General features: G+C 42.8%; 1 protein-coding gene and 1 long non-coding RNA gene across 2 annotated transcripts; both read left to right on the top strand.

The window, feature by feature from the left end:
• Nucleotides 1-8,512: 8,512 nt before the first annotated feature.
• LOC142493564 (uncharacterized) lies at nt 8,513-19,635 on the top strand. Its single transcript, XR_012801138.1, has 4 exons — nt 8,513-8,864; nt 9,159-9,304; nt 11,303-11,605; nt 19,472-19,635. It is a non-coding gene; the product is annotated as an uncharacterized LOC142493564 (long non-coding RNA).
• A 4,589-nt stretch (nt 19,636-24,224) lies between these two features.
• DYNLT1 (dynein light chain Tctex-type 1) lies at nt 24,225-38,267 on the top strand. The gene is made up of 5 exons (XM_075597772.1): nt 24,225-24,374; nt 30,964-31,002; nt 32,536-32,659; nt 36,542-36,619; nt 37,904-38,267. Exons 1-5 carry the CDS (start codon nt 24,348-24,350, stop codon nt 37,972-37,974), a joined length of 339 nt encoding a protein of 112 aa, XP_075453887.1. The 5' UTR covers nt 24,225-24,347; the 3' UTR covers nt 37,975-38,267.
• The last annotated feature ends 22,580 nt before the right edge of the window (nt 38,268-60,847 follow it).

A 60,847-nucleotide genomic window follows, 5' to 3' on the forward strand; every position in this document is an offset into this window, starting at 1 on the left:
CCATGTGCCAGGGTACTAACCCTGCCAGCCCTGAACAGGGTCACCATGGACCACCTATTTTGCTGCTATGGTCCATCTGGATACCACTCAATGACCGCTTTGTGTGAAATTGAGGTGTGTATAGTACTGTAGGTGCATTTTTGTTTACTACAGTATGTCAGCAGGTTTTAGTTTGTACCGCATTGACATTTGTACTGTGAGCATCAAGTTCTATTGCACTGGGTGTCTGACACTCCTCCTAACCAAAGGATGGGGGCACAAAGAAAAGAGATCATCAGTATATGGCAAGATATATCAATTTATAAGAACATAAAATATCAAGTACAAAGACTTACAATAAAAATAGATCATATAGATCAAAGTACACCGGGCAGTGAACAACACAGCTGGAACGTCCGTAGTTCAGGTCGATTCCCCTCTCTGGATCGCAGGTGTCTTGTGCTGAGTGGAAAGTTCCTAGACCGGCATCTCCGTGTGGTGTCTCCTGCACTGGTGTATGCGCTTTTAGGCGTATGACATCATCACGCAATGCCCAGCATGCACTGGCTCTCCTATGCGTTTCGTGTCACGTGGGATACTTCATCAGGGAATAGCCACATCAATCATTGGTGCTCACTAAGTACAGCCAGCTAATCAATGAAAACCGGTATAACTTATCTGGGGGATGGTACACATATAGCCTTCCAACTAGTTAGTGTAAGGAACCTGGTGTCTAAGCGCCGTCAGCGCGACCATTACTCACCTCCCGTCGGTACTCAGGCGTCCAAGCGTCTGCAGCGCAATTCCCACATACCTCCGTTGTCTGCCACTGGCACTCTGGCTCCTCGCCATCACAGGATTGCACCAACCGAAGAGGTGCCTGTTGAACCGCAGCCTCTGCGTGTGTCCCCAGCTCCACGCTCTATGCGCACACGTGCGTCTGTCTCTGACCCCATGCGCATATGTGCGTCAGTCACCGAATCCACGCGCACACGCACGCCAGCTCCAGACGTTATGTGCATGCATTCCCAGCTTACAGAGCACACGCCTAACAGAGCACTTTTAACTGCTCCTGCAGTGAGGCGTCGCCCCCAAGCATCACACAGTCCCATGCAAATCAATAACTACACTCAGCTGGGCTGTAACACCTCCCTCCTATCAGGGAGGACTCTTTGCAGTCCTCCAGGCCTGCCCCCTCTTCCCATTGGCCTGCCCAGCTTTATTATGCCTGTGCTTCCCATCACTCGTCGCTCGACATAGTTCTGTATGGAAGCATTGGTATACTCTCTCAGTGACTCCTCAGGTATTGACGCGGATTGGACGACTACCCCCTCTGGCTCTCGACTTCGGCTCTACCTGGACTTCGTGACTTCTGGCGTCCCTGTAACACGGCTTGTACCTTCGACCATCCGCAACTCTCCAATCCCTGATCTTGGCAACGGCAAATACTACTCCTCCTCTACTACCGGTACCGGCAAGTATTGTCTTCATTACTATACCTGGCCTGGCAACACTAACACCACACTCCGGACGCGCTCCCTTTGCTGCGGGTGCGTGTATCCCTACGTCCCACCTCAGCACAGGGGACGGGTCTGGTCTGCGGGCAGCACCGGCGTAACAGTTAGCAAGATACTGCTTCCATATACAATCAACTTAGACAACACATACAAACAGTATTAATGTTATTACAACACACCACAAAATACATAATCAAGTGTTGAATCATTAAAAGCAGCCAAAATAGGCTAAACCAATTGTGACACAATTATAATATACATAATACATAATTAGAAAAAGACCAAGTTATCTAGAAGTACGCAGAAGATCTTGACAATATTAAAAAATGTTCAATAACAATTACTAAATTAAAACCTAAACTAGAAGTATTAATAATTACAATAATAATAATAATTAATCTACATAGTAATAATAACGCAATCTAAATATGAACCATAATATTACATCAAATAATAATAATACATTAAATCCATACCTAAAACAAAAACATCATATACACTGACAAGGTAAATGAACAAGAACTGCTCCTCCAAGGTGCTATAAACTATCAGCAGTGTCCGCACGTACTATATAAATTAAAATTCAGTTATCATGACTCAAACCATGTCAGATAGTGACTAGGTTAAATAACAAAAGAATTTGTATTAAACATGGTTAAATCAAAATATCCATGAATGATAATATATATGTGATATATGAAAGAAACACGAGGAAAAATAAATAGTGAAAATTGCACCATATATGTTCGTGAATTTAATCCACAAAGCCAAGATATCCTTTTTAAATTTTGAAATAAAAAAAGAATAAAATAAATTAAAAATATCAATATACTAATCACAAAAATAATAATAATAATAATAATAATACTAGTATAATATTGGTGAAAAAAAATCATTCAGTTGTAAAATACATACAAAAAATATATATAAATTCCACATTAACAGATGAAATATAGATTATAAAATAAAAATAATCTCATCAACTATCCAATCCTTATCAGATAAATTGATAACAATGATAGACCCACTAATGTATATACAGTATTAAACCACTTGTATAGCTACCATGGAGTAATACTCAAGGGCAGGGCTATTTGAGAAAAGGAGACAATTTAATATGTTCATTGAGACCTCCAGGAGATTTGCTGCCTAAGGTGTAAATCCATAATTGTTCTTTTTGGAGCAGCCAGTTGTCTCTATCACATCTCCTGGGGTCTCTAGGAACAATTTCAATTCCTCTAAAACGCAAACCCTCAACTTTTCCCTCATGCTGTAAAAGGAAGTGGTGAGCAAGGTTATGCACTTGTTTGCCCCTAGTAATGTTATTCTGGGCATTTTTAATTCCACTGACATGCTCACAAATTCTAGTCTTAAGTGGCCTTATGGTTTTACCAATATATCATAGATTACATGGGCAGGTAATTGCATAAACCACGTATGTTGACAAACAGTTGATGAATTGTTTAATCGTATGTGTTTTCCCTGTTACTGAACTGGCAATAATTTTATCCTTTGCCATATGTTTGCAGGCTACACATTTACCGCAGATATAATTCCCTATTGGTTTCGCAAGAAACCCCCCATTCGTATTTGTCACAGTTTTATTCTTTTTGAAAGCACTTGGTGCAAGGATTTCTTTCATGCTTCTCGCTTTTCTAAAAGCAATTTTAGGGTGAACAGAGATAATATTTCTTAGCATGGGGTCTAGTTGAAGTATCCCCCAATGTTTTTTGAGGATTTTTCTAATTGTGTTCTCTTGTCTACAGTAACCAATAACAAACAGGGGCATATCAGAGTTGGAATTCTGATTGTCTCTCTTATCTTTTTTATCCTTTACCTTTAAGAGAGAATCTCTTGGGATATTCATACTTTTCTGGAGAGATTTTTTGATTAAGAGCTGATCGTAACCCTTATCCATAAAGCGTTGAGCCAACACTGCACATTGTTACTCACAGTCTTCAGGTCTTGTGCAGTTTCTCTTTACTCTTAACATCTGACCGTATGGAACTTTATTTAACCATTGGTTAGAATGGTTACTAGTATAGTTAAGGTAAGAATTGACGTCAACGTCTTTGAAGTAGGTCTTGGTTACAATAGTCCCTTCTTCGATCATTAACATCAAATCAAGAAATTGAATCTCTCGAGTGTTATTTTGGCCACTGAACCTCAAATTCCTATCATTATCATTTAAATAGGAGATGTGGACTTGGATGATTTCATCTCCTATTATTTATGGTGCCGCTGGCATTAGGTACTAGTCCCCTAACCCTATTAGGGTTTCGTTATGCTATATGCTTACATTGAAGGAGTTTATCCTAAACCTCAGTTTATTATGCCAAACAGGACTTGTTTTTTCTGATGCACTGGCTTTCTACACTAACTAGTTGGAAGGCTATATGTGTACCATCCCCCAGATAAGTTATAACGGGTTTTCATTGGTTAGCTGGCTGTACTTAGTGAGCACCAATGACTGATGTGGCTATCCCTGACACTATCCCACGTGACACAAAACGCGTAGGAGAGCCAGTGCATGCTGGACATTGCGTGACGATGTCATACGCCCAACAGCGCATACACCAGTGCGGGAGACACCACATGGCGATGCCGGTCTAGGAACTTTCCCACTCAGCACAAGACACCTGCGATCCGGAGAGGGGAATCGACCTGAACTACGGACGTTCCAGCTGTGTTGTTCACTGCCCGGTGTACTTTGATCTATATGATCTATTTTTATTGTAAGTCTTTGTACTTGATATTTTATGTTCTTATAAATTGATATATCTTGCCATATACTGATTATCTCTCTTCTTTGCGCCCCCATCCTTTTGTTTATATGTATGTGAGTGTTCTCTAGCCCCGCTGATCACGGAAGACGGGGAGCAGCACTGAAGAGAGATTTCAAAAGGATATTTGTGGCAGTCAGCGCACATTTAATATTGTATACTCCTCCTAACCACACATTACACCTACAGTACAGTGGGCAGGTAGTGTAATACACTGGCCTTGTCTTTACAAAACCACGTCACAAACTTGGTATTATTCTCCCCCACCCATCGTGCTTCAGAATACAACGAGACGCGGCTGCAGCTAAGTGCAAACAAAGACACGTGGTTAGGAGTAAGCAAACAGAAGTCATATGCTTTAGTCTGTACTGTGTTAATATTTGTATTCTCATGTCCTACAGATTCAAGTGAGGATCACGTGGAGAGTCGCTGGGTGTTTCCCGTTCCTCCTTGCCACAAAATGCAATGCAATTTTGTTCTGCTGGAATGGTCAATAAAGCTTTGTTATTGTGTCCCTATGTTTGCCCACATCCAAGATGGCCACACTGCCTTTGGTACTTCCTTTTGCCCTTAGATCGGCACTGAGTCGCTCTGTTATGACGTCATCAGGTTCTGATTTTTGGCGCGAAATGGCCCACAGGTAAGAGGGTATATAATGGATGTTATCACATTGTGTTTTATCCTTGAAAAAGAACGCTGCGACGTTCGAAATGCATTGGATGGGTCTTTTGTCACATTAAAGTGCCCTTTTAATCATTTTTTTGTCCTGGGTTCTTCCTGCTCCGTTTGTGCTGGTGCGCTTTTTGGTCTCCCTTTTCCCTGTATTGCATTGAGTAGCTGCACAGCCTGCCTGCCTGCCCTACCAGGATGTGAGTACTTGTATATTTTTCAGGGGAACCTGCCAATGAGACTGATGGTGAGTGGCTTGCACCACACACCACCTGTCTTCAGGAGGATAGTACCCATTATATGACACAATAGGTACTATATCAATTGTTAGTACCCTGGTACAGTGGTCTGGCTTATTATCATTTTGAGATATACCTGCATTTGAGCGCTTCAGCTATTTTCCATATTGCCACAAAATGCACCTAAACAGGACGTAGTGTAGTCTACTGCAGTGGTGCGCAAACTGGGGGGCGCGCCCCCCCGACTGACTGCGGGGGGCGCGGGGTTTACAGAGGCCACGCACGCTTCCCAAAGGCACTTAAATTAAGAGCCGGGGAAGCGGCGAAGGCCTCTGTAAACCTCACTTACCTTGGCTCCTTCTTAGACGCGTCGTCACGCCAGAGCCGAGGTAAGAGGGAGGGGGCGCGGAGAGAGGGGAACTGCCGGCAGGGGGGTGCAGGAAAAAAAGTTTGCGCTCCCCTGGTCTACTGTACATTGTGTGTATTGAAATGCATACAGTGCTGTATAATAAATAATACAAGTATTTACTTCTTTCTTCCTTCAGCTTCTTCCAACATCTGGAGGAATGAGGAGACAGGCTTTCTTAATGAGAAACCTCCATGCACCATGTCATTTTTTATTTGAAAATATGCAACAATTTCTCGATATTGCTGTCAACATTTTGTAAAATTTCCTTACTATGGGACAGTTTAAAAAAAATAAAAAAATATATATATATATTACTGATGCAGCGGCACGTCAACACATCTCAGCGCCGATTTTGAGTTCTCTGCTGTTCCCCACGCAGCATGAACGCAGCCAATCACCCCAGGCACCCGCGCTTATCGTGGATGTTTTCTTTGAATTTCATGGATTCTGTTTCTTCGTTTGCAATAAAATGGATGAATTGTAATGTGTACAGTACTGTGCTACTGTGCTACTGTGTCAATTTCATGTTTTTAATAGCCAGAACACTAAAATTCATTTTTCTGCACTCACCGCGCTCGCATCTTAGTGCGGGGAGGCTGGAATTCATCCCGCGGTTTCAAATCGGGATTCCGATGTACTTTACGCGTGAAGTGTTCACATAATGGCAGCTGCATCATGTTAAATATTTATTAAACTGCCCAGCACAATTTGAAGTGGACAACTGCTCCTACTGTACAGTATATAAATTGTGAATAACATTTTTAGAGGGGATGTTATGTGATGTTGCACATTGCATGTAATACCTCCTACTGTATATAGTGTGGGATATGATTTTGTCATATGTACCAATATAAGCTTACTGTTCTATTGGTCTTTGGTTCTATCTTTGGGAGTGCTGGAGGTTCCTACTATTTTCTATAGTATTTTGAATTAAGGGAGATTCAAAACTTCCATGCACCATACAATTTGTTATAATATATGCAACAATTACAGGCTAGTGTCTGTCAAAATGTTTTAAATGTTCCTTGCTATAGGACAAATTTTTTTTTTTTTAAAGAAATATCTCTTTTTTGATGATGGTAAATAAGCCAGAAGAGTTTTTTTTAAATGCTTTATGTGTAAAGCCTGTTCTTTTGGCTCGGAGGAAAAAATAAATTTTAAATCACATAGCACTGGAGAATGCGTCAAAATGAAGCAATATATTAATTGTAAGACCAGCTTCGTTGTTTATATGTTGGAGTGCCCTTATGGCCCCCAACATGTAGGCAAAACCAGCAGACCATTGAGAGTACGTGTGTTGGAACACATTGGCAATATTAAGAAAAAATTACTGACACACAATGTACCAAAACATTTCTCCATTATGCATAATGCCAACCCCACAGGGCTGAAATACAGGTCCATTGAACATGTAGAAACACATTGGAGGTGGGGATAGAAACAACAAATTAAGCCAAAGGGAGAGTTACTGGATTTTTAAACAAAACTTTGATACCTCTTGGTCTTAATATAAACATGGATATTGCAGTCTCTCTCTACATTTTATAGATTTGAATTTTTTTTAACCTTTTAATTGATGATGAATTTTATATATAATTCTATTTTATAATGGGTTGGACATTCTCTCTTAGATCATACCCGTCTGTGGATCTATGTGGGCCATGGAGATTTATATGATACTAACTCTTGTCTATATTTTTACAGAAATCATTATGTGGACACTATAGAGTTTAGTAGAGTAGGATTTTATGACTTGTTGATGTTTTAGGATCTTTAATATGTGTATATTTCTATAGGTATATGAATCAGGGTACTCCCCCTTACCTCCGTAGGGAGCCGGTTCTGTGGCTCGGGAGGATCGGGGGAAGTAGCAGTGGCCATCTTGGTGTTGGCACCGCCTGTATAATGGAGCTATGTGTAAGTGCAGCAGCCATCTTGCGGTTAGCGCCGCAGGAAGGGGAGGTCTTAGAGACAGGATTTCCTCTGCGGGACTGGAGGACGCAAGGCAGTCCTGACGGAGCCGTTGGAGGAAGTAGTGTACAGGGAGCAGTCAGCTTCCTGGACTAGGCTAAACTTTACCCCCTAGGCCCCAGGCAGTCCCCTCACTGGCGATAAGTGTGTGAGAGATCGCCAACGGCATAGGGATTACCCTGTAGCAAGAAACCTCAGCGGAGCAGGAATTAGACTGTGCGTGAGTTACTCTGGCTGGAGGTAACACAGCATGGCGGCCCGGATATGAGGCGTGAGGGGCTTGGTGTCGGAGACCCCTCGACGTGGGACCAGACCCCATTCTACTAACAGCATCCCTTGGTTACATACCTGTACCAGGAACGCACCAAGTGCACCAACGATACAAGGGGGAGGGTAGCGTTGCCCTCCCATATACATTTGGGACAAGAGAGGTTCTATGGACACCGGGTTCTAGGTGCCAAGGGCACCCTAAGTGATGTGGGGGAACAAACACCCATACTGTATTGAGTTATTGTATTTCACGGTGTTGTATATGGTTATCGGTTGGGCATTGCTGGGGGACCCAGTAAAGCATATATAATACCCAGTTGTGTGATTTATTGGGAGGTATACAGTATAGGTATACCGGTTCTCATGAGGAACTATCTCGCCAATGATGGGATCCTCATGGGTGGAGGCGCTACCTATTCACCCCAGGAGTGCAGGCTCAGACCCCCTGTAAGTCAATCAGGTAGCACTGTAGTACATAACGCCTGCAGTTTCCCTCAGCAGTAGGGAATGAGTGTTACATGTAAATGTTCTATTTTCCCTTTGTATGTGTATTAACAATGTATTATATATATATATATATATATATATATATATATATATATATTATTGTATTTTGTAATTACCTTTTTAAATTGCCATTTATGCTATGCATTTCAAGAAACGCATACCAGCACACCATGGGTGTTTAGAATATTTACAAGCTGATTTGGAGGCTTGTCCCTATGCTTCGCCCTGATTGGATAGAGGAGGATATTTAGAACGGACCAACCAGTGCCACTAAAGCTGAATCCTGACGAAGCAAGAGAGCCAGAGCAGAGGGCCAGTTAGAGGAAATCACGTCATCACATCAGCAGACGGGAGGAGAGGCGGTGAGACCCGGACGTCCAAGGAGCTGATCGTGCACCAGTTACAGGACACGTGTGTCTGAGAGAGCCGCTGAGACCCTGCTGACTGCGAGACTGAATTCTTTACCTGCGCGGCACACATCTGCTACTGTTCAAATGCTTACCATTGTGGTTTAAAATGGGTGTGTACCCCTGTATTTATCTTGCATCTGCATGTAATACAGTACCAGTACCACCGGCACTATCCTGCTGTTCTCTTTCTTTCTACATGGGATACCTACACTGCATCATACTGCATTATATACACTGACATATTGGAGCCTTATAATGGGAGGTGCAAGGAACATCGATTTAAAGCCCTTAAGGAAGTTGATGCCTGATGACTCCTTGCATAGTGTGCATTTGTGAGAGCTGATTTGCTTTCTCACTTGTATCAGACGATAATGCTCTATATTTTGCTTTTCATATTTTTCCAGTTACCTGCGCACCCCGTATCTCTACAAACAGAGTATTATTGCAGCCGCAAAACACAATTTTGCAGCCATGGTGAAGTCGTTGCAGGCCCGTAACATGCAAATAAATGCCATGGATTTACACTTGGTTATGAGAAGTGCCGAAAACAGTAAGTCTGGATACATCTGCACTGTAAAAAAAGAAACAAAAAAAACCACATAAGCCAGTGCCGATTTCAACTGGTAATATTACATTGGTTTGGAAAATTGTTAGCTTTTACATGTTTGAGTGACATCTATATTTAAAACTTAGACATAGATAACATTGTGTGACATGAATTGCTGTTTTCATTATTGTAAAGAGTCACACAAATTCTCTTTTCATGCAAAGTAGAAGTCATTATTGTAATTGAAATACATGGTTATATACTTATGATTGACCCTCGCTGCAGCTTGACTGTAGAGCAAGGGAAAAGGTGCTGCAAGGGGTATGTAACTTAATACACAAATAGACAGACAGAACCCCTAAAGATAGCACTCTGTTTCAGTGTGATTTGGTGATTTACTTAAAATAACTTTATTAAATGACAATAACGTTAAAATATTGGGGTTTAAAACAATGATTAAATATGACCAAGTGTTACTTATTCTAATGGATAAGTGTGTCCAAAAGATTGTACAGTGGTGTGTTAATATCCAGTGTTAGGATGGTTCACTGGCCCTAGTGTTCCTCATATGGAGTGAATGGGCTAGAGTTTTCTATTGTTATAACGGCAGTTAAGACCACAGATGTAGTGCCCCAGTAATGAAATACTAGCTGGTGCTCTTGTATAGGACCTATACTATGCTGTATAAGTGATGCAGCTATTAGTACGTTATAGATTTGATATAGACAAATCTAGGTCTAAGTGCACCTACTGTTGTGTTAATGACGCCACCCTATATAGATGGTGGTATATAGGAGCAGGTATGTAGTGCTTAGTACATATACACCCCAGGTGTGTGATGACTGGGCTGTAGTGAATACTAGTATTAGAGGATATATTACTGGTAAATATGGTAGCACTGCTGGAACTCCTGTATATGCGAATACCGAGTTATCAGCTGAGTACTGTTCCTTATAGGGTTTGTATACCGGTCAATATAAAGAGACCTTTCCCTAGTTGGTGCAGTACTCCTCATGTGTGGTTATGGTCTGGCACTCCAGAGGTTAATCTGTGGTCTTAACTGCCGTTATAACAATAGAGAACTCTAGCCCATTCACTCCATATGAGGAACACTAGGGCCAGTGAACCATCCTAACACTGGATATTAACACACCACTGTACAATCTTTTGGACACACTTATCCATTAGAATAAGTAACACTTGGTCATATTTAATCATTGTTTTAAACCCCAATATTTTAACGTTATTGTCATTTAATAAAGTTATTTTAAGTAAATCACCAAATCACACTGAAACAGAGTGCTATCTTTAGGGGTTCTGTCTGTCTATTTGTGTATTAATTGAAATACATGGCAAACCTAATGGGGTGTTTATAAAGATTTGTTTTTAAATAATTGAGTGCATTGAGTAAAAAAACTAAAAAAATCAATTTCTCACCTAAAATCATTAGTGGAATATATTGGTATGGAACTATTCAAGTTCTTACATGTGGGGCCTGCTTTATTATTCATTGTATGGTGTGTGTCATATTCATATTGTAAGGGTCTGGGAGTCACGCCGCCCTCTGCGTGCTCCTCACTCACCCACAGCTCCGCTGGGTCCCCCAACGGCACGCAGGCAGCCTCTCTCCGGAACGCCGTTCACAGCTCCACGTGGGCGCGCGCACGCCAATACTCCTCTTCTACTGTTGGGCTGACGGCTACGCCCGGTCACGCGCCCGCAAGCGCAGCTACACGGAGGCGCGGCCACACGAAGCCGCACCAACCCCTTAAAGGCACAGCACCTCAAACCATTGCTGCAATCAAATGCAGTCTTACTACTGGGCTTTATGGCTCCTCCCCTGGGACTCATTCTGGACCTATCCCTGCCATAGCTTGGCCCTTCCACACACCCCCACCTTGCTGCGCTGCCATTGGACCCTCTCTCCTATATATACCTTACAGTCTCACTGACTCGTTGGCTGAGCATAGAACCAGTTCTCATCACTCTCTGCCTCCCTAGTCCTGTCTTGTTTTGCAGTCTTCCTCGTGTACTGAACCGGCTTCCGCTACGTCTACCCGCACCTCTGGCATCCCGAACTCGGCATACGGCAACACGACTCTCCGCACCTCTGGCATCCCGATCCCGGCAAACGACAACGTCCCTCTCTCTAACCCCGGACTTGGCAAACAGCACCATCTACCATCCGTACCTCTCCTGCCCCGATCCGGACTTCCAGACCACTCTACTCTCAAGACGTGCCCTCGTGGCTGTGGGTGGCATTATATCCTATCCCCTCAGCACCGCGGTCCCGTCTCGTTTGTGGTGAGCACGCCCTGACACATATATATGAATGCATCAAAGATTGCTTGTGTCTACTTGTATTAGTCGATTATGCCAAGAAAACGTGACTGACAATGTTGACGCATTTATGATGCACATAAGTGGTGCAAACTTGCAGTTTAACCCTTTGTGTGTCTGAGGGGCCAAGGCACAGTCACTCTGGGACATCGCATTTATGCGACCGCTCCTCTTAACAATCACATGATCGTGTTGTCACTGATGAGATGAACGGGGAGGAGGAGCCCAACTCTTCTGTTATTCTTCTGGCCAGTTCGCATTCGGCACTCCTGATGTAATCTCCCCTAGAAAATTAGCAGAAAGCACATGATGGAGCTACAACATTATGGGGCACAGGGATGTTGGGCTATGCCAGGGGTGCGAGATTCCTTGGGGGGGGGGGGGGGCAAGGCGGTTACAGAGGCCTTGTGCTCTTCCCCAAGGCTTTTAAATTAAATTCCCAGGGGATTGCGTCAAGCTTCTGTAACTCACTTACTTCAGCCAGCTTCGAGTGACACGTCGCCATGGCAACAGAGCGGCAAATGACACCGCAGGGTCACGTGACATCACATGACCAATGTGACCCGGCAGGCCAATAATATCCAGAATACATTCGATTTTTCAAGATTTGTCGGAGTACATAGACTTTTTCCTTCAAAGCTTGGTTACACAACGCCCTTCTTATTTGAGGGATACAACCAAGGTGATCAATATTTTTGATCAAATGGATTGGGAAGAGGATTTTTTCTTTATTATATGTCATGTAACTGCTCTGTATACGAGCATTGATCACACACAAGGTTTGAAAGTTATAGAATGAGTATTGAATAAAGAGCAGATAGTGATTTTGATATCAGGAATAGAGTTTATCTTAAAAAACAACTATTTTTGGTTTGATCATTTTTATTTGCAGATATGTGGTACTGCCACTGGGACCAGGTTCGCACCACGTTATGCCAACCTATTCAAGGGGATATGAGAGGAAGACCATGTCTGGGATAATGGTGTTCTCGGTGTAGGCCTGGTCCTCTGGCATCGCTACATAGATGACGTGATCTTTGTATGGAGAGGAAGGGAAGAAGAGGTCATAAGTTTTATAGAACATCCAAAGTGTAATGACATAAATCTTAGGTTTACTCATATGAGTAGAACAAATATCCAGTTCCTTGATCTACATCTTTATGTTGAAAACCAAAAGGGGAACTGCAAAACACATTTTAAGCATGTAGATTGCAACCCCTATATGCATCGGACTAGCTGTCACCATAAGAACTGGCTCAATAACATTCCCTTTGGGCAGCTAAGAAGGGTTAAAAGAAACTGTACATTGGATACCATCTGTCAAGAACAATCTTTACTCTTAAAACGAAAGTTCTTAGAAAAAAAATATGATGAAAAGCTGCTGGACAGCGCTTTTCAAAAAGTCAATAGGACAGAGATGAAAGAGTTCTTAAAGATAAAAGATAAGAAGCAGAATAAATCTAAGGATATAATGGGTAATTGGATTTCGTTTATAACAATATAATACGAAATACGGAAAAAATAAGAATATTTTAAATCGGCATTGGAATATTGTCCTGGAACAGGATTACACATTTTCTGTCTCCCTTTGCAGTTTTGACTATTCCTGTCTCCCTTGTTCAGCTGCCTGTAATTCTCCCTGTTCCAGCAGCTAGCTGCATGTGTAAAGCAACATTATTGCTACATTTGCCCTTCACACTGTTCTAGTTGGTTGCCCTGACAACATTCCAATCCTCATAGATAGAAGATTGGTTCAATCCTACTCCCCTGTCTTTATAGCAGTTACTTTGGTCCTTAGACCCTTCCTGCTTGTCACAGGAACATGTGCTTTAGATCTAACTAGCTGGCTTAGTGAGTACATGCTTCCTCCATTACACCCCTGCAAGGCCATCCCTTTTTACCATCCCCCCATAACAGAGCACCTTCACATAGAGAAGCACTCTCTCACCACACATTACTATCTGCAAGTATCCTTTATATTTGTTTTTGACTCCCCCATTAAAGTTGAAGAAAATAAAAGGACTCTGTATGCTCTCAAAAGGGGATGAGTTAAACCACTGGACTCATTCACATCCCACATGTGATCCTGGTTCCAGAAGAAATATCTTAAAACATGATCCAATTTTAAATGAGTTTTTACCTAGTAAACCCCAAATAGTTTTTTCTAAGGCTCCAAACTTGAAAGATAAAATTGCACCTCGCGCACAAAGAACAAGTAAAGCTAGGATTGAAAATACTGATAAAACATCTATGTGGTTAGAGAGTAATCCCAAAGATTTTTTCACATGCCTTCATTGTAAGGCCTGTAAATACGGTATGAACAAAACTAAGAATGTCAAATCCAATGTCACTAGTGAATTATATCCAATACCCACCCTAATACACTGCAATACCACTTTTGTGGTTTATCTTTTGGAATGTCCTTGCGGCCTACAGTATGTAGGCCGCACAATTAGGCAACTGAAAATAAGAGTGCTCGAGCATGTTCGAAATATAAAAATAGGGTTGGAGTCTCATAGTGTTTCAATGCACTTTAAACTTCACCATCGGTCTAATCCTAAAGGCTTATTGTTTAAAGGAAGGCATAGAGTTTATTCCTAAGAATTTGAGAGGTGATAATAAAGAAAATGATTTATCCAAGAAAGAAACCCTATGGATTTACAAGTTAAAAACATTGAAACCAATAGGGTTAAACTTCGATTTTGATTTAGTTCCCTTTTTGAGTTACAATAATACCACATTTTCAGTAGTAATTTTTTTTTTTAATATAATGTATTCTGGATCTAGGGTCATGTCTGGGGGTATGAATGAATCCAGTTAGCTTCAATTCCGCCCTCTTTCCAAAACACAACAAGTCCTGTATATTTTCTTCACTTTATTTAGGGAAAGCAGCAATAAAGACAGGCACTTGTGGAAGAGATGTTTGTGTTTGAATAATGTCTCTCTGTGGGTGATTTGTAGTAAGGGCAGGTGAAAAGGATAAGGCCCTGCCACTAGAGCAATTACAGAAGGTGTACTCACTCAGCCAGTGTTGCAGGTGGAAAAGGAAGTGTGAGTGTATTCTGGGTAACAAGATAGCTTGGGGACAGACTATCTGTAGGCAAGGCAGAGGGGGAGAAAGCAGACTAGCCCATTCTGAGAGAAAGGCAGAGGTTGCTGTAGCAACTCACTGGCATCATGCAGAGACAGGGATTGCAACACTGTGTCTATCACACAGGCACTGTATGTGTGCACAGAGCAAAACACATGCAGCTGGAAATGAGAAACTGACAGGCAGAAACTGCAAAGGAAAGGGGGGGGGGTGAAACAGAAGTGTGATTCTTGTTCCATGACATAATGTTTAATTTATACCATTGTACTATACTCATGTTTCAAGATTATGAGTATTTTTATGATACTGTTTGGTATTTATAATTAGAGTTTTTTGAATATATTGTATTGAGAAATTGTGGCCATTTCGCTTTCAATATTATCATGTACTGTAACTAACATTTTGTCTCATTTTTTGTAGATATTTTTATTAAATAATATATTGGATATTAATATATGATTATTTCCTATGTTTAGACATTTTCTTGCGTTTAGACTTTTTTTTACTGGTTTTTTAATTTCTATTGAGTGTAGATTAAATATTGTTACATTTATTATGTGCTGTTGTATATTATTTAGTTTTCTGTATGGTGACCATTGCAATAGGATTTTGCTTAAATTCTTAAACACATGTTGGACATTCACTGATTCAATTTGATTGATATTGACATTTGATTGGTGCAATCCTGATCCAAATACCTATAAAAACATATCTGGGAGTCAAGACGTTAGAACCCCTGAGGAAGCCAATATTCTGAGGAAAGGTGAAACGCGCAGGGTTTTTTGGCCCTCGGAGGACACCATACCTACCAGTCAGCCATTTTTCTCCACTGGGACACCATACTGTGGTGCGCTCGCAGACGCGGAAGTCCCGAGACCGGAAGGATCATCACTGATGTGGGGAGTGGAGCGGCCCATCGTGGGCTTAGAGGCGGAGGTTGTGGCTCAATCCTGAGAGGCTAAAGTGTGCCCTTAACACACTCAATGCACATAACAGACTGGGAAAATGTGAGTGTGTTCTCTCTTTCTTCCCTGTTTTGTCATACCAATAAACTGTGTTATGCTATGTCCTTCTCGTATTTCATTTGTGGAGGATTTCAGCTTGCAGCCATCTTCATCTTGACTGTAGTGTGGTCATTAACTACAGCAGCCTGGCTGTGCGTGCTTCTTTTCACAAATTGGGCACTGAATAGGATCACTATTATTATATATGCAGTTAGGTCCGGAAATAATTGGACACTGATACAAGATTTGTTATTTCGGCTGTGTACCAAAATAAATTCAAGTTACAGTTAAATAATGAATATGGGCTTAAAGTGCAGTCTATCAGCTTTAATTTGAGGGTATTCACATCCAAATTGGAGGAAGGGTTTAGAAATTACATCTCTTTAATATGTAGCCCCCTCTTTTTCCAGGGACCAAAAGTACTTGGAATATTGACTCAAAAGCTGTTTCATGGACAGGTGTGGGCTATTCCTTCATTATTTCATCATCAATTAAGCAGGTAAAAGGTCTGGAGTTGATTCCAGGTGTGGCATTCACATTTTGGAAGTTGTTGCTGTGAACCCACAACATGCGATCAAAGGAGCTCTCAATGCAAGTGAAACAGGGCATCTTTAGGCTGCACAAAAAGAAAGAAAATCCATCATAGAGATAGCAGGAACATTAGGAGTGGCTAAAACAACAGTTTGGTACATTCTGAGAAAAAAAGAACGCACTGGTGAGCTCTGCAACACAAAAAGGCCTGGACATCCACGGAAGACAACAGTGGTGGATGATCGTAGGATCCTTTCCATGCTAAAGGAAAACCTCTTCACAACATCCAACCAAGTGAAGAACACTCTCCAGGAGGTAGGCATATCATTATCCAAGTCTACCATAAAGAGAAGACTTCACGAGAGCAAATACAGAGGGTTCACCACAAAGTGCAAACCATTCTATGGACAGATGAAACTAAGATCAACCTGTACCAGAATGATGGGAAGAAAAAAGTATGGATAAGGCTTGGAACGGCTCATGATCCGAAGCATACCACATCTGTAAAACACGGTGGAGGCAGTGTGATGGCATGGGCATGCATGGCTTACAATGACATTGGGTCACTAGTGTTTATTGATGATGTGACAGAAGCAGCCGGATGAATTCTGAAGTGTATAGGGACATATTGTCTGCTCAGATTCAGCCAAATTCAGCTAAGTTGATTGGACGGTGCTTCACTTTACAGATGGACAATGACCCAAAACATACTGCGAAAGCAACCCAGGAGTTTTTTAAGGCAAAGAAGTGGAATATTCTGCAATGGCCAAGTCAATCACTTGATCTCACCCTGATCGAGCATGCATTTCACTTTCTGAAGACAAAACTTAAAGCAGAAAGACCCACGAACAAACAACAACTGAAGACAGCTGCAGTAAAGGCCTGGCAAAGCATCACAAAGCAGGAAGCCCAGCGTTTGGTGATGTCCATGCGTTCCAGACTTCAAGCAGTCATTGCCTGCAAAGGATTCTCAACAAAGTATTAAAAATTAACATTTTATTTATGATTGTGTTAATTTGTCAAATTATATTTGAGCCCCTGAAATAAGGGGACTGTGTATGAAAATGGTGGGTGAGGGATATTCTCCCAATGATCGGGTCTCAGCTGTCCCAAGGATGTGTATATATAATTAAGTATAAGTCTTTGATCAAGGTGTATAAGAGCAGTGATAAGTGCTATGGGAGACTCAAATTGACAATATATGCAGTGGTATATGAGTACTGGTAACGCTGTGTGGCTGGCTCAGATCTCCATATATACCATAAAGGTCCCAAACAAGCCCCAGCAAAACCAAAATGTACATACCATATCAGTCCATGATACTGAGATCTCCCTCTTGCAGCACAGCTCTGTCCTTGTTGAGTGGGTGCATCACGTCCAGCGTAGTAGAAGGAAGGATGGTCCCAGGGGGGGCTTTGGCGGAGCACTACCGAAGAGAAGGAGGGGGCTGCAACCAGTAGTGAATAAAAATGATTTATTTGGTGGTCAAACAGAAGTACATGGTCACTTTGACGCGTTTCGGGACCTGCGTCCCTTTATTTTGATAAAGGGAGCAGGTCCCGAAACACGTCAAAGTGACCATGTACTTCTGTTTGACCACCAAATAAATCATTTTTATTCACTACTGGTTGCAGCCCCCTCCTTCTCTTCGGTAGTGCTCCGCCAAGGCCCCCCCTGGGACCATCCTTCCTTGTGTATGAAAATGGTTGCAGTTCCTAAATGTTTCATATGATATTTTTGTTCAACCCCTTGAATTAAAGCTGAAAGTCTGCACTTCTATTGCATCTCGGTTGTTTAATTTCAAATCCATTGTGGTGGCGTAGAGAGCCAAAAATATGAAAATTGTGTCAGTGTCCAATTATTTCCAGACCTAACTGTATTTATACTTATTTGCGTCTTCACTGTGTGTTATAATATTTTCCTATGCAATGTAACATCACGTCACATCACACACACACACTTTCACTCCAAACCTCAAACTTTATTAGACTACTGTAGAATCTATATCTATTTATTGGATCATCCTATCCCCCTATCTGTGTACTGTACATGCTAAACTCCGGATTTTTATACTGTACTCCCAAATACCCATATTTTATACCCAGACCATAAACAGTGATATTTATATTTTACTAATATCTCCCAGCTGCAAAACCAGTGAAAAAAACAACAGCGTACAGTATTCATCAAGAAAGAGAAATCCCATTGAAAGCAACTGGTTTTGCTCCAATTCTGCAGCTGAGAGACTTTAGTAAATAAACTGCAGAATGTTTTTTAAATATCACTGGCTCACAGAGCTGATTTATAATACGTGAATCAGAGGCAGTTTATTATTATTTCTGCTGTCAATTACATCATTTTTTTAATGATTATTTTTTGCTAACAATCAACCACAATATTTGAATTAATCATTTTGCAAAGTAGACTTTTAATGCCACAAATAAACCCCCCTAAACATGCCTAAATGTTCTATTTTATCCTTGAAGAAGTATTGGAAAACTGATTTTCCTTGCCTGTTAGAATCCATCTTTGCCAGAGCTTTGCTCTCTCCTACAGTATACAAATATCACCTAAGTACTGTACCATGCTCCTGAAAGGGTGAAGTTAAGCAGAACGCAAAAGTCAATGTTGGCTAAACAATTGGACTTGTTGACGAGACATCAGCTGAATAGGTGAGTGTGTTATGATACTCAGGGATACAGTTGCCATGGAGACTGTCAACCAAGTCATTCATCCGTAACTGTGGAGCAAGGGAGTTGAGACAACAGGCGCCATTGGCCATTCTTAGTCATTTTTTTTAATATATAACCTATGAGAACCTGCCACTTTTGCTTGAGTTATTATTGCACCATAGCTCTTAACTTTAAAATTCAGAAACATTATTGTGGGTATGATTTCTGAGGTTAGGAGTGTGATAGGATTCATTACAGAAAACTACGTGAGAAGAATTAAATGGATTTATCTCAAACAAGAAATAGTTTGCAAATGCAGAGTTCTGAGTCTCTATCCAAAAACTATTCCACCTCCTTTTGCATTGGAATGACATTAGAAAGCATATATCAAATAATTGTAAATCATCAAATATTATATTGAATTATAAGATTCCAATTTTTAAACTGACACCTATTGTCCATCAGAGGATTCCATGACCCAAAAAAGTACAGTTGGTGATAAGTATGTAACCCCTCTTTTCCATCTCCTTAGGCTGACTCCTATTCAATGTCTCGGTTACGTGGGCCAATAGGAAGCCATGGCCGGAACATTTAAACTGCAGAGAGATACCGGCAGAACCTCCAGAGGTGTTTTACCATCTCGGGAAGCAGGGGTGTGTAATGCGTAGCTCACCACAAACCAGACGCGACCGCGAGGCTGAGGTAGGGAATTGTATAAACGCCAACCCACAACCGCGAGGGCGCGCCTAGAGTGTAGAATGGTCTTCCAAGCCGGGTCAGGAGTATAGAAGGTAGAGTTATACTTGCCGGGTCTGGATTGGAGAGTAGCGGATCGTTGGGGTACTTTGCCAAGGTCAGGATTGGAGAGTGGAGAGTAATCGTTGAGGATAGCCAAGGTCAGGAGTAGAGAGTTCAGAATGGTCGTATGTAAGCCAGGTCAGGAGAGCAGAGATGCGGGGTCTAGATACGAAGCAGGGGTCAGGCAGCAGCAAGAACAAAGCAGGAAGCAGCAAGGTACAAGGCAGGATTGCAGCAAAGCACAGCGTCACATAAGGTTATGCTCAGCGATTTGTGTCTGGGCTGAGTAGGTATATAAAGGAGCTTCCCTCCAATGGGAAGTGGGGCGGGACGAAGGGATAGGCTGCTGGGTCGCGCAGGTGCGCCCTATTGTGCAGCCCGATCAGGTCTGGGGGTGGAGCTTCATCCCGCACGCGTCACCGACGTCAAGGGGTGGCGACCCGATCGCGCGCCACTCGCGCACACCGCACATGCCCGTCACGTTAATGGGAACGGAGCCTGGAGGCGGGTCCAGGAGGAGCCTGTCCCGCACGCGTCACTGACATCAGGAGGTGGCCACCCGATCACGCGCCACTCGCGCACCGCGCATGTCCGTCTCTGGAGTGGGGGCGGAGATTGGGGGCGGATCCGGAGAGACTGGTAGATCGCGCATCGCCCGCGCGCAGTGGAACCGCCGTGGGATCGCAACTCCCGAGCACCAGATGTGACAGGATGAGGAGGTGAGTTCCAGCCATCAGGATGGCGAACCCTCACACCCTGGAACTGAGATTAATGGGGTTAAGCGCCAGAGACACCCTGCTTCAAACCTATTTTAAAAAGAAATAAAAGGATTTGGGAATCAGTCCAGATTATTAACAATTCGCTCTTATTTTTTAATACCAAATCCATGGGTGATTTTTACCCCTTAAGTTAACTAACTTTGTCGAAAACTTGCTGGCGGCTGAGTGTCCAGCAGCGGAACAGCTGCGGCAAAGGGTTCGTTGGTGGCCAAACGCTGACTAGGTCGCTGCAAAACGTCCGCAACCAAATCGACAATTCCGCTCCTGTTACTCTCTGCCCCCTCTGTCTCATGTGACTGTCTCGTCTCTGTCCTGTGTCTTCTGTCACTAACTGTCCTGCTGTGGGGATGCATCAGCAACTGAGCACTTTGATTAGGGGTGCCTCGAGAGAAAATGGTTGAACACCACTGGTCAAGGCTATTGAAATGCTTCATTTAAGCAGTGAGTTTTAAAGATTTAACTTATCAGTGGGGACAGAAGGTGCTGGACATATTCTGAGTGTGAGGGTGTTCCACATGTAAGGGGGGCAGCGAGGGAAAAAGGTTTAAGGAGAGATTGAGCAGTAGAGATAAAAGGGGTGGAAAAGAGGCAGTAATGGGTATAGAAAAGGCAGGTCCGGCTTTCTGGTGGTACTATTGGTTCTATTCCCCTTAAATAAGCCACAACATTTAAACAGTGATTGCCGGGTCTGGGGGAGAGCGTGGGGCCACTGTAAGTGCCGGCATTTCCTCCTGCTACCATGTGACGATACGTCCTCATGACAATTTGACGTCGCATCACCATGAAAATGCGACGTCACGACGCAAGGGCGGGCAAGAGACGCTGTGTAGCACGTAACGTCATCTTGTGATGTTGCGTCGTAGTAGGAGGAGACGCCGGCTCCAGAGCAGGCAAGAGGCCCCCGTGAAACTCCGAGCCAGCCCTGAGAGCAGGAGCAGAACAGGGGCATAACAAGAGATCAAAACTGATATGTAGGGAGGAGCAGATGAGTGGAGAACCTTTAAGGCAATGAGAACTTTGTAGGTGATTCGCAATGAGATGGGAGAGATGAGCAGATACTCTTTTGGGAGAAAGTGAAATTATTCTAGCAGCAACATTTTGGCTAAATTGCAAAGGAGAAAGTTGTGAGGCAGGGATGCCTGTTAGCAGTATATTACAATAATCCAGATGGAAGAGGATAGGGCCATGCATTAGATTGAGCAGAAGATTAACTGATGGAAGGGCAGATCTTGACAATATTACGGAGGAAAAGGTGACAAATATAGTAAACAAATATAGTCACAGATCAGCAAATCTTAAAAAAAGTGAGAATGTTCACTATATCGCGATAAAAGTGGATTATATCACCATCACTAGGACTCACGTGTATTTTAGAAAGAAACAGGTTTCTCCTCAAGAACTTATTGAGTTCCCTATTTTCTGTTTTCTCACTCCTTTGCAAACTTTTCTCTTCTCACCAACTTTCCCACTCCCCTCCTATCCACATTTATTCATTGCTCCTCCCCTCCACCTATGTATGTGCACATACTATACTATATACACACATACATCTCTTTCCCAACAACTTCTACACCCCTAAATAAAAAGCAACCCCACAAATCCTCAATTCACCTCCTCTCTCTCTCTCTACTCCTTCTTCTTGCTGCTGGTGATATCTCTTCTAATCCTGGACCCAGCCATATACAAATTTGCTCTCACCCACACCGTCCTACCACCCCTTTCCCTGCTAATGGCATTAACCCATCTAATTTAATACCGATAAACCTTTAAACCCAAATCGCAAAAGAAGCATCCCAATAGCCTGGACTCATGGCTACTATCCCACACTCAGTCACTCCTACCAACAATTGTGGCCAAGCACTGCCATCTACTGCACTTATTCCCTCACCTGCTCTCTCTGTAAATCTCCTAACAGTAACACCCCTATCCCCCCCCCAAGGTTGTGCTTATAGTGATGGCGACGTCGCCTGAAAACAAAGCATTGCCGCCGCGTGCTCTTATAGTGCGCCGGACGTCGACGGAGCGACGTCATGAAAACTGGTAGCCGGCAAAATTTGATTTTTCAAGGGCTGTCGCGTCACGTGACGGCCCTTGAACCAATCAAATTATTGGAATTATGCGCCGCCGCCGCCCGGCGAAATATAACTTTCGCCGGTGGCGACGTCACCCATCGTGTCGCCGTCGACGGCACTATAGGCACGGCCTAAGGGAGATTTGTATTTACATGATATTACTGTGGTGCTGTGTAGCTCACCTTTCGGTTTCCAGGAGGTCTGAGTCTCCGCAGATGTTAGAGGGAGTAGGTAACAGGACAGGCTTTCAGTCTTTGGTGCCAGGGGCAGAGGTACTCCCCACAGGAACCCTCCCAGTAAAGCAGCCACGTACCAGGAACTGTATAACATGGTTTATCGGCAGACCAGTCATGCTTCTCTTTCTCCTCATCTTCTCCATGCAAGAGAGGTACTTATCATACGGCATTATTCATAAACTACTTCCCTCGCAACTTGCATCTTAATCACTCCTTGACTAGGCCCCCAGGAGCTTGAGGCCCCTGTGATAGTCCTTATCCCCTGATGGGGCAAGGTAGAATCCAGAACAACACTATATTTGGATGGACATCATGTTTTATACCAGGGGAGGGTCCCCCTCCTAAGCTCCGGTAACTGGGCAGCGGAACTCCAGTGAGTCCCCCCACCACCCCACCCTGGCACATGCTCCAATGGTTTCCAGACTGCACCTGGAACCCCATACAAATTAACTCTCTGCTGAGGAAACTCACATGCTGCCCCACGTGAGAGGGATTTAACCCTAACACTGCCTGCTCCTTACCAGGAATTACAGTGCTACGGCCAGGAAACACGGCGCGGGTTTCCTGGCATTTGATTGGTTCAAGGGCCGTCACATGAGGCGACAGCCCTTGAAAAATCTAATTTTGCCGGCTACCAGTTTTCGCGACGGCGACATCGCTCCGTCGCATTGTTGCCGTTGCCGTCGGCGGCAATGCATTTGTTTTCAGGGGCGACGTCGCATCACCGGCACTATAAGCGCGGCTTTAGATTGTAAGCTCTCCGGTGCAGGGATTTACTTTCCCATTGTGACTTTACTGCGCTTATTATATTATTATAATTCTCTGTACTGTATGGTCTTTGGAAGCACTGAGTACACTGCTGGCGCTATATAAATATATACATACATACATACATACATATAGTTTTTGTACAGTAGGTTGGGATGCATTTTAAATGACATGTCAAAAATTCCTGCTCATCCATTAAAATATGTCACAAACTACAAGAAACATATCTTCTGAAAAAAATGTCCTAGGTTTCACATTAGTGTGTATATGAAATTTTCTTAAAATTATAAATTGTCTACTGCACCACTTGTCCTCCTTTGCATGTATCCCAATATCATAAGAATTCAACTGTACATTTGCAAAATCTTATCATTAAAATATGAATAATGATGTTAGGCTTTTATAAACTTCACATGTGTATACAAAGCCACTATATTCCCCGGGGCAGGCTCTGCTCTTTCTCCCAGAATCCCCCACGGCAGCCGCAAGTGATGCGTTGCCAGGAGTGCTTCCAACACGGGTCATTGCAGGCTGGATATGGGCGTGGTTTCCTCTATACATCATCGCATCGAGATGGGCAGAGAGTTTATTGACCCTCAAGCCGCCTTTGGAGAAGCGACGGGGTGTGGCCTGTCACGTGCCATGGTAATTGTGGGCGTGTCTGCCTCGCGCGTCTATGGCAACTGGGGGCGGGCGCTGCGGTGCGTGCGCACTGGGTATTCAGTGGTCGGCGAGAGCAGTCGGAGTCAGCGAAGATGGACGAGTTTCAGACGGCGGAGGAGGTAAGGGGTGTGAGGCAGAGTGCAGCTTCACTGCGACGCCTATGTTGTGTTTTGGGGGGGCGGTGGATTGAGCCCCTACGCCTTAACGCACGTGTGAGGAGGGTGTGTAATGTCCCCTGTGTTTTAGACGCACCTCAGAGCAGTGGCTGTGTGTTTGCCGCAGTGTCCTCTCCGCCGCTCGGTTGGCACAAGGGGTTACGGGACTGTTTAAACTGGTTAACGGCCGCGCGCGTGTTTTAAACGTTTGTTCTACTCTTCTCCCCAGATCTAGAGCGAGACAAAGACGCTCGAGCTCCCCCCCCCCCCCCAGCGCTTTCTCTCGGGATATTGTTGCTGATTAACATACTCGTGGATAAATGCACTCGTGTTTCTGTACTGTTGCAACTGGACTAACCCACCTACCGTCACATAAGGGGACAATATAATGAAGGCAAAAGTGGTGCAATTCTGGGCCAAAGATAACTGCTGCAGAGAAAATTCAAGTGCAGTAACCTTTTCGGTGCAGGTCAGGTGACGCCAGAGGGCCACTGAACCTCCCGGGATTTGCGCTCATGTGCTTCAGAAGCGCAGGGTGTTTCCCTTCCGTTTTCATTGGGTTGACTGCTCTGTTAGTGGTTTGTCTGATTTTTAGTACCTGCAACATGTGCATTTCCCCATAACGTAACCTGTACATCATTAGGGTACTGAAAAGGGCTAAGGGGATATTCACCTGATGGCTGGGGCCATGGTACAGCAGACCGTGCGGACGCGTCTGCACTCTGAGCGAACAGACTGCCTTATGGCAGTGTTCGCGTCCATGCGGCGGGCGGGAAGGGGCGCGCGTTGCGCAAGAAATCAAACTGATTTCTTAGCGCGACAGGCCGGTAACGTGAGCGGTTTGCCCAATGAGGGCGAACTAGCTCCGTGATTCCCCCCACGTCCCGACCACTATGGCCAGGTAAGCGCCCGCTCACTGACCAGCCTCCCCACGGGCGAAGAACCATGGCCTCAGCCCCGGGCCATAGAGGGGTGAGGAGAGCGGATGCGCGCTAACGCTGAGGCTCGCCTGCATCAGTCAGCGCGATTCCACGGACTTGCAGGCGAGCCAGCGTGCGCGAAGGGAGCCGGGGGGAGGTGGTTGGAGGCAGGGCAGTGACGTCACTGGGCTAATCGCCCGCGACGCACTGACGTCAATGTCACGGTGCCGTGACGTTGCTTAAGGCTAATTGGATGTTTTCAGCCGACAGCGCGCTGAAAAACAGCTTGGCTCTCAGCTGAAAACTCCAAAGCCTCCGCACGCCTGCGGACGCTCGTGTGAGCCCCCTCTCAAGGCATCCTCATTGAGGATGCAGGTGCTCAGCGCGGAGCGTCCGCACGCTTCAGCGCTGCTTGTCCTTCTATGGACGCAGCCTTAGGCCTCGGTCCCGCTGCGCTCGTTGGCGCGGGCGGCCACATGCGAGTTCCCCACCAGCAGGGGAATCCTCCCGAGCCGGTCCCCCCTGGCGGCACAGCGCACTACACGCTGTGGCGCGTCAGCCGCTATGGGACACAAGAAAATGGTGTTCCCTAGCGTTGACGCGTCACGTGGTGTGGCTGTGAGCCAATGGGGAGGGGAGGCTTCGGGAGGAGAAGAGGCTTCGGGGAGCGGGGAGGAGTGTGGAGTGAAAGCAGGTGAGTGCCTGTCTGTGTGTCTGTGTGTGTGTGTCTGCCTTTGTGTGTGTGTGTGTGTGTCTGCCTCTGTGTGTGTGTGTGTGTGTTGCTTACCATCAGCAGCTCCAGCCCGAGTCCGTGGAGGGAGGGGGGGGAGAGTAGCGGGTCCCTCCGCTCAAGCCACGCCCCCCCTCCCTGTCAAAGCTCCCGCTCCCTACAGACCGCATATCGCGGTCTGTGTATGTCAGCGCACCGCCTATCTGCAGTGCGGGCGCGCTGACTCTGGGAGCGGGGCCTTAGCCTTAGATGCACATTTTTTTTCCTTCCCCTCCAGAATTGCTCCACTTCTATTTCTTCTGTGGGGGTGCTGAAATCGGTGCACAGAGCGGCACCATGGTTATAAACTAAAATGAATCCGTTACAAACAATTAGATTCTTTACTGATCTAGTGCAATTCTTCCATGCTGATTGTTTCCTTATTTTTGCCATCCTGGACACTTTAGTATATGGCCCCCATAGACATGAAGGCATTTTGTCGCTCTAACTCAGTTCTTGTTTTGTACATTTTTCTCCATACAAGTTTGCAGGTGGCGGATGTTACAGCATTAGATGGACTATGGAATTGTAATATGTATCGAAATATTGGGCTTATGGTTGCTCTGAAAATGTATGCGCCATCTCATTTTGGGTGGCCCAAACATTGTTTCTGTAATGTATCATACTTTTACATTATGGTACTTAACTTTTTTTTTTTTTGGCTGACCTTATGTATTTGTTGGAAGAAGCCAGCACATGGAGTTAAGCAAAATGCTTAATTGTCCCAGGTATTTTGACATTAGGTGAGGACTAGCAGTGATAACCAAATAACACATATTTATACCCCCCACCTTGCTCCGGTCGTCGTCCTCCCTCGACGCCACTCGACGTAAGCACTTCCATCCGTCGCTCCACGATGACGTCAGTCATCAGAAGGGGCGGATCTAGGGCACGCTGCAAGCACAACAAAACAGTGTCGGTGTGTTGCCGTGGCAACTCTGTAACGGGGTGAAGCAGGAGCCTAACACATACCCTAAAAGTGTAAAGAACACCTATGGCTGCAAAACACATCTAATTAAACTAACACCAAAGAACAAACCCCCTAGGTGACAGACAGCGTGTCTGTATATATAAAGTCAATGTTAAAAACACTGACAGCTGTATTAGTCCTATAGTGGCAAAAAGTAATAAAGCCATATAAATATGGGGTGAGATCCCGGCGACCTATAGGCTTGATAAGCATTGGTCCCGGAGGGGTCAGAAGGTGTCCCTTGTTATATACTCTTACGGTATTGGTCTTTGGTTGAAAAGTGTTATTGAAAACAGCATTGGGGTAGAAATTATACTTGAAGTGCTTACTAATATTAACATTTTAGTTGCTTAATGCATTTTAAGTTTACACTGAAGATACTTCCTTTTTAGTATGAAAGATGAGCTGACATGGTGGGGTATGTGAAGTTTCAAGTTGCTCTGTTGTCTCTTTGCCAAGTATTCTTTGGTCTCTCCTCATTGCTGATGCATCTGCTCAGTTGCTAGAAAGATCTAACCTGGCTCGTCTATGGTCTTCATCCTCACACAAGTCAATATCACATCAACTATATTACGAGTTATTGAGGCTGCAATCCTGCATAGCAGACAGTGCTTACTTACTAGTGCATCAATGTTAATGGTTTTAATATAATATTTCCAAGACAAATGGCAAGTTATTTATTTTGACAGGGTTCTGTGTTCATATATATATTTTTTAATATTGGATAACAGTGGCGCATATAGATGGGGGAGGTAATTTATTAAACTGTGATATATGCTTATCTGGGCATTATCGCACAAACTCCTATTGAAGTCATTATGAGTTTTGGTGCAATAGTGTCTTAAACCATCCTGTTAGAAATAAGAGGTTTATTGAAGATTGTAAAACCTCCCCAAAGGTGTCTTTTTTTTTTTTTTTTTACATTTTTTATAAATAAACCAGGGAAATGTTACAAGTTTATAAAATGATTTTAAAGGCTATTTCCAATCAGAAATACCCCTTTTTTTATTACTTGTATAGGAAGCAGTGTCTCCCCAGAGCTGAATTACATTAATTTCGGCTCCAGGCCCCCCCTGCTTCCCGATACATACCTCCTGCAGGTGCCGTCTGTTCTTCATGCAAGTTTAAATCAAAACCTCCTCCCTTCTTCTTCACTTTTTTTTTTTTTTCTCTCCCCTGGGTAAACAAAATTGGCCTTTCTGGAACCATACATTTAACAAAAAGTACAATTTTATGTCCTTAAACATAATACCACAAATGCATTTTATTTACATGAAACTGTCCTAAACATGTACTCCGCAAGCTGAATCCTGTCAAGGAATAACTGGCACTCCACGGGTCTTTTCCATTATCGGTGTCGTTTTTTTCCGTGACATGATTCTGCTTGCAGTGATTACCTCCACCGGGTATAACCGTGCACCCTAGGCAATTTCCAGCTTGCGATGTGAGAACTCCTACCTTTTGAATTTAACTTTATCATATATTCTAACATCTGCTTCCTATATAAATTCCATCGTGGGGGGGGGGGGGGGGGAAGGGTCACGGGTAATAGGTTGAAACTGAGTTTAATATAAATATATATTTATTTCTTTAGTTATTCCCGTTCCTTAACAAATTTGAATATGGTGCCTCCATAAGTAGCTTTTAAATAGAAAGACACTTGCATCCGCTAATTATAACTTATATGCATTTTCAAGACCAATCTTATGTAATAGATACTTGTGCAGCATCTAAAATGCATTTGTATATCTTTGCCATAGCAATAGTGCCGCTGTCAGATCAGCCTCTTCTGTTGTGTTTTTTTTTTTTTTTTTTTTTTTTTTAAGCATGCTATAGAATATGTATGCAACATATTTGTATTTTGCAGAAGCAATAATGTAAAAATGGCTACTTCACATATAAGACAGTTTTATGGAAAGAAAATGTTGATGCATGAATATATGAAAAAGATTTACATTTCTTACCCAAAGCAAATGCAGATACATTTGAAGAACAAAACCCATGAGGTTTGGAAATCTCTGAACACTTCTTAATTTAAGCCTTTCAGTGCCAGAGGGTCATGGCACGAGTGCCGCAGAACCTCAGGCACATCGAGATAACGTAACTGCTCTTTGGAACAATCATGTGATCACAACATCACTGAGGTTCCTTTTCTGTCCAGATCACGTTCAGTGATCGAGAGCGCAGAAAGCCTATGGTTGCGCTTATAGGGCCGACGATGCAACGTCGCTCCAAAACAATTTACTCTGTTGCCAGCGCTTATAGTAAGCGCGACTTCGCGGCCCAAAATTTGGAAGCGGGTTAGTGTGTGTGTGTGTGTGTGTGTGTGTGTGTGTGTGTACACAAGTACCCCTATCCTAGCAGATGTCTGGGCGAAGTAGACAAGATGTCGCCAGGAAAGGGGGCTTGGTCTGGTATGCGAAGTTCACGCATGCCCTTGGCATACTAAGAAGGCCTTTGCCCGGTACTGTGAGGTACTGGCAACCTGGGGATAGGTGGGAGTTTTAGTTCCCATGCAGCGGTTGGCTGCAAAGCTTAAAGATAGGGGTTTTGACTGTTTTAAAAATCCATGCAGCCGATCGGGGATTAGTTCCATCATGCCGTAACAAAGATTCATTGTGCGGTACCAAGTTGTAACATCATAACCAAGATTTGTATCCAGCTTCTAAAGTTCATAAGAACTAAGGACTTCCAAACCAATTCTACGGCGGTAGAACGACGGAAACAATTGCGGAGGAGAAACGGGTTGCGAGAGGCGCCCCTATCCAAAGACTGTTTTTTATTTGCACACAACTCCCGCTCCTGGGAAATTGTGCTTAAATACTGTTTCAAAAGATTTAGTTTTGCCCTGTCCCAGTAAGTGTATTTTTATAATATTTTGTAAATCAAGCTGTGTATGTTCATTGTGTAAATAAATTACAATTTATTTTATCTCTTGCTTTGCTCAAAGGATCCGGCTAATTTTGGTGTTAAGTTCTGGTCTCCCGTGACAGTATCTTAACCGTTCGAGTGCCAGAGGGGCTCTGGCATGAGATTGCAATTTGAGGGAGGGGCCATGGCAATCACATGATTGCGGTGTCTCCGATTTCCCTGCGTTTCAGATCGTGTTCTGCACTCCAAAGGAATGCAGAGCATAATCTCTCCTGAAATGAGCACAAAAAGGGTGTGGCGTAGCAGACCCCGTGACACAGTGGCTTCATCCTAAGCACAGAAAGGGTTAATGAGACGATGTAGCTAGAAGACACCTTACAGCTATGTAAATACATCACCGCAAGTTGCGGTCTCGTTTCCAGATGGTGGCTTCTTCCATACCACATCAGAGGGCTTCGCCATAAGGCGTCTTCCTCATTGTTCTCTTAGCTCTTTATTGTTAAAGTATTCTAGCCAGTGGACGCAGGCACATTGGTGTAATTTAAAGCGGCAACTTGAAATACAAAAATATCCTCAGTACAGAAACTTTTTTTAATGTACATACATGTATATGGCTAACCATAACCTTTAGAGATTTTACGGGCAGGTATTGATAATTGTTGATCTATGCTGCTATAGGATTATAGTGTAATTTCAAGATATTTTATGCTACAAACGTTGTTAATTCTTATACTGAATGGGTTTGAGTTCATTCTTGTATGAGAAACAGCAGTAATAATGAGCCTGGTGAAAATAGAAAGCATACGTTTTTGTAAAAAAAAATAAAAATAGTGTTATCAAAACAACTGTTGCTAGATGGTGTGTGGGGTTTTTTTATTTTTTTTTATTTATTTTTTGTTTTTTTTGCGAGAACCTAAAAAGCATTTGCATCATGTACACATGTTAAAACAAATGTTTTGTCATGTAAATGTGCATGCTACTGAGTGAAAAATGTAAGTTATTCTTTGTTTTTTTACATTTCAGTCATTTGTTGTGGATGAAGTAAGCAACATCATTAAAGAGGTAAGCGCTAAATGTTACATAAGTCAAGTGAAAGGATGTAGAAAGTTTACGGAAAATTATTTGTGAAAGTTCATCTTTGTTCAGTGCAAAATATAATCGCACTGAATATTGCAATACATTAATACCATTTTATGTGCCAATACAAAACTGGTGTGCAATTGGTTTATACGTACATTCAAAACAATACTTGTGTATAAGCATTTAATTTGTGTAAAAACTATTTTACAGAAGGTTTTTGCTTATCTTATGGCAATGGAAGCTACAGTATAGACCAGGGATGTCAAACTCGCATCTTATGCGCGCGTGGCCTGATTAGATTTGCTTTTACTTAATTTGGGACCAACGTGCGATACATTTTAAAAATACGCAAATACATAGTACTGTTGTATTCTATATGTCAGCATTAAGTAATCTTCTCCCCCCCCCCCCCCATGTGCTGCGCACCTCTCCAGCTTTTCTCCCCCCATGCAGCGCTGCTGTCCAGCTTCTCCCCCCCCTCACATGCTGCTCTACTCTCCAGCTTCTCCCCCTCCTCCCCCCCTCACATGCTGCACATCTCGTGCCACCCCATTCTGCAGACCTCTTACCCTCCCCCTCAACAACAGTGTCCCACAAAGCAGATCTGATGGCACCGCTTAGGAACAGGGTGTGTGAGGTAAAATGAGCGCGACACGGGGTGTCTCGCGGTCGCAGCAGCAGAAACATGGAAAGGCTAAATGGGCACTACAATTGGCCTGACAAGCGTGTGCAATGCTATAGGCTTCAGTGTTTGTATATCCTTGGATGCTATAGCGATCAGCTACCAGCAGCGTGTCCAATAATTGCATTCCATTAGTTTCCATTACAACAATAAAGCAAGCAGTATTTATAACAGGGTTTATGAGCCTTATTACCACTCCAATTCTTATTATAAAGAATGCTTAATAAAGTTTTGATAACAATTATCCAGCCTAAAGAACTTAATAGTTTATGGGTAATGAACAATTGATAGGTAAAATAAAATATGTAAACGTTGATGGGTAATGGCGCACAAACAGTATTTTAGTTTCAGTGCAGTTATGGTATTAATCTGCATGTAGGAGTAGTATGAAGTGGCAATGCAGTGCCAATTAATCCTAAAGTGATATTACTTATTTAATTTCTATTTACTCTTGATAATTCTGAGCACATGTTCATTTTATTTATTGTGAAATGCTTCAGTTGTTTACTATTGGTGCTAAAATGGAGAGTTCTAGTAGCCATACTATTCTAGGAAAAAATTAGGCGCACAAGTTTTTCATTCATTTTTAGTGTGCAGATATTTTGAAACCTCGAAGTTCACTTAAAGAAACTTTTGTGGCTTAGGTTTTCAAAGCTCTGTACTCTATAATATCGATGAAGAACTCTAATGTTGATGGAAATATGTTTGAAAGTATGGAAAAAGAAGGTACGAATGGTAGTTGTAAAACCTGAAAATAGAAATATTATAGTACTACTTTTACGATGCTTTACTTGAAGTTTATTAACCCTTTTCATTGTCTGACTTTTTTAAAGTCCATAGAAAGTGCAATTGCTGGTAACGCCTACCAACATAACAAAGTCAACCAGTGGACCACCAATGTGGTGGAGCAAACGCTAAGTCAACTTACAAAACTGGGAAAGCCATTCAAGTACATTGGTAAGCGTCCTCTGGGTTTGTCTGGGTTTAATGCCAGTTAAGGTAGAGGGTTCTCTTTATTGTTAAAAGCACCTGCTAGACATCGTGTGTTCTACCTGCAAGAGGCACAGGCTCATACAAACAATATGACAGGCATAGTTGAATCACAAACATTCATTCCAGGAAATCTGTGGTTTAGTAATTCCTACTGTACGAGTTTAAAACTGAGCTTCCAGCACTAGTCTTTGTAAGGCTGAGTTGCATCCATTACTGCCAGTTCCTCCTAAATTAAGACCATGATATCATCCTAACAATATGTCATTGTCTCGAGTGTTTATCTGCCTGTTTGAATAGCTTTTGTTTGGTGACACTGCAGTGATCACTAACATTCGGTTCTGCTAGAGTTGGCATTGTATGACTGGTCTTATTCCACATGCGAGGGTTTCAGAAATTATTGAAAACCTTTTCAAATATGATGTCCAAACACTGGTGTGTATTTTTCCTTATTGCATTTACAGAATATGCTAGTAAACTGTTGCTTCCATTATTATTGTGCACCTAGAGCAGGAAAATTTTTACACCCTAGCACCAAAAGCTGTGCACAGCGGTGACTGGCCAGGCGGTTACCACCGCGACATAGAAGCACTGTTACCAGTCTGCTGCTTTTGTGTGCGTACTGACTAGCAGCAGCGAACCGCGGTGCTTCGTTTGGGGGTAGGGTAGTTGTGGAGATTTCTATAGGATTCTGCCCCTCCCTGCTCTCATATCATAGTGTCGGTGTCTCAGAAATAGACTCTGGCACAGAGCCACTATTGGCTTGGGAGTAGCCGAAATGCATATCAAAATGCTGTCTCCTAAGTATTTTCTATATTATATATTTTTATAACCACTCCTGCCATAGTCTGAATTGGTGCTGGGAAGAGAATCTATGCACTGTTTTAGCTTGGGCAATGTTGCTGAGCAACCATGTCAGAAGTGTTCATAGCTGGAAATATTGTGCCCTTTATTCTTCCTGTTACATGTGTAGTAAATGTTTATCTTGTTCGTCCTCACTACCTGTGGAATTTAGCTATTTCCCGTCTGAGCTGGACAGGACACAAACTTTAACTGGTAGGTTATAATAGGACCTCCTTCCCCTTTATCTCTCCAGTGTCTCCTGCTCGCTCTGGGTGTATAGTGTAGGCCCCAAGAAACAGGTTTGCGGTCTAAAATATGCAGGTGGATTTGGTCGGTTTTAATCTGTACGGATTAATCAATCAGTTGACTGATATTTGATAAATCTGCGGAGTGGATTTTATAAATCCGTCAATTGATTGTGTAATCCGCAGAGTGTATTGGTGGTAATAATAAAAAAAATCTGTTTAATCCTTTCTCCCCCCCCCTTTTTTTTTTTTTTTTTGAGATTGAACTTCTGAAATCCACTGACCAAAGGAACTGGGGAATCTGCTGTGGATACAAATTCACCCATCTTTAGTGCTGGGATGCTACTGACACATGGCTGCTGCTCACTGGGGAGATGAGGGACACTTCAGGGTTTTTCTCTCTCTCCCTCTCTCTCTCTTTCTCTTTCTCTACCTCTCTTTCTCTACCTCTCTTTCTCTACCTCTCTTTCTCTACCTCTCTTTCTCTACCTCTCTTTCTCTACCTCTGCGATTTGGCAAGAACCGGAAGTGTGTTCGATGCCAGGACTTCATATGTTCTAACTCTGCCTTTCCTCCACTGGTGAAAAGGTCTCTGCTGCCTAAGCCATGATCAGAGCCCAGGAAGTTGTATCTGCTTTGTATGTTTCTATGAAAGGTTATTGGTATGTATTGCAGAATGATTCTTGGACAAGGACTTGGATAGACTTGAAATGTGAGCAGGAAAGTGGCAGATTAGATTTAATACAGGTAAATGTAAGGTCATGCATTTGGGAAATGCCAATAAATGGGCGAATTACAAATAAAATGGAGCAAAAGTAGCTCAATCCTTGATGGAGAAGGATTTAAGCGTGCTTGTAGACAGCGGACTTGGCAATAGTGCCTCATGTCATGCAGTAACTGCAAAGGCAAATAAGATCTTATCTTGCATTAATTATGGAACTAGAAATAGTTCCATAATTTCCAAGCTCTGTCCTTCTGCCTCACTTCTGCTCCCAGAACATTTGGAAATCTCACGGTGGTTATATTGGCCTCCTTACGACAGGAAGGAATTGGTCATATCATACCTAAATGACTGGTGGGCAGACGCCTCTTCTCTAATCGACTTGGCAAGACATCTAAAGAGTAATTTATGTATTAAAACAGCATAGATGGATCATCCTCTTCCAAAACGGCGGGTTCTGTTTCAGGGTTTTATTCTAGATTCACTGCAAGAAAATGTTTTTTTTATTTATTTTTTTCCCCTCTAATCAAAGGACCCTAAATCTCACCTGTTCTGTGTCAAATTTAAGAGAGGTGTTTTTTTTGCTTGCCCTCAAAATGCATTACAATGTTGGGGCACGTCTGCTTTCAACCAGGCAATTCTCTGGACCAGACTTCATGAGGTAACCCCCTGAAGAGGGCAAAGAGTGCCTCTACCAAGGGAGCTTATGCCAGGGCTTGGATGTGTGTTGTGCTCTGGCACAAGGAGAAGGCATTTGATCTGCTAAACCTCTGCTCCCCATGTCTTAGTTCCTGCAAAAAGATTTTAACAAAGGTCTTGATTAAAATTCTCTGAAGGTACAAATGACAGGCAGAGTAGCAAAGATCAACCGCCAGACGTCTGACAATTGTATACCTTCTTTATTTTTTTAAGCCTGTGCAGAAAATCAGATTAAGAATTTTGGCACCGATATCAAGTTGCGACTTACCTTTTTTGCTTCTTTCTGTCCTCTCGTGCACCATTTCACACTTAAAATCATCTTGATAGTGGCAGTCACATCAGCTAGAAAAATGTGTCAATTACAGGCTCTTTCTAGAAGAGAACCCTATATGGTATTTCATGAGGACAAGGTAGTGTAGGGGCATCTCCCAGATTTTTCTCAAATCAAAGCCTTTTATTTAAATCAAGAAATTGTTCTACCATCTTTGTCCTAATCCATCTAATGCAAAAGATAACCTTAATAAATTGTGTGTTGTCTGAAAATGTAACTAGAGAACTGGTTGTTTTTGAAAAAACAGGCAGTTATTTGTTTGTATGGCAGACACTGCCTCAATGCCTACATTGGTGATTACAGAAGCCTATCGGATTCAAGGTAAAATTACACCTGAAGTAATTAAGGCATATTCTACTAGAGCGTGGTTGCTTAATGGGCAGATAGAGGTCAAGCTTCGGCAGCAGAGATTTGCAGAGCAGCCGCCTGGACTTCAGTGAGCACATTCATGAAGCATTAGAGACAATGTGACTGCAACATCTGATTCTTTTGAGAGAAGTATGTTGCATGTCATTGTAAACACTTAAACGCTCCCATTTAGTACTGCTGTGGTATGTTCCACAGGTAGTGCAAAGCCGTGGGGACGTAGGAGAGGAAATTCTTACAGCCATTTATTTTTCTTCTGGCCCTTTTCACGGCACTGCATGGGACTTTCCTTCCTAAATAAGTCTATGCAGCAAATTGTTTGTGGTTATGCATATTTTAATTTACTTTGCGGTTTGTTTGACTTGGAAACATTAGAGAGATGGAGGGGAAGGAAGGTACCTACTAGTTTCTCTTGTTCATCCCACATGGAAGGAGGTACATCCCACAGGTAGTGCACTGCTGTGAAAGAACATTCTTACTGATTTCTCAGTCCCCATCTTCAACTTTTTAATATTTGTAGGAAAATACTAAAGCTGACCATCTCCCTTCACAAATGTCTTGTCTATATTGATGATCATTATTAATAATGATCCTCTACTGCAGTGTGTGCAAGATAGTTTTAATTTGATTATTTTTGTTCACAGTGACTTGTGTAATTATGCAAAAAAATGGTGCAGGACTCCACACAGCAAGCTCATGTTTCTGGGACAACTCAATGGACGGTAAGACACAAAACACACACAAAACACACACAAAACACACACAAAACACACACAAAACACACACAAAACACACACTGCATCTAAAGAAGAAACAAAAATCAGGTTTCCCGCATTAACGGACAGTTAAGCGCTGCCACTTTCTTAGAAGCAGTAGAGCTAGGGCTTAGGTTTATGCACTAGATGTATATACTATCCATGCAGGCTAGAGTGCCTTAAACGGATTTGAACTTTTGCCGATTTTTAGTCTGAGAACAGAACATTCTAAAACTATTGATAGTCTAGTTGCTCTATTGTTATGGGCGAACTGGAGATTTGTTTTAGGTTGGAATCCATTTAAATATACTTGGTTGACAGCAATGTTATGGCGTAGAAGCACACCCATTTTTTAAGTATATGTTTTTTTTCATGTACCTGTGCACTACAGGTCCACTGAGGTCCTTCTCCCTCCACAGCATAGGTAAATAAGAATTTTCACAGGTAGTGTTAGGACCTGCATACTGGTCATGCCGTGAAGTGGCTGCAGGCTTAACGCTTTGGCCAAAGGGTTTAACTCCATGACCCTTACTCAGGAGAATACTAACATTTAAGTACTTACCTATGTATTTTGTCACATTAGGTATTTTTGTAATTTGCTGCTGCGTGACCAGAGATAATGAGGGCGTCCCACCCTTCTCAGCCACCTGTTCTATCTACGTGTTTCCCCTCAATTTGGGCTGCATCTGAGAACTCCCTTTTAAACCAAACCGTGACAAGAGGGCAGGTGTTTTGAACAAGACGGGTTAAGGCTCCAGACTGGTCTTACTAATGGGAGTGCATCTCTATGCAACTGAATTACAGTACTGTACATCTGAATGTAGTACACTTTTTGTTTTGTGGGGAAGGGGTTGTCATCTGAGTTTCTACTTCATAACATTGCAGGATACAAAGACACATCTAGAAAGCTAAAAGAGAAGCAGCAGAGGCAATACCTTTTTTAAAGGGTTGCTCTCCAAGGCTATGGACATTCATGTGCTCTTGTATGCGAGTTTCTTCTTCTGTCTTTAATACTGTAACAAACACATCAGTGACTCGCATCCTGTAATTTTACACTTTTTTGTTTTTTGTTTTCCTTCTCCATTTGTTCTGGTATTGAGCCCTCATACACATTTCTTTTCACTATTTGAATAGACCAACAAACATTTTCATATACAAAATGGTGTACAGAGCTTTTTAAACCTAAAGTTTAAATGTGTACTTTAGCAGCATTGCTGTGACCCTCTGTTCTTTTTATTTTTTCCCCTACAGGGAGCTGCACTGTGAGATGGGAGAACAAGACTATGTACTGTATCGTCAGTGCCTTTGGACTTGCAATATAACCCTTTTTTTTTTCAGTTCAGAATCTCTGCTTTTTAACATTCTTCTTTTTGCGTTTTATTTTGGGGAAACTTTTTTTTTTTTGTCACCTAGCTTCCACCACTATAAGTGGAAACACCTCAACCTGTGTTCTCAATTACAACTGCTGAAACCTCACCAAATATTAAGTCTTCAGTCTAAGCATATTCCAAGGTGCTACAACCTGAAAGTGCCACTGTATGAACTTTTTGCTTGAATTAACACACTATCACATTTATTATTTTTGTTAGTACGAAATAAATTAATGTTGAAAACATTGGAAATGGTTTTTGTTTTGGTAAACTGCACTGCTTTTTGCACCACATACAAATAATTACTTGATCTTTTTGTTGACACTTTGTGGGGGGGAAAGGGTGTTTGCTCTGAATCCTTTAATACAGTAGACCACAAATACTGTGTGCTTTTTCCCAGAGGGAAGCAATACCATGGTTCTGCTGCAGTAGTCGATTATTGTTTTGACTTACGAATGCAACCTGAGGTTACTGTACTGGCAGCAGATGGGAATAGCACATCCATTTCTTCCTGGATATATAATTACATTTATTTTTTAGTTTGTATACCCAAACACTGGTACACTTACTTCTTTTATATGTTTATTCACTTAGTGGAAATTTTTATATATTTGCACATTGGTTGGTTATTCATAGAGGGAATAAATTAACCCCTTCACATCAATAGTGAAATTAATTCTCACAAAACATGTTATGTATTACTAAGAGCAGCACTGGAGTAAGTTATTGTATTTCTTTTGCCTACAGCTTTTTCTACCTTATAAGAAGGCACCCTACTTTCCTTCCGAAAGTGCCCCCCAGTCTTTTGCCCTTGTGGGTCCCAACCGTTTCTAGTGCTCTGGTACAATCCAAAGGTGGTTTACTGCCCATCTGAGGTTCCTGCTCTTTTGAATGTGCGGAATACGCCTTCTCTCCTGTTGGCCCCGCTTCCTGACACCAGCGATCGCATCAAAGGAGGCAAAACCAGCAGGAGGAATGGTCTCTCCTTTACCCTCAACTAGTGCTTAATAGTACCTCAAGCAGAGTGTCCTCAAACAATAAAAAGCTAGATATTTATTAAAATGAAGCAATAAATACGTTGAATAATAACCATATAATTTAGTCTAAATAATATTTAAAGCATAAACAAAAACAAAGCAGCGCTAACACATACAGGTCATGCACTAATATACTTATCTCTGAGTACCAAGTACAAATCCCAGAGTTCAATCCATCAAACACAAGTCCAGTGAAAAAGAGTATTCATTAGAAAAACAAAGGGGAAAGATTTCCAATAGCCAGATCCAGTCCAATTGTAGGAGGGGGGCTGCTCATCCACAGGAGAATCACTCCCAAACCAGTACTGTATAGAGAAAAAAAAGCGAACTCCCTTAGTGCATTATTATGATGCAGATGAAATAAACATTTAATAAATGTAAGGTAGATAATGCACAATTACAAGACATAAAGAGTAAAATTCATGTAAAGGTATCTTTACACACAGATTTCTGGTAGAGATCAGCTGAGATGGATGGGGGAGACCTTTATGTATACCCACTGAAAGACAGTTGCCTTTAGACCTGCTGCTGGAACGCTCACACACAGCAGAAACGACCGCAGACAGACTTGGTGAAAGCAGGCACAGTGGGAGATGGTAACGGTCTCACCTCTTGCAGCTGATCAACACGAGGTGCCAGAGGCAATCTCAGTATACAGGAGTCCCTTAGCAGCGGAACACCACGCACACTACGTGCTTGCGCGATGACGTCACAGTTCTATGCGTTTCATCTGCACTTGCCAACTTCGTCAGGGAATGAAACGCCCTCAGTATTCAGGATATAAATACTGTGCTAGCTTAAATCTGATTGGACAAACCTTAAGTACATGATTTAAATAGACATGCACATAAACCCATTGGAAAAACACTGGGAGAAAACAAATAAGATAATAAATAATTGAATGATACACATAACCAGGGCATATAGGGTAAATAAAAACACCTATCAATGCATGATTAATAAATAAATAATCTAATAAGTAACACACAACCTGAAACAAAAACAAATCTGCAATCTTAAAAACAGATTAATATGCAAAAATGTAAAATACACAGATAAAAATGATACATCTTATTATATATGTTAAACATAATATGTACATAAATGTATGAACATGTTTAAACCATAATTGAACCAGAAATGCAAAAGCCCCTTTTAAACTTTAAGGGGGATTAAAGGGAGAAAACCTAAAGCTTAGGGACTGGCCGAACCTGACAGACAATAGTACTAATGTCAAGGTTCTCATTAAGGCCAAATGGAACCAGACAGTTCAATTTAAAAATCCAAAAACTCTCCCTTTTGGAAAGATTTAAAACGATCTCCACCTAACAGAGAAGGAGGAATTACCTCTAGACCCATAACGTCTCAGGTGATTTGTTATGTACAGTGAGAAAATGTTTAGGAACATAATGATTGACAACCCCATTTATTATGTTCCTCCTGTGTTCTAAAAACCGCGTGCTCAATGGCCGTGTGGTCCTACCCACATAGTGGAAGCCACAGCCACAGGTTAAACAATAAATCACATGAGTAGTGAGACAGTTCACTAAACCTTTTACTTTATAAATAGGACTGCCTGGGAAGGAGGGAGAAAAATCTTTCTTGCAATCTAAAAACGTGCACGTGATGCACCTCCCTCTACCACATTTAAAATTACCTGATGGTCTTAAAAAAGTCTGTGATTGAGCACAAATTTTTGTTGGGGCCAACACATTTTTAACACTGTTTGCCTTCCTGTAAATTATGGTGGGTTTTCCCTGTAAATTCTCTGCTACAACCGGGTCTCCCAAGAGAACATGCCAATGTTTTCTCAGAACCGCCTCCATTTGGCGTGAAGACCCACTAAATTTGGTTGAAAAAACTACTTTCCCATCCATAACATGGGTTTTAGAGAGATTTTTTGTATGTTGTCTATTTTTGGAGGCCAAAAGGAGATCTCTGCGATCCGACCCTGCCGCTCTAAGGAAAGATTCCTCAACCAAGGTGGCATCATATCCCTTATTTCATCTGCATCATAAGATAATATTTCAAGCATGGTAACGTGTTCCTTACCTTTTCTGACTAGACGGTGACTGACCTACTCACTATTAGGCAATTATGAAAAGCCCACTTTATTTCCTTTAGACAACTAAGCTGTTTGTTTAAAATAAAACTACTATGAATACACACAACTTCCCTCTCGCCAAGAAGAAAATTGCGGTTAGTTTCTCTGTTCACCTTTCGTATGGTTGCCACATTTAAGTTTTCATAATACAGGACACCAAAATCCCTCATCAAATAGCAACCCAACTCTGCTCAAGATTTTCCTGCCTGTTTGGTGTTGCTACCCTCTTGCTTTCACTGCCAGGAGAGAGTAGTGTAAAACTTTATGACCGTCATGCTCACACGGCACTGACTGGAAGAGTGAGTTTGAAGGTCAGGTGAACTTGAACCCACCCCCCCTCAACCACACAACCTACACAAGAGGCAGGGCCTTAGATAGTATAGGGTTAGAGAAGGAATAGTTTTGCCTAGGTTTTGCATCTGATTTGGGCACCTTGATTCAAGAAGCAATCCAGTTCAACCCGAACCATGGTAGTTTGTTGCAGCTCAGATTATGCACCCCTGAACTTACCCAACCTTACTAGAAACCAAAAGGAAGGCACAACCAAAACATGCAAAAACAGATCTGCCAAGTCATGTATCCAAAGTCTCACTCGGCCATTTAAAAAAAAAAAAAAAAAAGCCCCTCTTTTGGAAACCTGTACTTTTCAAGACCAAGTGTGGTATTGGTATAGGAATCTTTTTTTGTTTGTGAAGGAACCTTGCCCTGCCAATAGGGTTGGAGGCTTCTGTGACTGTACACACACACAGCACCACACTGCTGCAGACTCCCCGGGAAGCTTTGGCACCATGCCCTGTCACTGTTGATCTCCAATCTGGTAGAACGTACGCCCGGGAAACTAAATGAAACACAAGCCAGGTTTTAAATTCCTTTGTCTCAGTTTATTAAGCATAGGCTAAAGATTTTTATACAGAAAAAAGAAAGGTTTGGTTAGAGGCGTAACATAGGTGTACAACAATAAAAATAGGTGATAGTGCGCAGCTATTATCTAGTAAACAACAAATAGTGAACAGTGCACCGTGATAATGGAAACAATATTGTAAACCTTATATGTGGATCTGACACTAAACGTGGGTCTGCAGCCTTTCTTGGGGGTGGCTCGACACCCCAGGAACTATACAAAAAACAAAAGAACAGGGCACACAACGCACATAGTGAAGTATAGTTAAAAATGTGACTTTATGATTAAAAGTAAATAGTTCTGCGTACATCAAGATAAATTACACAAGCAGTTGGTATATAGGTTTACCACACCAGGAGATGACAATGAGCAACACCCTTGGATGGATCTCAGCATGGGATGGATCTGCAGTCGTCTCGTCTGCTCTTTACAGCGTTCTCCGTCTTGGGGTGGTGGATGGGTAAGTCCCTGGTAGAGAAACCCCAAAGCACACAGCTCACAGGCGGGTAGGGAAGCCGCAGGAATCAACATCCATAGGGTTAGCACGCCGTTTGCCGCCACTCTTCGTCGGGCGCTCGGCGGTGACGTCACGAGTCGCTTCTTGACTTCCGCAGTGCTTCTCCTGGAACACACATCGTGCGTGTCATTCAGGTTGTTCTCAGCAGCGGGGAGGGATGTAACACTATGCAGGCAGCTTACTAACAGTGCTCTAAACCACACATGAAAGGGGGGAAAACGAGCATAGACACCTCTCTCTTCCAACGCGTTTCGTAACACTAGGTTACTTCTTCAGGGACTGTATGCACGTTGAAGGGGCATGTACATATATATATACTCAACATCACCCAATCACAAATGCGGTGTCTAATTGCTACATCATTAGTTACAGGTGAAGCAAAATGCTCATGATTTGTAATGCATAGTACCTTGTCTCACAGAACTTGTTGACAATCAGTAATATAAAAAGCATAAAAACATTAAATCTAAGACAAATATTTATCAAAAATTGTTATTAATAATCGGCGCATGAAGAATAGAACTTCTGGAAAAGAAAAGCCAAAATTAGATGCAAAGCAATGAGAATACATAGATCTGAGAATGAGTGTCAATATAAACACACACATTTTACAGAGACTGAGAACTAGTATAATGACCAAATATCAATGTCTTCATTTAACCCCTTAGGGCTCAATGAATTTATCTGATAGATCCAAAAAGTTTCTTGCTGTGAAAGACTTTTAATCCTGTCACCTCCCCTTAAATTGTAAATACATTGTGATAAAGTGCGAAGTGACGGGAAAGACTATGTTTCTCATAACCTATTTTAATATTTCTAATGTGTTCCTGGATCCTAGTTTTCAGGCATCGTTTTGTGCGGCCAATATATTGCAGGCCGTACTCACAGTTTATCATATATACCACATATGTGGAATTGCAATTAATAAAAGAATCAATCACGAAACTCACCGGTGATAAATGATTTGAATGTTTTTCTCTCTGGGTGAATAAATTTGCATGTAGAACACTTCCCACACTGATAGTTTCCTATGGGTTTATCTCCAAGCCATGTTAATGGCTTGGCGTGGGTATAACCCACATCACTGGGGGCTAGTGTATTTTTAAGATTTTTGGACCTTCTATATATAAACTTAGGAACTTCTGTAATATGGTCGCTTAAAATTGGATCAGTGCATAAAATTGCCCAGTGCCGTTGTACAATCCTTTCAATTTTCTTATTCATTGAATTGTAAGTAGTGATAAAAGGCACTTCAATCAAATTTTTCTGGGGATTACTTTCTTCTTCTTTAATTCTTGGTATTAACATAGATTGCCTATCCATATTTCGGACTATATTAAGGTCTCTAGTCAGATTAGCACTTGAATAACCTCTTTCAAGGAACTTGTCAAAAAGTAATTTGGACTGTGTCTCAAAATCATGACACAGTCCAAATTACTTTTTGACAAGTTCCTTGAAAGAGGTTATTCAAGTGCTAATCTGACTAGAGACCTTAATATAGTCCGAAATATGGATAGGCAATCTATGTTAATACCAAGAATTAAAGAAGAAGAAAGTAATCCCCAGAAAAAAAATGTTGAAGTCCCTTTTATCACTACTTACAATTCAATGAATAAGAAAATTGAAAGGATTGTACAACGGCACTGGGCAATTTTATGCACTGATCCAATTTTAAGCGACCGTATTACAGAAGTTCCTAAGTTTATATATAGAAGGTCCAAAAATCTTAAAAATACACTAGCCCCCAGTGATGTGGGTTATACCCACGCCAAGCCATTAACATGGCTTGGAGATAAACCCATAGGAAACTATCAGTGTGGGAAGTGTTCTACATGCAAATTTATTCACCCAGAGAGAAAAACATTCAAATCATTTATCACTGGTGAGTTTCGTGATTGATTCTTTAATTAATTGCAATTTCACATATGTGGTATATATGATAAACTGTGAGTGCGGCCTGCAATATATTGGCCGCACAAAACGATGCCTGAAAACTAGGATCCAGGAACACATTAGAAATATTAAAATAGGTTATGAGAAACATAGTCTTTCCCGTCACTTTGCACTTTATCACAATAAAAATCCCTTCAATTTACAATTTAAGGGCATAAAAGTGGTCCCTAAAGAAAGAAGGGGAGGTGACAGGATTAAAAGTCTTTCACAGCAAGAAACTTTTTGGATCTATCAGATGAATTCATTGAGCCCTAAGGGGTTAAATGAAGACATTGATATTTGGTCATTATACTAGTTCTCAGTCTCTGTAAAATGTGTTTGTGTGAGGATTCTGGAGTCACGCCGCTCACGGCGTGCTCCTCACTTACCTGCAGCTCCGTCTGGGTCTCCCGCGGCGCACGTGGACTCCGGAGGCAAGCCGCTGACAGCTGTTCCTCCTATGCGCGCGCGCGCACGTCTTCCTCTCTCTTCTGCTCTCGGAGCAGGGCGTGGGTCCGCGCACGCAGCCGATGGAACTGATTCACGGAGGCGCGGCCACACGGAGGCGCTCCCGCCTCTTAAAGGCACAACACCTCTTTTGATGGCCATCACCAAATACAGTCAGGCTGCTGGGCTTTATGGCTCCTCCCCTGGGACTCCTTCTGGACCTATACCTGCTGTAAACTGGCCTTTCCACACACCTCCACCTTGCTGCGCTGCTATTGGATCCTCTCTCTTATATATACCTTGCAGAGTCACTGACTCGTTGGCTGAGCATAGAACCAGTTGTTCTCACCTCTCTCTGCCTCCTTAGTCTATTTCGCAGACTTCCTCGTAAACTGAACCGGCTTCCGCTACGTCTTCCTGTACCTCTGGCATCCCGAACTCGGCATACGGCTACACGACTCTCCGCACCTCTGGCATCCCGATCCTGGCTTACGGTAAACGACAACGTCCCTCTCTCTAACCCCGGACTTGGCTAACGGCCTCTCTACCTACCTCTCCTACCCCGATCCGGAATCCCAGACCATTCTTCAATCAAGACGTGCCCTCGTGGCTGTGGGTGGCGTTATTTCCTATCCCACCTCAGCACCGCGGTCCCGTCTCGTTTGTGGTGAGCACATCCTTACATTATGCTCAGCCCAACAAACATGGACCCCGCTGAGGTGGAGCGCACTTTAAACGCCCATACTGCTCTGTTTTCCAGACTAGAGACTTATTTAAACCAAGCAGATAAACGGACGGATACGTTGCAGCAAAGCGTCCATGCCCTTACTCTTCAGGTTCGAGCCCTCACTCAGCAACCTTCACCCGTGGCAGCTCCTGTACCAGCTAGTCCTGCTCCGACACCTCCGTCTGCCCCGGAACCACGAATTCCACCTCCCAGACACTATGCGGGGGATCCCCAAGGATGCCGGGGTTTCATTAACCAATGTCTCGTCCAATTTCGTCTCTCTCCCTCTCGCTTTGTGTCTTCTGTCTCCAGGGTTGGCTACATCTACTCCCTTCTCACCGACCAGGCACTGGCGTGGGCCTCCCCCATTTGGGAACAACAGGGTGCTATCACACAGGACATCGATCTCTTCGTCGAGGAATTCCGAAGAGTCTTCGATACTCCCGCACGGAGGTTAACGGCAGCTTCTGCTCTTCACCACATAACCCAGGGAGATCGTTCGGTTGCCGTGTATGCAGTGGAGTTCCGCACTCTTGCTGCTGAGACAGGTTGGAATAATGAGGCCCTATCTTCTGCATTCTGGCAAGGTCTGTCTGAAACCCTAAAGGATGAGCTTGCCGCGCGAGATCGTCCCACTAACCTGGAGGAGTTGATCGCTCTGTCCATTCGTGTGGATCAGCGTCTGCTGGAGCGGAGATACGAGCGTTCTCATTACCGTCAACGGGTTTCAAGAACTCTTGCTCCCTCCTTCGTGGCTCCGTTACCTCCTTCCGGGGACATTCCAGAACCCATGCAGTTGGGAGGCAACAGGCTGTCTCCTGCTGAGAAACAGCGTTGGCGCAAGGCCGGTCTTTGCATGTACTGTGGCAATTCCGGTCACGCTGTACCCCAGTGTCCTCACAAACCGGGAAACGCCAGCTCCCAATGAGATCCCGGAGAGTTTCGTTGGGAAAATTGACACTTTCTCCCATCGTCCAGAGCATCCTTCCCACCAGGATAATCTTGCCCATTACACTTTCTGGAGAGGGGTTTCACACTCAGGCACGAGCATTCATTGACTCCGGTTCTGCAGGTAATTTCATTGATGAGACTTTTGCTAGACTGAACAATATCCCTTTGATCAACAGGAGGACACCGGTAGGACTGGAGGCCATTGACGGTCGACCGCTTAAACCAGCATTTATCACGCTACAGACGGTGCCTCTTTTACTGCAGTTCGTCAACGTCCATATGGAGATCATTACCCTCGATGTAATCCACACTCCTTCTGCTGAGCTGATTTTGGGTCTTCCTTGGCTTCAACTTCATAATCCTCGCATCGACTGGACGGATCAGGAACCCATCCAGTGGGCTCCTTCTTGTGCCAAGACATGTACCCAGATTTTCCAGAGGATTGGTGGATTGTCTACCCTATCTGAGAAGATTAACTCCTTACCCTCTGTGTACTGGAAATTCCGTGATGTATTCGACAAGGCACGTTCCGAGGTTCTACCTCCGCACCGGTCTTTTGATTGTCCTATTGACCTACTTCCGGGCGCACCTCTTCCCAGGGCAAGATCCTATCCTCTCTCTCTCCCAGAGACAAGGGCCATGAACACTTACATTGCTGAGAACTTAGAGAGGGGTTTCATCAGAAAATCGTCTTCCCCGGTCGGAGCAGGCTTCTTCTTTGTCAAGAAAAAGGACGGTTCTCTCCGCCCATGCATAGACTACCGGGGTTTGAATAATATCACTCGTAAAAATCGCTACCCTCTGCCTTTGATTCCGGAACTCTTCGACCGTCTCCAGGGAGCAACTATCTTTTCTAAGCTGGATCTAAGAGGTGCCTACAATTTAGTAAGGATACGAGAGGGGGACGAGTGGAAGACTGCTTTTAACACCCATGACGGCCACTACGAATATCTGGTTATGCCGTTCGGTTTGTGCAACGCACCAGCAGTTTTCCAGGATTTTGTCAACGAGATTTTTCGGGACATTCTGAACTCATTTCTTATTGTTTACTTGGATGACATCCTCATTTTTTCTAAATCCACTCAAGAACACATCAAACATGTTCAACAAGTACTGTTACGTCTTCGGGAGAACCATCTTTTTGCGAAGCTGGAGAAATGTCAGTTCCACCTCAAATCAGTGGCATTTTTGGGTTACGTCATCTTGGACTCCGGTTTCAATATGGATCCAGAAAAACTTAAGGCTATTCTGGACTGGCCTTGTCCGACTACTCTTAGAGCCGTGCAACGCTTTTTAGGTTTTGCAAACTATTATCGACGTTTCATCCGCAACTTTTCGTCCACCGTATCTCCCATAACTGCCCTCACCAAGAAGGGTGCAGATCCTTCATCTTGGTCGGAGACCGCCATTAGGGCGTTTGATCTGCTAAAGAGGGCTTTTGTGTCTGCTCCCATCCTCACCCACCCAGATCCTAAACTCCCATTTACCTTGGAGGTGGATGCATCGGACATTGGGGCTGGGGCTGTTCTGTCCCAGAGAACATCTCCCTTAGCCAGACTGCACCCATGTGCGTTTTTCTCGAAGAGATTTTCGTCCGCTGAACGGAATTATGATGTCGGGAATAGAGAGCTTTTGGCGATCAAGTTGGCTTTAGAGGAGTGGAGACATTTCTTAGAGGGTACTGAGACACCCATTACCATTCTGACGGAACATAAGAATCTCCTCTACCTAGAAGGGGCACGGCGTTTGAACGCTCGACAAGCCCGCTGGGCTTTTTTTTTTTCACGATTTAATTTTCTCATCTCCTTCATTCCTGGCTCCAAGAATCTAAAGGCGGACGCCCTATCGCGACAGTTCCTGGCGGAGGACAGGTCTGAAGAGCAACTTGAGTCTATTATTCCTTCTAGTTGTATCCTGTCCGCTAATTCGTTTGATATCATGGGCAAGATTCAATCCGAACAGTCACGGACTCCTGAGGGACTCAAGGTTCCGGAGGGAAGACTCTACACGGCACCTCAACACCGCAAGAAGGTTCTCGAGTGGTGTCATTCCTCTAAATCAGCAGGACACCCAGGGATACGGAAGACCAACGACCTGGTTCAACGTACCTTCTGGTGGCCAGAGAGGGCTAAAGATGTGGAGGAGTTTGTCAAAGCATGTAGTATTTGCGCTCGCAACAAGGTACCTCGGGTCAGACCTGCTGGGCTTCTGCTACCTTTACCCATTCCAGACCGTCCCTGGAACCATATTTCTATGGACTTCATTGTAGAGCTTCCAGAATCCAAAGGAAAAAATACGATACTGGTGGTCATCAATCGTTTTTCCAAACAGTCGCACCTTGTTCCTTTGAGGGGTCTACCGAATTCCTCCAGGCTGGCAGATGTCTTCATTCAGGAGATTTTTCGTCTTCACGGAGTACCTTCTACCATTGTCTCGGATCGTGGGTCTCAATTCGTGTCGAGGTTTTGGCGTGCCTTTTCCCAGAAGTTGGGGATTTCGCTTCAGTTCTCTTCTGGGTACCATCCACAGACCAATGGGCAGACGGAGAGGGTCAACCAAAACCTGGAACAATACCTTCGATGTTTTATAACTGATACACAGGAGGACTGGGTGGATCTGCTTCCATGGGCCGAGTTTGCTCTGAACTCTCTTCGCAATGATTCTACCCAAGAATCTCCATTCTTTATAAATTTTGGATTTCATCCGTCTCGGTCACCTTTCTCTTCTCTCTCCTCAGGGGTGCCAGCAGTGGACAAGCACGTTTCTCGTCTGAAGGTCTTATGGTCCAAGATTCAGGAGAACTTAAGGGTGGCTACAGGGAGACAGAAATTCCAGGCTGATCGACTTCGACGCCAAGTGCCGGAGTTCGCCCCAGGAGACAGGGTATGGCTCTCGTCCAGGAATATCCGTTTGAAGGTTCCTACCATGAAGCTCGCTCCCAAGTTCCTCGGTCCCTTTACCATAGTTAGGAGGATTAATCCTGTGGCTTACAAGCTACGTCTTCCACCTTCTATGAAGATACCTTCGGTCTTCCATGTGTCCTTACTTAAACCAGTGTTTCGGAATCCTCGCTTTTCCAAAAATACTTCTTCTCCACGTCCGATTATGATTCAAGGTCAACAGGAATACGAGGTGCAGTTTGTCCTGGATTCTAGAATTTCCAGAGGAGGAGTACAATACTTGGTTCACTGGAAGGGGTTCGGACCAGAGGAACGTTCATGGATTCCTCACCGGGATCTTCACGCACCTCGTCTTCTACAGGCCTTTCATCGCAAGAATCCCTCCAAGCTTTATCATGGTCGCCCGGAGGTCGCCCCTGAAGGGGGGGGTACAGTGAGGATTCTGGAGTCACGCCGCTCACGGCGTGCTCCTCACTTACCTGCAGCTCCGTCTGGGTCTCCCGCGGCGCACGTGGACTCCGGAGGCAAGCCGCCGACAGCTGTTCCTCCTATGCGCGCGCGCGCACGTCTTCCTCTCTCTTCTGCTCTCGGAGCAGGGCGTGGGTCCGCGCACGCAGCCGATGGCACTGATTCACGGAGGCGCGGCCACACGGAGGCGCTCCCGCCTCTTAAAGGCACAACACCTCTTTTGATGGCCATCACCAAATACAGTCAGGCTGCTGGGCTTTATGGCTCCACCCCTGGGACTCCTTCTGGACCTATACCTGCTGTAAACTGGCCTTTCCACACACCTCCACCTTGCTGCGCTGCTATTGGATCCTCTCTCTTATATATACCTTGCAGAGTCACTGACTCGTTGGCTGAGCATAGAACCAGTTGTTCTCACCTCTCTCTGCCTCCTTAGTCTATTTCGCAGACTTCCTCGTGAACTGAACCGGCTTCCGCTACGTCTTCCTGTACCTCTGGCATCCCGAACTCGGCATACGGCTACACGACTCTCCGCACCTCTGGCATCCCGATCCTGGCTTACGGTAAACGACAACGTCCCTCTCTCTAACCCCGGACTTGGCTAACGGCCTCTCTACCTACCTCTCCTACCCCGATCCGGAATCCCAGACCATTCTTCAATCAAGACGTGCCCTCGTGGCTGTGGGTGGCGTTATTTCCTATCCCACCTCAGCACCGCGGTCCCGTCTCGTTTGTGGTGAGCACATCCTTACAGTGTGTTTATATTGACACTCATTCTCAGATCTATGTATTCTCATTGCTTTGCATCTAATTTTGGCTTTTCTTTTCCAGAAGTTCTATTCTTCATGCGCCGATTATTAATAACTATTTTTGATAAATATTTGTCTTAGATTTAATGTTTTTATGCTTTTTATATTACTGATTGTCAACAAGTTCTGTGAGACAAGGTACTATGCATTACAAATCATGAGCATTTTGCTACACCTGTAACTAATGATGTAGCAATTAGACACCGCATTTGTGATTGGGTGATGTTGAGCATATATATATGTACATGCCCCTTCAACGTGCATACAGTCCCTAAAGAAGTAACCTAGTGTTACGAAACGCATTGGAAGAGAGAGGTGTCTATGCTCGTTTTCCCCCCTTTCATGTGTGGTTTAGAGCACTGTTAGTAAGCTGCCTGCATAGTGTTACATCCCTCCCCGCTGCTGAGAACAACCTGAATGACACGCACGCTGTGCGTTCCAGGAGAAGCACTGCGGAAGTCGAGGAGCGACTCGTGACGTCACCGCCGAGCGCCCGACGAGGAGTGGCGGCAAACGGCGTGCTAACCCTATGGACATTGATTCCTGCGGCTTCCCTACCCGCCTGTGAGCTGTGTGCTTTGGGGTTTCTCTACCAGGGACTTACCCATCCACCACCCCAAGACGGAGAACGCTGTAAAGAGCAGACGAGACGACTGCAGATCCATTCCATGCTGAGATCCATCCAAGGGTGTCGCTCATTGTCATCTCCTGGTGTGGTAAACCTATATACCAACTGCTTGTGTAATTTATCTTGATGTACGCAGAACTATTTACTTTTAATCATAAAGTCACATTTTTAACTATACTTCACTATGTGCGTTGTGCGCCCTGTTCTTTTGTTTTTTGTAACATAGGTGTAACCTGGGAGTGATTTAGATTAGAGGCGTGATTTAAGGGCAGGACATATTAGTTGAATGATCTGGGGCGTAATTCTCTCAATACAGGCACTGTCTGAAATACATAGCCTTTTCATTGTATATGTTATCAAAAAACCTTGAATTTTTCTAGCACTTATGTGAGGTGATTTTGCCTCTCAGAGAACTAGTCTATTGTTTACTGATTGAAACAGCAGGAAACTGACAACGTAAAAAGTATCTTAGCAAGTAGAGAGGAAATGTATTTTGGCAGAAACTGAATACATGAGAAATTATATTTCAGCAAAAGGCTGACTACATAATCTTAGCAGGCCATTACAGACAAAATGGATGGTTTAACACAAATGCAGCTTCTGGCCTTACCTACTGTCCCCAACAACTCCCTCCTTTTGTTCTCAAAAGAACAATACCCGTACTTGGTACTCCTCTCTATGACTAGAGCCTTGTAGTGACCAATAGAGTCATATATATATAAACACATATACAACATTAAACATTTCTGCAGATAAGGAACATGGCTTGTGTCTCAATATGTCACATAATTTAAGGGTCAGCTATTTGTGAGAATTGGTGGGGGCTAATTTCTGCTAGGAGCAACTGCACAAACATCCTTCTTGCACGCATCTTTCATACTGCATTTACTCAGAATGGCAAAACGGATAAAATTGCTGCTATGATCAAAATGACTGACTTGTGATCCTTTCCTTGTGGTTGACTCAAGCCCTTTGGTGACCTCCCACCTTCCTCATATCCAATCTTCTCAGTCCCCTCTTATCCTTAAGAGACAGTCTATTTAAAGAACAGTTAACAATTTCATACTCCTGCTGGACCAAGATGTCCAAGTTGTGCATAGTTTCATTCCTTCCCGGCCATTATATCGGCCCAGTTGACTTCTTCGGTCTCTTCTTCTCGGGGACTGGCGACATCATCACGAAGAGGCATAGCGTTGGTGGGGGATTGCAGCGTACTTCTGGACCAAAATGTTGCTGTACTTAACACATAGAGAGCAATGAGTAGGACATACACACATAAAAAAACATTTTCTAGATTCGCTTCCAGAGAACTAATCCAACCACCAAGTCCCAATGGTTCCTGAATCCTGGATAAATACACAACATTGCGCTTTAACTAGGGCGCATACATATCCCTCCCTTTGAGGCTAAAATATAGTCTAGATCTATTCTATTCTGTAAGGCCATTAATCTAAACTAAACCTATTGGTTAAATAAGTAAATGGCTGTGGTTGTATGATTGAGGAAATCCCTGTAAACCTGTCATACAGTAACCCAACTCCTACATTTGGGAATAAGTTCCCCGAAACTTGTTCTTCCCATAGACTACTTTTTTAGCACTTGTGTATTGGGTGTCTCTCTCCTGTTTCCAAGTCTACCTGTGAGCAATTAACATAACCGTGTGTTTGACTGATAAAACATCCTCCCACCGGGATATCATTCTGCAGGGAGATTCTATTAATCTATAAATCCAAACAAAATAAACAGAGTTAAGCAAATAATACCTTATACTATTTTTGTCATCCTTATGGGACGCCACATACACAAACATAATAGAGCATACATTGTAACTGAAAAATAATAAAAACCTGTAAAATAGTAAAAAATTCAAAGTTCGTGTGTTGAGGCCTGTACTTTTGCCTGTGACCTTTCTCCCTTTATGAATACTCCCACAAGTGATCAGGGAGTATTATGCCCATTAAAACACTAATTTGCAGGCGCTTTGTCTTTGTCTTTATTAGCTGTTTGTGCCGAGGCTGGCACTATATTGACGTGCGTGATGTGTATCCATGATGATAATTAATCAAACTTTTACTGCAGTGCTGGTGGTGAGTAGTATTTAAATGGCCTTTTCATCTGGGATGAAGAGCGTGCTTGCGTAGAAAATGGTTGACCATTAACTAGTTTTGCGTAGGTGCACTTTCAGCTTTGACCTGTGCCTAGAGAGACTCAAAAAATATATTAGTTGCATGCAATACTTATTAGTTGTTTTATTACCAATAACATGGTCCTTTATAAGTTTATTTGAACTACTGATAGTCATAAGTCATCCCATAAGTGTCTCATAGGGAGATAATTTATACCTAGAAATAAATTCTTCTATTAATATGGTTACTACTGTCTTAGCATCCGCATATAAACAGAGGTATCCCCTATTAACGCTTTTCAAATTTCAAACTAATCAACCAATGTGGACTTGACTTCGCTACAATCCAAGTTCCTAAAACTTGGTACCTCAGCCTGTGCCAAACCAATTGCTTCCATAATCAACTCTATCCTGTCTGCAGGCCATATCCCTAAGACCTGGAAAACTGCCAGAGTTGTCCCAATCTTCAAAAATGGGGACAAAAACACTGTCTCAAACTACAGATCAATCTCTCTTCTCCCAATACAGACTTGCTCTCATTCATACCTAACTGCCATCTGCCATCTCCTCTGATAAATATGGTGTCAACCTTTTAGTCATTTAATACTAACTAACCTTAAAACTCACCCCACAAATCAAACATCCCAACAGCCTGCACTCATGGCTATTGTCCCACACCCACAGTCACTCCTGGCTTTCACCTCAAACACTCCACTGTAACTATTCTGCTAAAAATGTGGAATGCCTTGTATATAATGTATACCCTGCTCACTTATGCAACTGCACTTGCAACAATGCATTACCTGTCCTTTAACTCTATGTCCAGGACACACCCAAAACGAATAAATGGTTACAAAATTATAAAGCTGGCAGATATGATATATCCCTCAACATAGGGACGGCTTGCTACCTGCTTTGCTGTGACATCTGCAAAGGTATTTTTTTTTTACCAAGAGCCTGTCAGTCCTGTTAGTAGTATAGGCAGCAACCTTTATCACTGCAAGAGCTCTTGGAGTTAACATAGCTTCAAATAAATTCCGAACCTGCTGTGCATTATGTATTGTCAACAAACATATCAAGTTCTGGATCCTCTATAGGGATCTCAAAGTACTTCACTACCCTATGTATCTCCCCTCTTTTGTTCACATATTATCTATATACTATGTGAACAAAGATGTAAACATAGTTATGAAAACAGGTTGCTTGATATATAGCTAAATTAAACTGGTAAATAGATTTGTATGTGTAGTGACTATAAAAATATTTACTGCTTGTGTTAAAAGAAAAAGCCTGTAGTAGGTCTTTTAACATCTGTGGCATTATCAATAGTAAACCTGTAAATATAAGAAAAATCCTGAAATCCTGAGCAGGAGATTTCCTTTTAAAATAGACAAATGATTTTGTATAGGACTCCACACTAATTTCTTGTAATATAATCTATTTGCGAAGGGTCGAGCACACGGCCAGATTTATATTTTTAAAGATATTCTGCATTATTCATTTGACTAAAAATATTTTCAAAATATCCCGGGCAGTAAGCCAACAAGCTTTCCTGGGCATATCGCCAAATGACCCTGAACAGACAACACACCAGCCTCTCCGCAAACCAACTACCAATCACTGGACTGGAAGATCAACGCCGAGTTAAAAAAATGGAGCTTCCACAGCCCCAAAAAACACACTCTTTATGGCCTCAAAAATTAAACAACAGGAATTTTATACCAATAGGTCAAATTACTTTATAAACACAAAATCTATTTCAACAAGAGCATGCTACATTCTTCCACTCATTCCTCTGAATGCCTTCTGAAAGAAATCTCATACTTTTGCAAACTTCCTTCACTACAAATTTATGCTATCCTGTTTCAACTCTGCCCTCTCTTAAACTAAACAAAACTATTTCTCTCCATTAATCAATCTCTTCAAACATGCGACAGTTATACCATGACTCAAAAACAGCAAGCTTGACCCTACCTGTCTTGTATGGCTTCTACACTGCTTATTTAACGGAGACAATGCTTACTAAAATAACTGATGACCTCCATGCTGCTAAAGACAGATGTCATTACACTCTGCTCATATTACTCAACCTCTCTGCAGCATTTGCCACCACGGACCTTCTTCCACATTGCTGTTGGAAATACAATTATTAATTCAGTAGCCCAAGCACGCTGCGTAGGGGTCACACTTGACTCCTCTTCCTTAATATTACTTTTATGTCTGGATCACTTATTCCATGACCTATTACCTTTACCATTTGCTACCTATATGATTACCACGTGCACCACTCCTGTGAAGCGCTATACACATTAATGGCGTTATATACATATATAATACAATATATAATTCAAACAGTGTTTGTGAGCTTTTACCAGCATTTTTAAACAAAAACATTCTCAAACATATCCTAATCCTGTAGAAATAAAATTGAAATGTGTTTTCTTACTGGTTACACACAATACATGACACACAACACAAAAACGTCTCATACACAGCCAGCCAACTTCATAGAAATAACAAACGGACAAGAAAACATTTCAAAATTACCTTGTTCTCATAAATAAACTGCTTAAGCACAGAGCTAGTTAATTTTAATGTGAATGCTGCACATTCTTTAAACTGGAAGGGAGAGGCTGTGCCCCTCCTTTCGTTAAGATAGAAATATAGCAAACGGAAACAATGTGTCCAGTTTAAAAAGTCTTCGCCTGGCAAGGATGAATAAACCTTTCAAACTATCACCAGGGACAGAGCTGAACATACTCGTTCTTTTCCGTTATGATTTATTTCTATAATTGGTGTACACTTTTTAAAACCTTTTAAAATTTTAAATTTCATCATGACCTATACACATATGATAATCAGCATGACCCACAGTATCTTTCACACAAGAAATCATTCAGGAAAAATTCATCAGGGTTTTAAACAAACTTTTTACATGAGGTAGCGTGTTTTTTTGTTTTTTTTTACAGAAACTTGCACTCTGAGCCCCCACGGGCGAAGCAACAGTTCCCTGATTTTGACTCTGATAGGAGCACTCTCTCTGCCAATGACCAAAATTACCGCAGTTAAAACAGGCACCATTATTCTGAGCTCTTCTTCCTGATTGATTTCTGGGACCAGCATAAACCATTAGTAGCTTATAGAAAAACAGCTAAATTATGATAAATAATTGCAGATAAGTAATAATAGAATACTTATACTTACACAATATACAATGGTCGTTCACCCAGATCAGAGATGACAGTCCAGTCGTGCACAAAATTCTCTGGACTTGAACCAGCAAAATCTTGTTACAAAATTCTCTGGACTTGAACCAGCAACATGTTGTCAATTGGTCTCAAACCCAATCCACAGTCACAATTTAGGTCACAAATTCCCAGAGGAGGTGAGGCAACATATATAAAAAATTACATATATACTCAACACCTTTGTGAATTCCGCTTCTGGACACCAAACTGAAGGAACCTTGCCCTGCCAATAGGGTTGGAGGCTTCTGTGACTGGACACACACACAGCACCACACTGCTGCAGACTCCCCGGGAAGCTTTGGCACCATGCCCTGGCACTGTTGATCTCCAATCTGGTAGAACGTACGGGACCGGGAAATGAAACGAAACACAAGCCAGGTTTCAAATTCATTTGTCTCAGTTTATTAAGCATAGGCTAAAGATTTTTATACAGAAAAAAGAAAGGTTTGGTTAGAGGCGTAACATAGGTGTAACCTGGGAGTGATTTAAATTAGAGGCGTGATTTAAGGACAGGACATATTAGTGGAATGATCTTGGGGCGTAATTCTCTCAATACAGGCACTGTCTGAAATACATAGCCTTTTCATTGTATATGTTATCAAAAAACCTTGAATTTCTCTAGCAACTATGCGAGGTGGTTTTGCCTCTCTCAGAGAACTAGTCTATTGTTTACTGATTGAAACAGCAGAAAACTGACAACGTAAAAAGTATCTTAGCAAGTAGAGAGGAAATGTATTTTGGCAGAAACTGAATACATGAGAAATTATATTTCAGCAAAAGGCTGACTACATAATCTTAGCAGGCCATTACAGACAAAGTGGATAGTTTAACACAAATGCAGCTTCTGGCCTTACCTACTGTCCCTAACAGTTTGTTTGTCTCAAAGTGGTTAGCAATAGAGTATTTCAGGTCTTCATTTTGTATTGCACATTTATGTTCTGACACTATTTAAATCTTCTTTTGGTCATACGTTGACTTTTTTGCTTTATTTTACACATGTTCATCTTCAGCAAAAAAAAATAAAAAATCTGCAATAAAATACAATTTTGTCCATGTGTCCATCCCGGGCTCTAACTCCAACCCCCTGGATATCACTTGTGGTGTCCCACAAGGCTCTGTTCTGGGGCCCCTACTCTTCTCAGTGTTCATCAATGATCTTCCCACAGCTTGTAAGGAAGCTTCAATACACATCTATGCAGATGACACAATCCTATTTGCACACAGCCATAGCCTCTCCGACCTTGAACACATACTTCAGTCTGATTTTTTGAGACTTGAAAACTGGATTTCCCAAAACAAACTGTTTTTAAACACTGACGACTGTAACAATGGTATTTGGGACCAAGGCTAAATTTTTCAAGCTTCCAGTGACGGAGCTCCAGATCAGAACCAACACTAACACCACCCTAAATCCTGTTACTAGTTTTAATTACCTGGGCATATGGTTTGACTCTCACTTAACATTCGGGATGCACATTCCCTGACATCCAAAACCTATGCCAAACTAGGTGTACTTTACAGGAACAAATCCTGCCTAAGTCTGCTGGTCAGAAATCGTATCGCACAGCAGATGCTAATGCCAATTATCAACTATGGAGACATAGTATATGGCTCGGCACCCCAAACCCACCTTAGCAAACTTGACACCCTGTACAATTCAATATGCCATTTTGTTCTCCAATGCAACTACAACACACATCACTGCAAAATGCTCAAAGAACTAGAATGGTCATCACTTGAGTCTAGGCGCAAAGTTCATCTTTCCTGTCTTGCCTTCAAATACTTCTGGGCAAGCTACTCAGCTATCTGAACAAGCTGCTCCCCCTAGCACACTCAGCAGTTATCTGAGATCAGACTCCAAAAGACTGTTCATGGTCCCAAGGTTCAGCAAAGTAACCGGCCGGCCCGCCTTCTTTTACCGTGCACCACAAAACTAGAACAACCTACCTCACACCACAAGACTCTCACATCCACCACCAGTTTAAGTTCTTTCAAAACTAAGGCTGCCTCACATTTTAATCTGGTCTGTAACTGTTACATACGCCTATAATACATATTTTCTTTAACTATGCACGCAATGTCTTGTATATAATATATACCCTGTTCACTTATGTAACTGTATTTGTAACCATGTAATATGTGTCTTAACTCTATGCCCAGGACATACTTGAAAACGAGAGGTAACTCTCAATGTAGTACTTCCTGGTAAAATATTTTTATAAATAAATAATTGCCAAATTTTTTGTAGAAAATTTTATTACCTGGACACACTACTAAATTCAAAATGTGAATTTTATTTTACTATTTGCTCGTGCATGGCATAAGTTTACCAATTTTTACATCGTGAATACGGTGATTCATATCAAGATATTATTGTTTGAAACTGAAAAATAAATTATTACACATGTGCATCACTTGGGGTGTGTAATTACAGAAAATATATATACTTTCATAGTGATATTTTGATGCTATGAGAGGTTAGTGTAAATTTAGGAGAGAAATAAAAAAAGACACCCCTCAACAAAGATTTTCAGCTAGAAATTTGTGGCCCAAATTGACAGCGTTCCATTATGTTCGTTAACCTACGTTAATGTCACATAAAGAAAAGAAAAGAAAAGAGGTTGGGGCGCTCCCTATTTGTATAGGCTTGTGATGTTGCCTGTGTGGTAGTGTGTAACCAAAGAAAGGGTAGTGTATACTTGCCCTTGTTGTTTTCTGCAGCTGGACCAGTAGAGAAGATAAAGCCCGGAATCTTCTTGTAGTTGCAGTGGAGGTGGAGGGTTGGTCAGCGCACGGGATTTTTCTCAAACGTAGAGATAAGAGGATAGGAAGATATGGAACACGGTATTAGTGTTTTAGTAATCGAACGGTACAATACAGCCAAAAGAACTTTGGAATTAAAAATGTATGAAAAATATATTTTTAAAATAGCTTAAAACTCTTTGGAATTAAAGAACCTTGGTAATTAAAAGTAAAAATATATAAATATATAAATATATGAAAAAATATATTTCTAAAATAGCTTAAAAATAGATTAGAAAATCCTTAAATAAAATCCTTAAATAAAATGTAAATGGAATTGTGTGGTTTTTTATGAACAGAAGCAGAATATGTGCTATATGTGGATGACTAACAGGGTGTGTTTACATAGCCTGTTGTTGGTCTGAGGTAAAAAGGGGATAATGGGGCTGGTTAGCAGAGTTTAATGTGCAGTCTTTCCTTCACGGAATGCTGCTAAAAACAATAACTTTCTCACCCTCCTGGTGGGGGCAGTACGTGAGTTGCTTCTCTCCCGGGGGCCCAAATAGGAAGAAAAGGGCCGAACTCGGTGAGTGAGCAAAATAGAATTTATTAGGTACAGAAAACAAAGTCAAAATAACACTCACAGTACAGCTTTAAAACAGCCCAGCATCAGCCTGATCGTCCGATGATATTCCTCTCACCAGTACAGCTCCCGTGGTCGCGTCCGACGGCGGGACCGGAAGAGGAGGTCTTACCGGATGTCAGCAGGCTGGCTGGGTCCTTCAATCAATGGGCTCTGGCAGGGAACAACTAGTTTCGCAATAATGCTTCGTCAGGTTTCTCATGTTAATGTCACATGCCTTAATGTGTATCGTCAAAGGGCAATGACCTAACGTTAAGTCATGAAAGGGCATTGCATTAACTATAATGAGTTAGTGCTAATGATATGCAAAAGAGGTATTCCACACACACACCCCCCTATGGTCCTGACCTATGGCCGGGCCAGCTGCCGGGCTCCTGCTGCAACCAGGCCTGGCGGCTGGATGACATCCGCATTAGGCTGCTCCCCCCAGCTCCCCCCAGGTAGCAAGCCTCCCCTGCTTTAGCCGGCCTCCCGTTTGGGCCCCATCCCCGAGCCGGAAGTTGGGTGGGCTGATCGGCACATACCGGTGGCCTCCAGGTAAGGAGAGAGAGAGGGTGTAATAATTAGTCTGGATGGGAGAGAAACCTGAGCTTCTAAAGCCTCTTATTTGACCATCAAAGACAGCACAGGGAAGCTTGAGCAGGTT

The sequence above is a fragment of the Ascaphus truei genome, chromosome 4 (genome assembly GCF_040206685.1).
Source record: "Ascaphus truei isolate aAscTru1 chromosome 4, aAscTru1.hap1, whole genome shotgun sequence".
Classification (NCBI taxonomy): Eukaryota; Metazoa; Chordata; class Amphibia; order Anura; family Ascaphidae; genus Ascaphus; species Ascaphus truei.

What these genes read in the sequence shown, in the direction of transcription:
- DYNLT1 (XM_075597772.1), top strand. Translation starts at nt 24,348, where the DNA reads ATGGACGAGTTTCAGACGGCGGAGGAG. An exon ending in AGTTTCAGACGGCGGAGGAG is followed by an intron (nt 24,375 to 30,963) that starts GTAAGGGGTGTG and finishes TTTACATTTCAG; the next exon opens with TCATTTGTTGTGGATGAAGT. An exon ending in AAAGCCATTCAAGTACATTG is followed by an intron (nt 32,660 to 36,541) that starts GTAAGCGTCCTC and finishes TTTTGTTCACAG; the next exon opens with TGACTTGTGTAATTATGCAA.